This window comes from Sciurus carolinensis, chromosome 8 (assembly GCF_902686445.1).
Source record: "Sciurus carolinensis chromosome 8, mSciCar1.2, whole genome shotgun sequence".
Lineage (NCBI taxonomy): Eukaryota > Metazoa > Chordata > Mammalia > Rodentia > Sciuridae > Sciurus > Sciurus carolinensis.
In genome coordinates this window covers 105465954-105538042 of record NC_062220.1, presented here as the reverse complement: position 1 = coordinate 105538042, position 72089 = coordinate 105465954, and the positions used below count along the sequence as shown (strand labels likewise).

The following is a 72089-nucleotide window of genomic DNA, read 5'->3' as shown; positions in this document are numbered from 1 at the left end:
CATTGATGTGGCTGCCTCACTGTAGTATGTTGATTTTAAGTCCTTTGTGTATAAACCGAAGAGTGGGATAACTGGGTCAAATGATGGTTCCATTCCAAGTTTTCTGAAGAATCTCCATACTGCTTTCCAAAGTGGTTTTACTAATCTGTAGTCCCACCAACAATGTATGAGTGTGCCTTTTTCCCCATATCCTAGTCAACACTTGTTATTGCTTTGTATTCCTGATAATTGCCATTCTGACTGGAGTGAGATGAAATCTTAGAGCAGTTTTGATTTGCATTTCTCTGATTAAAAAAGATGATGAACATTTTTTCATATGTTTGTTGGTAGATTGTTTTTCTGTTTCGAAGTGTCTGTTCATCCTTAGCCCATTTATTGATTGGGTTATTTGTTTTCTTGGTGTTATGTTTTTTGAGTTCTGTATATATCTTGGAGATTAGTGCTGTATCTGAGGTGCTTGTGTTAAAGATTTTTTCCCATTCTGTAGGCTCTCTCTTCAAATTATTGATTGTTTCTTTTGCCGAGAAGAAGTTTTTGTTTGAATTCATCCCATTTATTGATTCTCAATTCTACTTTTTCGCTTTAGGAGTCTTGTTAAGGAAGTCAGGTCCTAAGCCCTCATGATAAAGATTTGGGCCTACTTTTTATTTTCTATTAGGCGCAGGGTCTCTGTTCTACTGCCTAAGTCTTTGATCCACTTTGAGTTGATTTTTGTGCAGGGTGAGAGGTTTAATTTCATTTTGTTACATATGGATTTCTAGTTTTCCCAGCACAATTTGTTGAATAGGCTACCTTTTCTCCAATGTATGTTTTTGGCACCTTTGTGTTGTATGAGATAACTGTATTCATGTGGGTTTGTCTCTGTGTCTTCTATTTTGTACCTTTGGTCTACCTATCTATTTTGGTGCCAATATCATGCCATTTTTGTTACTGTTGCTCTGTAATGTAATTTAGGGTCTGGTATTGTAATGCCTCATGTTTCACTCATCTTGCTAAGGATTGCTTTGGCTATTCTGGGTCTCTTATTTTTCCAAATGAATTTCATGATTGCCTTTTCTATTTCTGTAAAGAATGTCATTGGGATTTTCATAGGAATTGCATTAAATTTGTATAACACTTTTGGTAGTATGGCCATTTTGACAATATGAATTCTGCCTATTCAAGAGCATGGGAGATTTTTCCACCTTTTAAGGTCTTCTTTAATTTCTTTCTTTAGTGTTCAGTCATTTTCATTGTAGAGATCTTTCACCTCTTTGGTTAGATTGATTCCCAAGTACTTTGTTTTTGTTGAGGCTATGGTGAATGAGGTAGTTTTCCTAATTTCTCTTGCAGTGGATTCATTGCTTTGTATAGAAATGCATTTGATTTATGGGTATTGATTTTATATCCTGCTATTTTGCTGAATTCATTTATGAGTTCTATAAGTTTTCTGGTGGAATTTTTAAGATCTTCTAAATATAGAATCGTGTTGTGGGCAAATAGTGATAGTTTGAGTTCTTCTTTTCCTATTTGTATCCCTTTAATTTCTTTCATCTGTGTGCTTGCTCTGGCTAGGGTTTCAAGGACAATGTTGAATAGAAGTGGTGAAAGAGGGCATCCCTGGTCTTGTTTCAATTTTCAATGAGAATGCTTTCAGTTTTTCTCCATTTAGAATGATGTTGGCTATGGGCTTAGCATAGACAGCTTTTACAATGTTGAGGTATGGTCCTAGTATCCCTAGTTTTTCCAGCGTTTTGAACATGAAGAAGTGCTGTATTTTGTCAGATGCTTTCTCTGCATCTGTTGAGATAATCATATGATTCTTGTCTTTAAGACTATTGATGTGATGTATTACCTTTATTGATTTCTGGATGATGAACCAACCTTGCATTCCAGGGACGAACCCCACTTAATCGTGGTGCACTATCTTTTTGATATTTCTGTATGTGATTTACCAGAATTTTATTGAGAATTTTTGCATATATGTTCATGAGGGATATTGGTCTGAAGTTTTCTTTCCATTATGTATCTTTGTCTGGGTTTGGTATAAGGGTGATACTAGCCTCATAGAATGGGTTTGGAAGGGTTCCCTCCTTTTCTATTTCATGGAATAATTTGAGGAGTACTGGTGTTAATTCTTCTTTGAATGTGTGGGTTAAATTGTGGGTCCAGAATGATATCGCTAATAAGTGGATGATGACACATAATGGGGGGTGGGAGGGGTTAGTGTTAGGGTTAGAGTTAGGGTTAGGGAGGGGGGCAAGAATGGAGGAAGGAAGGACTGTATAGAGGGAAAAGAGGGGTGGGAGGGGTGGGGGGAGGGAAAAAATAACAGAATGAATCAAACAACATTACCCTATGTAAATTTATGATTACACAAATGGTATGCCTTTACGCCATGTACAAACAGAGAAACAACATGTATCCCATTTGTTTACAATAAAAAATAAATAAATAAATAAAATAAAATAAAAATAAAAGTTACTCAAATATTTGTAAAAAAAAAAAAAAAAAATTGTGGGTCCATTCCAAGTTTTTTGAGGAATTGTCATACTACTTTCCACAGTGGCTGCACCAATTTGTATATACCCAGTTCCTTAGCCCATTTACTTATTGGGTTATTATCGCGTTCCCTGCCCGCAGAGAAACACGACACCTGGTTGAAGTTTCAATGCTTTATTGCGCGCTGTCCTTCTGCTTCTATTGTTTCTTTTTCTTATCCTCTTTTTTCTCCCCCAGCAGGGAAGTTACAGACCTTATATAGGTAAAACCACCAATCAAAGGAGAGCACACGAGGGAAAAGCGTGGACAGATACAGAGAGCCAAGCAGGGCATACCGAGATCATGCGTTGTGCATGAGACCAGAGAACCAGTCATAAAGACTTCCTTAAAATGATGTCAGATGTTTGTGCAAAAGTTAACTGCTCTGGCTCACTGCCAGGCGCCATCTTAGCCACACCTAGGGCCAGGGGTCCCGGGTACCCCGACAGGTTATTTGTATTTTTGGTGTAAAGTTTTTAAGTTCTTTACAAATTTTGGACATTAGTGCTCTATCTGAAATGTGTATGGAAAAGATTTTCTCCCCCTCTGTAGGCTCTCTCTTCACATTATTGTTTACTTTGCTGAGAAAAAACTTTTTAGTTTGAAATCATCCCATGTATTGATTCTTGCTTTTATTTCTTGTGCTCTGGAAGTCTTGTTAAGGAAGTCAGGTCCTAGGCCAACATGATGAAAATTCAGGCTTACTTTTTCTTCTATTTAGAGAAGGGTCTCAGGTCTAATTCATAGATCCTTGATTCATTTTGAGTTGAATTTTGTACAGGGTGAGAGATAGGGGTTTAATTTCATTTTACTGCATATGGATTTCTGGTTTTGTCAGCACCATATGTTGAAGAGGTTATCTTTTGTCCATTGTATGTTTTTGGCACCTTTGTCTAGAGTGAGATAACTGTACTTATGTGGGTTTGTCTCTGTGGCTTCTATTCTGTACCATTGGTCTACCTGTCTATTTTAGTGCCAATACCACGCTGTTTTTGTTACTATTGCTCTATAGTAGAGTTTAAGGTCTGGTATTGTGATACCTCCTGCATCACTCTTCCTGCCCAGGATTGCTTCGGCTATTCTGGGTCTTTTGTTCTTCCAGATGAATTTCATGATTGCTTTCTCTATTTCTATGAGGAATGTCGTTGGGATTTTAATTGGAATTGTGTTAAATCTGTTTAGCACCTTTGGAAGTATGGCCATTTTGAAAATATGAATTCTGCCTATCCAAGAACATGGGAGATATCTCCATCTTCTAATGTTTTCTTTAATTTCTTTCTTTAGTGTTCTGCAGTTTTCATTGTAGAGGTCTTTCACCTCTTTTGTTAGATTGATTCCCAAGGATTTTTTTTTTTTGAGGCCATTGTGAATGGAGTAGTTTTCCTCACTTCTCTCTCAGAGGATTCATCACTTATGAATAGAAATGCATTAAATTTATGAGTGTTGATTTTATATCCTGCTACTTTGCTGAATTCATTTATTAGTTCTAAAAGTTTTCTGGTGGAGTTTTTTGGAGCCTCTAAATATAGAATCATATCATCAGCAAATAGTGATAACTTGAGTTCTCCTTTTCCTATTCGTAATCTCTTTAATTTAGTTGGTCTGTCTGATTACTCTGGCTAGGATTTCAAGGACAATGTCAAATAGAAGTGAAAGAGGGCATCCCTGTCTTGTTCCAGTTTTTAGAGGGAATGCTTTCAGTTTTTCTCCATTAAGAATGATGTTGACTGTGGGCTTAGCGTAGATAGTCTTAACAATGTTGAGGTACATTCCTACAATTCCTATTTTTTCTAGTGTTTTAATAATGAAGGGATGCTGTATTTTATCAAACGCTTTCTCAGTATCTATTGAAATAATCATATGATTCTTAACTGTAAGTCTATTGATGTGATGAATTACATTTATTGATTTCTGAATGTTGAACCAACCTTGCATTACAGGGATGAACCTTTCTTGATTGTGGTGCACTATTTTCTTGATATGCTTTTGTATGTGATTTGCCAGAATTTGTTAAGGATTTTTGTGTCTCTGTTCATAACAGATATTGGTCTAAAGTTTCTTTCATTGATGAGTCTTTGTCTGATTTTGGTATCAGGGTGATACTAGCTTCATAAAATGAGTTTGGAAGGATTCCATCCTTTTCTATTTCATGGAATAGAAGGAGTATTGAGGAGTGTTGGTATAAATTCTACTTTGAAGATCTTGTAGAACCCAGCTGAGAATCCATCTGGTCCTGAGGTTTTCTTGTTTGGTAGGTTTTTGATGTCTTCTTCTATTTCATTGCTTGAAATTGATGTTTAGATTCATTTTGGGAGGATCATGTCTCTCTAAGATTTTGTCAATGTCTTCAAGATTTTCTATTTTGTTGGACTATAGGTTTTCAATATAGCTTCTAATTATGTTATGTATTTCAATGGTGTCTGTCATGATATTTCCTTTTTTATCATGGATTTTAATAATTTGAGTTTTCCCTGTCTTTCTCTTTGTTAGCATGGCTAAAGTTTTATCGATTTTATCTATTTTTTCAAAGAACCAACTTTTTGTTTTGTCAATTTTTTGAATTGTTTCTTTTGTTTCAATTTCATTGATTTCAGCTCTGAATTTTAATTATTTCCTATCTTATGCTGCATTTGGTATTGATTTGTTCTACTTTTTCTAGGACTTTGAAATGTAATGTTAGGTCATTTATTTATTGACTTTTTATTCTTTTATGAGCTCAACAATGGAACATTAGCTGTGCCTTCACAGTGTCCCAGAGGTTGTGATACATTATATTGGTGTTCTCATTTACCTCTAAGTATTTTTTTATTTCCTTCTTGATTTCTTCTTTTATCTAGTCATCATTCAATAGCATGCTTTTAGTCTCCAGGTGCTGGAATAGCTTCTGCTATTTATTTTATCATTGATAGTTTCTTTCCATAATGATGTGATAGAATGCAGGGTAGGATTTCTATTTTTTTGCATTTGCTAAGTGTTGCTCTGTGACATGACATATGGTTTATTTTAGAGAAGGATCCATGTGATGCTGAGAAGAAAATGTATTTGCTTGATGATGGATGAAATACTCTGTGTATGTCTTTTAAGTCTAAACCATTGATTGTATCATTTAATTCTATACTTTCTTTGTTTAGTTCTTGTTTGGAGACCTATCCAGTGGTGAGAGAGGTGTGTTAAAGTCACCTAGTATTATTGTGTTATGGTCTATTTGACTCTTGAAATTCAGAAGGGTTTATTTGATGTACATAGATGTTCCATTGTTTGGGGCATATATACTTACAATTGTTATGTCTTTTTGGTGTGTGATTTCCGTAAGCAGTATGAAATGTCCTTTAGCCCTTCTAACTTTGGTTGAAAGTCCACTTTGTCTGATATAAGGATGGAAACCCTCCTTGTTTATGCAGTTCATGTGAGTGATATGTTTTTTCCACACCTTTCACCTTCAGTCTGTGGATGTCTTTTCCTAGGATGTGAGTCTCTTGAAGACAGCATATTGTTGGGTCTTCCTTTTTAATCCAATCTGCCAGTCTATGTCTTTTGATTGATGAATTTAGGCCACTAACATTTAGGGTTATTATTGAGATATGATTTGTGTTCCCAGTCATTTTAGGTGTTTTTTTGTTTTTAGTTTAACTTAGTTTCTCCTTTGATTGAACTTTCCTTTAGTGTAGTTCCTCCCTTTGCTGGTTTTCATTTTTTTTTTTTTCCTCCTCATGGAATATTTTGCTGAGAATGTTCTGTAGTGCAGGCTTTCTAATTGTTAATTCTTTTAATTTTTGTTTATCATAGGGGGTTTTTATTTCATCTTCAAATCTGAAGCCTAGTTTTCCTGGATATAAAATGCTTGGTTGGCATCCATTTTCTTTCAGAGCTCAATATATGTTATTCCAGGGCCTCCTAGCATTGAGGGTGTAGGTTGAGAAATCAGCTAAGATCTAAACTGTTTTCCCCCTATATATAATTTGTTTTTTCTTTTCTCTTGCAGCCTTTATAATTCTATCCTTATTCTTTATGTTAGTCATTCTCATTATAATGTGCCTTGGTGCAGGCCTGCTGTAATTTTGTACATTTTGGGTCCTGAAAGCCTCTACTTGATTTTCCATTTCATTCTTAAAATTTGGGAAGTTTTTTGATATTATGTCATTGAAAAGTTTGTACAATCCTTTGGTTTGTATCTCTATGCCTTCGCCCATTCCAATAAATCTTAAATTTGGACTTTTCATGGAGTCCCACATTTCTTGGAAGTTCTGTTTATGGTTTCTTACCATATTCTCTGTGTGGTCAACTTTATTTCCAAGAGTATATATTTTGTCTTCAATGTCTAAGGTTCTGTCTTCCAAGTGGTCTAGTCTGTTGGTGATACTTTCCATTGAATTTTTAATTTGGCTTATTATTTCCTTCATTTCCAGGATTTTTGCTTGATTCCTTTTTATAATCTGTCTCTTTATTGAAGTGATCCTTTGCTTCCTTTATTTTCTCTCCAATACCATTCTTTATTTCAAAGATAAAGCTATTTTCTAAACTCCATCTCTGACATATCTTCTACTGTGTTGTCTATGGATTCTATTGTTGGAACATCTTGGTTTGTTTGAGGCACTTTGTTCCCTTGTTTTTTCATGTTGTTTGTGGGTCTTTTCATCTGTACTGAGGCAGTACAGATTCTACCCTGTAGTCTCTTAGTGTCCCTAAAGGTTTCCAGTACCTTACCTTTACGGGGAAGATGAATATTAACAGTACCCAATGCAAATGATTTAAACCAATGACTCCTATTAACGTATTTACAGTTTTGTCACAATAGAAATGAAGTGTCCAATTATTATCTACAATATAAACAGTAAGTTTTCTAAAAGGGTTTACTATTTCAAATGATGGACAAGGAGGGAACAGTAGTAGTGTAAGATGTGATGTTTATGAGGGCAAGGGGGAGAAGAAAGAGGTAAAAATTTATAGTAAGAGTGAGGGAAGAATTAATAGAGGATGGCTGTTAGTATGAGAGAAGTGAGAAAGAGAATCTAGGGATACAGGTAGGTGAGAGAAAAAATATATACAGATTTTTTTAGAAAAGTAAAAATATAGGGATACACAACAAAACTGTCCTATACTATTCAGAGATCCATTCCTCAATAAAAATATTTAGATTCAAAGAAGGTAGAGGTGTGAGATAGAGGACAGAAAAAAAAAAATAAAGAAAAAGAAAGAAGGAAAATCTCAATGGAAAGTTGAATGATTGCTTCCATTGGCTTTCAAAAATGTTCCCAGCTTCCCTTCTCCATTGATAGGCAGGGTTGTCTGAAGTTTGATCTTAGCTCCAGTCCAGTGCGTGCTGGACTGGTTGGGTGGGTGGGTGAGCCAATAGCAAGATGCCCTCACGCTCTCTTATAGTCTTCCCACCTGTTGTAGCTGACCCCTTCCATCCCTGCATACCTCAGGTGCAACTAAACCTGCAGGTACCCCAAAGTATTTCCAGGCCCTGGCCTGAGTCCCCAGACTCAGGTGGCCATGCCCAAAGATGGCAGCAGCTGCACAGCAAACCTGTAGGCCCTGGCTGTTGTCCCAAAATGGTGACAGCCGCATATAACCAAACCTGCGAGTACTGTGACATTGGATTTCCAGGCAACAGCGGGCAGCAGGCAATCTGTAGGCTACTGGTGAATGATTGGCAGGTGGACCTCGGGCAGTGGGCAATAGGTAGGTGAAAGTCAGGCGATGGGCAGGTAGGAGGCAGGCAAACGGGCAAATGGCGGATGATAGGTGGCAGTCAGTGAGCGATCTGCACTCAAAAAGTAGGTGATAGGTTGGCAGACAGTGGGTAATCGGGTGATCGCTGTGGACGAATGGGGTAGACAGCAGGGGATTGATGAGCAGCAAAGACTGCCTCACAGAGAAACAGATTTTCCTCTGCTTGAATCCTGAGTTACAGAGCTACAAGGAACACAGCCTCCCTCTAGTCAGCCATCTTCTCTATTTAACTTTTACTTCTCTGTCTTATTACATTAATTAGGATTTCCCATATGATATTTAAAAGGAATGGTAAAATGGGACATTCTTAAGGTATTCTTGATCTTAGCAGGAGATTTTCTAGTTTCACACCATTAAGTATCATGTTACCTTTGGGTTTTTTGTAGATGTTCTTAAAAAAAAAAAATAACTGGTCTAAACCCAAAGCTGGGGATATTGCTAGAAGGTCTGAAGCTTTTCCTTAGTTACTTCATACTAAAGAACATGCAAGCCCACCAGAGTCCCAAGGAAGCCAGTATGCTGAGAGTGGGCCAGTTTTGCCACAGGTCTCTGTAGGAAAAAGTTGCCCTGAGAATGTAGGGGTGGTCATTTGACCCAGAGATATCCTCTGTGACCCCCAGAGCCTATTTGTCTATGTAAAGAGTGTAGTGGAGTTATATCATGGTTCATCTTATTTAAAATATTATTTGAGATAGTCTTTAAAAAAACAAGGTTATATTGTGCTTATGCTTTTACTAACATCCAAATAACTAACTGTTCATTAGGGGTGGCAGAGAAAGGAGAGAGGGAGGGAGGGTGGGAGACTGTATACTGTACCCCAGAAGCTGCTGTGGTTTGTTTTTTTTTTTTTTTTTCCTAGTACTGGGGATTAAACCCAGTGATACTCTACCACTGAACTATTTCCCAAGTCCTTTTTACTTTTTATCTTGAGACTGGATCTTACTAATTTGCTTGGGGTCTTGCTAAACTGCTGAAACTGGCCTCTAATTTGCATTCCTCCTGCCTCAGCCCCCTGGGATTACAGTCTTAATTTTTTCATGGATAAAATAGGCCACTAGAGGGTGCAGTGATTATAAATTGATTTTTAAATATTGACTAAAAGTTCTAAAACAATCAAAAAAATTAGTCTATAATTTTCTTTTCTTGTATGTCTCCATCTAGTTTTGGAGTTAGGCTGCCTGAATAAGTTAGGAATTATTCCCTCTGTTTCCATATTCTGGCAGCAGCTCTAGAGAATTGGTATTTCTTCCTTAAATGTTGGGCAGAATTCATTGGTGAAACCACCTGGGCCCTCTGCTCCTCTTTAATGTGTGATTCAGACCATTTTTGAAGATGCCTCATAGAACCAAAGTAAACCCAGTGTAGGGGAGCAGAGTACTTATTCTCTTCTATCATCACATCTTTAGTTCCTGGCAATGATTTTTGTTCTTTCATTTTTACATAGGGATGGTTGTTGGTTTTGCTCTGCGTTCTCCTTCTTAAAGCTGTTCTGTCATCTTTCCCTTTTCCTCTAATCTTTTTGCTCTGCCTCCAGGCCCATTTCATCTTTGTGGGATGAGAAGAATAAGGCTCAGGGAAGTCAAGATCCTGATCTAGCTCTTTGAAGTAAGAGCACGTGAGGCTGTGGTGAGCTAAGATGGCCAGATGCCTGCCACACAGAGGTCAGAACACATGAAGGGCGTTTGCATGGGTGGGTGTGTGTACACCATGCACATGTGTACTGTGTAAAAGTCAGGTTACTTTAAAAATCTCTTTATTGGTTTCAGATGACAACTGTATGTAGTATGATCTTGAAATATTTTTGTTTTAGAACTCATTTACTTCAGAACGACCAGATGGAATTGCAAATTTTCTGTTTTCATAATATGTTTGCTACATTTTATCAACCAGATAGTTAATTACAGGACTCATTTTTTTTTTTCAATAACAGACCCTGGCTATTCTAGGTAAGGCCAAGATTTGATCAATAGTTCTTTCTCCAAATTTTGCCCTCTTTTTTCATTAACCACAGTTTCTGTTACTATAAGCTAAAAAAAAAAAAGAGAGAGAAGAACTAAAGAGTTCTATACTACTGGTATCTGTTTCTCATGGTTTTTCTCATTAAGGTGGGAATGTGTAGGAAAAAAGTAGGAATTAGGTAAAGAAAGAGGAGACGGGGAGAAAAAAAGGGGAAAAACTTACTATAATGGTATATTGTTTTTATTCAATACATACAAGCTATTCACATTCTTACATATTGCATATATTCTCCCATATTACCATAAGTTTGATCAAATAATATAGACAAAAGTGCTCAATTATGTGTCTCAGTTAATGAATTAATTTAAAACAAATTTTAGCAGAGCAAATGCATGATAAGTCGATTCTGGGAAAAGATACCTCATTGGCTTCTAAAAACTTTCCTGTCAAAACTTAGTTAATGATTTAAATGTCAAAAATATAAAACTACCTGGATGCTATATGAACAACAAAGTTTATAAAATGACAGTCTGATTTTTAAAAAGTTTTTGTTATACCTACTAAATTACATATTAAAATTAAATATATTTTTTATGTAGATGATACATAAGTGTTTAACATTCTGAACTTCAGTTTATTTTTAAAGTATTAGGGGTCCTAACAAAAATTTAAAACTAGCAAATGTTACAATGTTTTATATGAAGTGCTTAAAATATCAAGGTATAATAAAATCTTTCTAAAATCTAAATGATGTCACTATATTCTGGAATTTTGTTTTGTAACAGGAAGATTATTTCTATAAAGAACAAGCAATGAAAAATGCTTGAAGCTTATTCTGTTGATCTTTTAGTTAAATGTCTAATAGAAATTGCACCCCACCATGGGGCACACAGGAGGTGATGTCAGTGGATAGCAGGGAGGAAGTGATTAGTCCCAAGACACTGGGATGTCACCAGGTCAGCAAGGGAAAAGGTAATGAGGCCAAGGTTGTGTTTAACACCCCAGAGAAAGGCAAGAAACAAAAGTCAACACTTCCACCATCTATGCCTCAGCAATGCCAAATATGCTGCAAGATGAATTGTTCTGTAAAAATCTATATTAATAAAATACAAACAGGAGACTTATAAATATAGCCCTGATTTGTATTATAGTTAGCTACGAAAAATGTCATCCTAAAAATTATACCCAGGTTTATTTGAGCTCTGCTGGTGTCGACATTGGTGGAGGTACTTCTGGGCCTGCAACACAAAGTAAATACATGAGTAGACAAAGGCAGCATTTTAAATACATTTTTAAAAGTCACATATTAATTTAAAATAAAAGAGAGTCCATATTTCTGCACCTGTTCATGGGGACTGAACCCAAAGTTTACACAAAAATTAGCATTCAGTCCTACTTCCTAGGACATGGAAAACATGGGACAACAAATTTGGCACTGGGAGAAAAGGAGATAGTGCCCCACTAGAAACATGTACAATCTGAGTTATGCTTGTCCCTGTGAAAGGTTCTGGTACAAACATGCTGAACAGAACTGAGCAGCGTGAGCACAGCCTCAGGGAGGCGACTCCACCTAAGTAATGTGCCTCTTCCTCAACTGGAAAGTGAACTCTGTGCAGCCTCTGTCTCTCTCTTCCAAGTCTCATGTCCCTTCACTCATGTGGGAGCATGCCGAAGTATAAAGCCAAATCCATGACCTCAAGGCCACCTTTCTGGCACAACACAGCATTTAGGATAGCTGCAAAGGTACAGTGGTGAAGTAACAACAATCATCTTGTGTTTCCTGGAAGGAAGGAAACATTAATAAGAAGCCTGGACTAGATTTATTTCCAGAAAGTTATGGCAACAGCTCAAAGTGGAGAGTTAACTAGCCAGAAGGAAAAGGCACCATCTGGTTTGGCTACTGGTGTTCACAAAGTTTAAATCCCAGTGGACAGAGGTGAAATAGGAAAGAGAAGAGGCCAGGAAGTGGCAGAGACAAAAAGGCAAAGACAGAGAAGATGTGGCTCCATCAGCCCCAGCACCAGGGGGAGCTAGGGAGCCAGGTTTTTGTGGTGCAGTCCTCCTTGCTCACAGCCACCAGGCACTTATCCCACATTATGGGCACTTTGCCATTTATTGTGAATTTCATTAATTTTGGATGGTTGAATGTCTCTCTGGAACCAAACAGGTCATGTTGCTAATGGTAGCCCATGGGTTACTTAATAACTGCAATTATGTCTTTCCTGACAGAAAGTTGATAAACGTATACCAATGTTTAGTGGTAACCCCTTGACTCTATATTTTGTTAGTGATGAAGAAAATTCTCTCTACTTGAAATAATGCACCTTAACATATTCCATGTAAGTGAACCCCTACACCCATTGCATGTGCATTTTTAAATTGCGGGGGGTGGGGGGGGGGCTAAAAAAGAACAATCTAAGCCCAAAGTTACAGATGGAAGGAATAATGATAAGACAGGAATAAATGAAATAGATACTTTAAAAACAATAGAAAAGATCAATAAAGCTGAGAGTTAATTTTCTGAAAGCAAATTGACAAACATTTAACCAGACCAAGAAAAAAACAGAAGATTCAAATGAAAACAGAAATGAAAGAGAAACTAGGTGCAGTGGTGCAGGCAGGAGGATTTTGCAAGGTCAAAGCCAGCCTCAGCAACTTAGTGAGGCTCTAAGCAACTTAGCAAGACCCGATCTTAAAATCAAAAAAATTTTTAAAAGGGCTGGGTATGTAGCTCAGTGGTTAAGTGCCTCTGGTTTCAATCCCTGGTACCAAAAGAAGAAAGAAAGGAAAGAAATAAAAGAGAGAGAGAGAGAGAAAGGAAAGAAGGAAGAAAGGAAGGAAGGAAGGAAGGAAGGGAGGGAGGGAGGGAGGGAGGGAGGGAGGAAGGGAAGGAAAGAGGAGACATTACATTAATACCACAGAAATACAAAGGATAATATGAGACTACTTATGAACAATTATCGACCAACAAATTGGTCAACCCAGAAGAGATGGGTAAATTTCTACAAACATACAACCCATCAGGATTGAATCATGAAGAAATAGGAAACCTGAACAGACCAAAAATAGTAAGGAGACTGAATCCTTTTTATCTGTTATAAAAAGTTTCCATCACAGAAAAGTCCAGGACCTGATGACTTTACTGCTGAATTCTATGGAATATTCATTGGAAAACAAATTCCAATCCTTTTCAAACTCCTAGGAAAAACTGACAGGGAGAAAACCCTTTCAAAACATGTTATGAAATCAACACTACCCTAATACTAAAGCCAGACAAGAACACTGCAAGGAAATTACAGGTCAATATCGCTGATGAACATAGATAAAAAAAAAAAAAAAAATTCCTCATCAAACTACTGGCAAACTAAAATCAGCAACACATTAAAGAGACCTACACCATTATCAAACAGCATTTATCCCTGGGATACAAGAATGATTCAAAACCCACAAATCAACGAATGTGGTTTACCACACTGATATAATGAAGGATGAAAACTGTACAATCTCAGCATACTACAGTGATATATCCACATCAAGAGTAGCACAATTCACATTAGCTAAATTTTGGAATCAATCCAGATGTCAGTCAATAGATGAATGGATTAAGAATTGTTTTATACATTTATGTATATATTATACATATATACATACACACATACACCAATGAAATGGCTTTAGTATGGCACTTGCTGGTAAATGGATGGAAATGAAGAATATAATGCAGGAAAATTAGCCAAGTTCAGAAACTCAAAGGTCAAATGTTTTCTTTCATATGTGGAAGCTAGAATAAATTAAAGGAAAGGGGGCATGAAGGATATGATAGCAAAGAACTAATCGAATACAAATTAATAGAAAGGAAGTCTAGTAGAGTAGAGGAAGGAAGAGTAGAGAAGGAAGAGAGAAAGGGAGGGAAAAAAGGGGATCATGAACTGAAATAGATTTTCATGCATGTATACGTTTGTAGGGATGAATCCAAGTATTATGTATAACTATTATACTCATAATGATAATAATAAGAAGAAGAAGAAGAGGAGGAGGAGGAGGAAGAGGAAGAAGAAAAAATAAAAACTATATGATCTCCTCAACAGACATAGAAAATGCATTTGATAAAATTCAACATCATGATCTGATAAAAACTCTCAACAGATTAGTCTGGACTATAGGACTATACCTCTACATAAATAAAGATCATATATGACAAATTCACAAACTAATATCACACTAAATGGTAGAAAGCTGGAAATTTTTCCTCTAAGATCAGGAATGAGACAAGGACACCCAATCTCATTACTTCTATTCAGTATAGTACTAGACATCCTAGCTAAAGCAATTAGGTAAGAAAAATAAAGTTAAAACCACAATGAAATGTCAGCCCATATCTGTCGGAATGTTTTTTTTTTTTTTTTAAGATGAATATTGGCAGGATGTAGAGAAAAGGAAATCTCTGTATGCTGTTGATGGGAATGTAAATTAGTACATTCATTACAGAAAACAGTATAGAGGTTCCCCAGGAAACCAAAAATAGATCTACCACATGATATAGCTAGCCCACTACTGTTTATGTATCCAAAGGAGCTAAAATCTGTATCAAAGACATGTCTACACTCCCATTTTCAGTGCAACATTGTTCACAGTAACCAAGATATGGAATCAACCTAAGTGTCATCAACTGATGAACAGATAAAGAAAAAATTGGTACCCATACACAACTAAGTACTATTCAGTCATAGAGATAATTCTGTTAGCTGTGACAACATGGATGTACCCAGGACACTATGCTAAGTGAAATAAGCCAGGCACAGAGATATCTTTCTTACATGTAGAATCTAAACAGTTAAACTTGTACAAGCAGAAGTAGAAAGATGGCTACCACAGGTTGGAACTGAGGGGTTGAAAGTATTTGACAGAGATGAGAGAGATGTTGACCAAAGTGCAACAAGTTTTAGTTAAATAAATTCTAGACATCCACTACACAGCAGGGTGACTAGTTAATGATAACAGATTTCATATTTCAAAAGCATATATGGCACAGGTTTTTGGAGTGAGAACACATGCAGTTTGGGTCAGAGGCTGCAGTCTTAGATTTAAGGACTCTGTCCATTGATTCTTTTGTGTAAGACTCTGTATTCAGTGCAGATCCATTTCTCTATAAATACTCACTTGGAGGAGAAGACTCTGTAATAAAGAATAAGAACATTTGCTTTTCAATTTAATGGAAAAGTCCAAGTATTAAAGTAATTCATAATTATCTGAAGAATTAGTAAAGACCATATAGTTCTAAGTTATTCACAGCTGAAGAAATGTTGATAATGGAGCAATTTCAAATTTTCAAGTTTGAATTTGACATTCTTTTTGAGGAATGAAGCAGCCTCAAAGAGAATTGGCTGCTTATGTCAAAGACCAGCATTGTAGGACCAGAACTATTTGGATCCAGGAGACTAAAACTGATAACATTTTGTATATTAAGTGTTTGTTATCCCTGATGGACTATCAAAATTTCTAATGAAAAAAAAAGTGAAGCTCCAGAAGTCATGACTTTTGCTTACATGTTAGCTTTGCTTGTATATTGCTGTTATGTTTTTCTGTAACCTTAATACTTCTGTGTTTTTTAACATAATTTCTCAATTACTTATTTTCCATTACAAGATGCAAAGTGAGATAAGAAAGTCACCTGCTGCCACCTCAATTAATGAAAATCTGTGGGACATACCAGTTGGTGGGTGCACCTCATCTTGAGCTTTCTCAGAGCCTTCAGGAGCCTCTGGGTCCTGGGGCATCTCTGTATCCTGGGGCCTCTCAGGGTCCTGGGTGGACTGAGATGACACTGAGGCCCTGGGTGTCTTTGGCGTCTTCTTGTCGGAATCAGCTCGCTGCTGCTGTAACCACTCATCTTTATATCCATTGCTAATAAGTTTGGAAAAGTTTGTTGGGGAACTGTTTTTTTGACCAGGCCTCAAAAAGAAAAATGAACGTTAAACTTAAGTACAAAGGTTAATGAAAAAATCAGAAGCAATATTGAGGGAACACACTGATAATAAGTCAGATGTCTTACTAACTCTCGAAGCACAAGGGAGCTCTTGAGTATTCTGTCTTCCTGTCCCTCTCTCTCTCTTTTCTGACTATCTTTATCTCTCTGGATCTCCGTCTCCCTCTGTCTGTCTCTCATCTCCTTCTCTATGTTTAAGCATAAAAATGATATTTTAAAAGCATCCCTTGTACATGGGTGAGAGTATGTTTATTTCAGTTTCCAAAACCTTCTTGCTGTTAACCAATTGTAAGTTAGTAATCATCCTAATATTTGACAGAGAAATCTTCAATACCACTACTGTCTATTAGTAGTAATGGATTACTCAGAACTACCACATCTTTAAATAATGATTACATTCTTAATTAGTTCTCTCTTGTCCTTATTAAAGATTATCTGCCATGGTTCTGACACAGCTTTGTCTCCTGTCGTTTACCAGTGTTCACTTGAATTTCACCACCTGCTGCAGCTTCATGGATCAGAGCAGGTGACGCGGTGGAGGCAGCGTGAGTGTTCAAGTCAAGCAGGTGCGTTACTTGTTCCCTATGAACTGCAAATCTCTTACTTGTAAATCACTTCATCGGCAAGAGTATCATTCCTAACGGTTCTCTTCCCTCTCCGTCCCTTCTCATATACAAGTATATATGCCTTCTTCCCTCTGCCTCCCTCCCAGTCTTAGTTGGGTACTCTCATGGCATTTGTTACAGTGTAATTAATATAACTGGTTTTCTCCCATTGGATGAGAAGCTATTTGAAGAATTAGTCAGGCAATTAATGACATCTACTCTAGCTCTCTACCAGAATTCTGGGAAAGGAAGGAGACAAAGAAACCTCAGGGTTTCCCTACCCAGCTGGAAATGTACCTTCCAGCTGAACGCAGAGCCAGACGCTCACAGGCACAGACCTCTGGGTTGAGGTCATAGTGACAGAAAACATCAAGAGAAATGTATTAGCATATATGGATGGTGGCCCAAAATACAAACTTGCACTCAAACAATGCAGAAGGGAAGACATGTGCTTAAAGGTGCAAAATTAATGTCAGGAAGAAAGGAAAGCACAGCTGTGGGGAGCAGGCTGGGCTGCAGGAAGTTGTCTGGATGCTGTCATTGTCATGCTTGTCACTTGGAGGGAAGTGGGAAGAGCAACTCCAAATCTCATTTACAGATCAGTCTGCATAGTTTGAGCACTTACATGGGAGGGAAAGACAGTCTGCTTCCAGCAGTGTCTTTAGGACCAAGCGGGGTCCCCACTTTGCTTGGATATTTTGAGTTAATGGCTGGCAGCCTCACCTGTGTGCAGAAACAGAAATCTCTGAGTCAAGAGATGAAAATTCACCAAGAGTAGCAAACATACAAACTGTATAAGACTAGACTTTCAATGTGGTAACTGTTTTATAGATTTAGTCACAATGAAATACAACCCAACAATAATCCCATTCAGCAAAATGGCTTTGTAAAAGGGACAATAAGCATTTCGAAAGGAGTTGCAGTCCAGTAAAGATGCCATCTACTCAAGAGTGAAACAATGAAAAACTTATTAGGAAATGCTAAAGGCCCTATGAGAGGTCTTATCCCAATGGGACTTTCTGAGGAAATTGGAATATATGTTCCCACAAAAGCCTGCATGCCAAGGTTCACAGAGGTTTTAGTAATAATCACTAAGAACTACAAGTGACCTGAATGACCACTGACAGGTGAATGGACAAATTGTATCACGTGGTACAACTGTCCCATAATGAAACACCTTTCCATAATACAGAGGAACTGAGCTCAGACACTCCTAAGAATGTGACCGCATCACCAATCCATGAGGCCATGTGGCAGGTGGCACAGCCAGGTGTCAAGGACTACATACACTATAAAAACGGATCATTGCCTGCCAGGGCTAAGAGTCATAAAGGGTTGATGAAAAAAGGATTGAGAAACTTGGGTGGTGACAGAACTGCTCTGTAGCTCAATGGCTGTGGTGGTTACACAATGCATACATTAGTCAAAACTCATCCAACAGTATTGTACAAAAGGGGACCTGTATGTCAATTGTATCTCACTTTCAAAAACAGAAATAAGTGATAGGGGAAACAGAAAAAAAAAAAAAAAAAAAAAAAGCAAGCAAACAAAACCCATAGAAATGTCACCAGCATTTACAAGAAGAAAAGATGCTAACAAGATCCCTCTAATCACCCAGTAAGTGAGCAAGACCCCATGAGTTCTGGCTAACAACTAGTGGCATATTTGCCCTAAATACTGTCAAGCATCTGCCACATGCTGAGGGAGGGGTTGGAACATGGCTGTGGGAAATGCTGTGGTCCTCTATTCTTTCCTAGGATGCAGATGGCAGGCCTCAGAGTGGCAAGAGGAAATTCCAGTACAACCTGCTAGCTCAGTGTTGTGATACTTCTCACATTAAAATTCTCACTCTATCTTTGCCAAAAAGTTTTGCAAGATACAAGGAGAAAATCAAAGAACTCCCCCGCTTCAGCCTAATAAATACTCCTGTGTAAGCTTTGTCCCAAGTGATGATGATATTATCTTGCTGAGGCAATCTGGGCCCTTCTCTGATGTGACTCATCCCTGAGTTACCCAATACCACGTACCTTCAACTGCTACCTATTCAGCGTCAGTATCTTGAACTCTTGGACATCTTAACTACTTAACATGGTAGGCAAGGGAAGACAGGCTGGCTTCAGGCGTTTGTGCAGCCCTCAGCACAATTTTTTAAAGTGGCTAATAGAAAACCCCGTTTAATTTGTCAGTGATGCAGCATTTACTGTTTTATTTAAAATTTTTCTAGCTATGTACTCTAACCATGGTTAACATCCATGCATTCTACTTATTGCTCAAGGTTTCTCAATGTAATTGGTCACTTACGTACCACTGAGAAACAAACCAGATCCTTAAGATTTCATTCCACTCTCATCCTCATGTAAATGGCCCAAAGCCAGAATTCACAGTGGGACATTGGGAATGGCTTAAAGAATAAACAAGTGGCCCACTGCAGCGAACTGATGCTGTACTTAGTACTCAGCCACAGAAGTCCCCCAATAAACTGAGGGTCCTCTTTACACCAGATACTGAGAAGTCAGGCCTGGGAATAAGTAGGGTGTGCCTAAGACACACCCAGTTTCCCCAGTTCTCAAATAACAATGGTGTTTGCGCTTGTTCTCAGCAAACACCACTGCTATATTTAATACAAATGCCTCATCATTTTATTCATAAATCCTGATGTCACAAGCACCAAGATTAATTTCAGACCTCAGTGCTAGCAGCAATATCAAGCCCTCAATGGGGCTGGGGGCCTTATTGTGGTGCCTGGAGACTCTAGGGGCACCCAAGAGGAGGCCAGAGGGCTAGAAGGGCTTCTATCAAGAGATCAGAACCACCCATCTACCAACTGAGTCTCTCTGATATGTGAATGCTAACACATAATTGGGGGGTGTGGTGGATAGAAGTTCACTGGAGTAAACAAAGGGGAATGAGGGGAAGGGAGAGGTAGAGAAGGGAACAGGAAGACAGTAGAATGAATAGGACATAACTTTCCGTGTTCATATATGAATACATGACCAGTGAAACTCTATATCATGTACAACCACAAAAAATGGGATCCTAATAAGTATACTTCATGTATGCATAATATATCAAAATACATTCTACTGATCATATAGATCTAAGAAGAACAAATGAAAAAATAATAAGCATTGAATATAGAATATTAGGAAACAAATCTCCAAAATTACTCTTTCATAAGAACACTTGCAAAAACCTGCCTTGGAAATCGAATCTCATGTGCCACTTTATAAAATCTGCATGTTCAAAAAAAATGCAAATTGCCTAAGAAGTCTGCAGTTCAGAGACCAGTCTCTTTTTTGTAATCTAATATATTTCTGGGAGTTTATACAGAAAAAAAAATTCCTTTTCTCTTTATTACCAGTAAGGAAATTCCAGGGAAAATTCAGCTTAAAGACTTAAAAATAAAATGGAAGCAAGATAATAAACAAGTATAAGATTTCCTTCCTACATGTACCAGATCAGTAGTGCTATGCCAGATTTCCCTACATATGTATTAACTGATTAAAAAACACTTAGTAAAAAATAGCCTTACCTATAAGATCAGTATTTACAAAGAGAAAATGACAACAGTGTCACGGCTGCTTGTCTTGTGGTACACTGAAACTTAAAATTCTGAGCGCAAGGCCAATATTATGGGTGTCTTAAGACACACCAGCAGGAGCTAACAAGTTCATTCCTTAATTACTCAGGGAGACACAGAAGCAAAGTGATGCAGATGCCACCTATTTATGAGGTCACCTTTTTTTTCTCCTTTTCAAGTTCCTCAGCCTCTCTTTGCCAAACTGTTTTCATGTCAAAGTCGAAGGGCCCTCTTTTGGATTCATAGCTGCTGTTGGCCTGACCAGGGTTGAATTCTTCATATACCATGTAGTCTGGCATGGAGACGACAGGGACTCTGCAGGAACAGAAAAGACAATTAGGGCCTGCTGCCTTGCACCATTTCCCTCTCTCCCTCTTCTGTCCCCAACCCCTTTCCCTCTCTTTATATAAGTATCATTCATCTTCCTCAAAGACACAGGTGACCTCCCCCTACTTTGCTCCTGCTGAATAAACCCACCCACCCTTCTCCAGGACAGTCTCCCAGCATCAGGAGGTCGACTCAGAAGTTACAGAGTCTCATGTGACTAAAAAAGGGCATATTAAAATATGAATTTATAAAACAGATAACTTATAAACTTGTAATATTCTTTTAGAATAGCATCTACTACTTTGTCCCTTTCAAAGAGCTAAACAATCTAAACATTTACCATTTAACATTATAATTTAAGATAATAATTTTTTTGTTAAGTCATTTTTAATGTATATATTTAAATATCTAACTGATCTGCCCACACTGACAGCATTCATGGAAGGGACACCTCAAAAGTTCCATGCACCTCCTTCAAGAGTGCTCTCTTTTATTGTGCCTCACTCATTTTTCTTACTGCACTGAGTACAGATTATTCCTCTGTGTGTGTGTGTGTGTGTGTGTGTGTGTGTGTGTGTGTGTGTGTTTGTGAAGGGATCAAACCCAGGACGTGGCATAAATTTTGTATGTTAGTTTTCCTATCCAAAACCAAAACCAAAACCAAAAAATAGGAAAAGACAGACTCCTGAAGATAAAAACCACACTGTGACCATGAGCAGAACCCTCAGTCAGATGACACTGGATAACAGCTTGCAAGGACACCTATGGTGGTCTTATCTTCCAAGCAAAAAAAAAAATAGGGATTCAAAATGATTTTTCATGTTTCCTCTACATTCAGGAGAGGTGGTTTGGAGGGTCGAGTTTGCATGCCCACAAACAGGAATTCTTAGACATTTCAAACATTGTGGGGGATGATGGCTCCCTACAATTCTATAATCATAGAAACTTAGGCTTACCTACATTTCTAGCTGTATCTAGTGTCTTTCACCTGTATAAGAATGCTTTGAGACAGGATGCTGTTTCTGTAGTCAACAGACATGGGCATATCCCATGGGACACAGAATCTGAAGCTGTTTACCAATAAGTAGCCAAAGACCCACACCTCAAGGGGACACAAGGTGCTACATGTTTCCCCAACTCTGCTTTTCTTACAACTCTGCTACATCCCCCAAAGAGCTGGCTATTGCAAAATAAAACTGGACTATTTTGTTTTCAATATTAAAAATGTGGGTATTTCAAGATACTCACTCATGCTGGTGGGTCGTGGGTGGCTTGCTGTGGTGGATATACCAGTCAGGTAGGGCATAGGCCACTGGGGAGCCTTTCCTGGTGCCAGGAGCAAAATGCTTCAGCAGATCTCAAAAAGAATGAGACACAGTTGTGTGTGGGCCTGTTGCCCACATAGCAGAAGGCACTACTAGTAGGAAGCTTAACAAGAGGAGCTGTTCCATCCCCATGGGGTTGCCTCAGGGTTGGGGGCTACCAGAGCATTTCTGGCCATCACCTGTCTCTGCACAGGCTGACAGATGAAGGTCCAGAGGGTCCAGTTTGGGATTCAGACAGGAATGTCCCATGTGAACTCTTCACCCCATCTCTCTTTTCCTCAAGGATCTGAAAGATCTCCTGGTCCTGAGCTGGCATCTATGCATGCCAATATCATCACTCCACTCCTTAGGGCTCCAGAAGCTGTGTTTGCTGCTCCCTCACCTCAGCTACTCTCAGGCCATTCTCCAAGCCTGGAACAATCTAAGCCTAGATGGCCTCTTTCACCATTGTCAGGCTGTCCTTCACTCCTCCCTCCATCCAACACAACTATTTCCAGAAGAACTCATCCTCTTCAGGTTTCCAGATGGGTAGTCACTGGGGAATTTATCTGTGGCTTTCTAGTCAATCTGAGAGGCAAAAAGCACAAGATTCCTTCTCAGAGACTCAGGTTGGTTCCTGACTCACCTACTTGCTTTCTAGCTTCTATCCCTCCCCTCTGCTGCTGTGAAAAGCATCTGGTGAGAAGAACTGGTTTTGCTAGATAATACCAACAGCAAAATGATGATGATAATACCTGCGGCAGCAGAGAAAACTTACTGATTTATTAATCTCAGTAAGAGACTTTTAATTTTCCACTTTTTACTTTAAAAATTTTTATTGTTAAATATTTCAGACTTGCAGAAAAGTTGCAATAATACAGATTCCCCTATGCCCTTCACCTTCATCACATTTGCTGTATCATTTTGTTTCTATATTTTAAAATCATCATCATTATTATCATCATCATGGGGCACAGTGGTGCATGTCTGTAATCTCAGCAACTCAGAAGACCTGAGGCAGAAGAATCACAAGTTCAAGGACAATCTTAGCCATTTAACAAAACCTTCAGCAAATTCAGTGAGACTCTGTCTCAAAATAAAATATAAAAAATACTTGGATGTAGCTCAGTGGTAAAGGACCCTTGGGTTTAACCCCCACTACCAAAAATATATGCTATCATTGTGATTACTGTTTTCAGAATTATTGGGCAATCTGTTGCAGATAGCATTCCCCTTTATCCTCTGTTTTGGTGTATGCTTCAATAAGACAGTCCTTACATAATCACAGCATGAAGACCAAACTCAGGAAATTGGTATTTGTTATAATTGGATTTTAAATGTTCTCCCAAAACTCATGTATTAAAGGCTTGGCCTCCAACTAATGGTGCTATTGGGAAGCAGTGAAAATTTCAGGAGGTGGGGCCTAGTTGGATGAAGCAGATCATTCGTGGTAAGTTTGTGAAGATAATATTGGGAACCCAGCCCCTTCTTCTCTCTCTCTGCTTCATGGTCACCATGAAATGAGCAACTTCCTCTACCACGTGCTTCCATCATGATGTGCCACCTGCCTCACCGCAGGCCCCAAAACAACTGGGCCAAGTGACTATGGATGGAAACTTCTGAAACTATGAGCCAAAATCAACCTTTCCTCCTCTCCAGTGTTTATCTCAGGGGTTTTGTCAGAGTGATGCAAAGCTGATTGAGGCAGTATTGATGCAATACTTTTATCTAATGTACAGAACTCATTCCAATTTTGCCAGTTATCCCACTAGTGTTCTTTTAATCAACGGCAGGGGAAGGTAGATCTAAGAAAACAGTGTCTAGGGCCTCTTCCACCTACTTCGTGCCAGTCAGGTAAATGGTTTGGTCTGGACTTTTTAATGTTAAAGCACAGATATGGCCTTCTTGTTTCTCATTCCCCCTATGACATTCTCTGTAGGGATGATAGCAGCCAAAGGGGAAAAAAGAAAAGTTTAGTATTTGTCAATGTCACTGATCCCAAAGGTGAGCTATGAGACATTTTGGAGGCCGTCCTTTAGCCGTCTGATCAGTGATTTCTACTGAACTCAGTATGTCTCAGTTTTTCAAATAGTCCAGTCATACTTTCTCAATTAAATCTTATATAAAAATTGATTTTCATCAACATTACCATTGAAACATGTTGGTTGTCTTCATTATTTATATTTATAATAAGGATAGGAGCAATGATGATAAGCAAGAAAAAACAAAAACTTTCCACATATTAGCCAGGAATTGGTTGCATCAGCAAGGGACATTAAAGAGCAAAGACAGATCTCTTGAAGTGTGCAACTTCCTGAGATTCTCTGCAGTAACAAAATAAAAAGCGGGGGTGGAAATAATGATTCCAAAGGTATCACTCAGAAGATATATCCTACATAGCCAACTCTGTGAATCCAAAGTCTTTTCAGTCTAACATTGTAAAAACTAGTTACCCCTGAAGATTATACACATCTTCAATCTACTCAGTGAACCTAAACTTCCAAAGTCCTCGGGCAAAACATAGAGATTTTATAGTAATATTTTGATATGGATGAAATTAGAACAATACTACCATCTCTGGCCGCAAAGCCACTGAGTTTGCAGAGGGCTTACCAGGTCTGCCACCTTGTTTTGCAAGCTTCACATATTCTGAGTCTGTTTCTTTTATCCAGTACCTCCTGGCTCCAAGTGTGTTCCCATTGTATGCTTCTCCCAGATTACTCAGTCCCGGGATCTGGGACGCTGGTGGGACATCCACAGCCTTCTCAGAGCGCTTTGTGGGCAGGTGGTAATACCAATCTAGACAGGAGGGAAGCAGAGCTGCACTGTTAAGTGTGGGTTGCAAGAGGACACTGGCATCAGGGAAGGGCTCTAGTCCCCTGGGAGATTGTGCAGACCGTGCAGTCAGGGCAGCACGCATGACACAGCAGAGCACATGAGCAAGGGAGGAAGAGCCCTCTCTGAACACCTGGGACCAGGAGTCCCCAGAGGCCACAAGAATGCCAAACACCAGCCAGGTGCAGTAATCCCAGAGACTCAGGAGGCTGAGGCAAGAGGATTGCAAGTTTGAGGTCAGTCTGGGCCTGCCTGTCTCAAAACAGAAGATAAAAAGATCTGTGGATATAGGTTAGTTGTAGAGCACCCCTGGGTTCAATCCCCAGAACTGGGGAAAAAAAAAAAAAAAAAAACCTCCTACCCAGCCCTGCCAGTCCTGTTTTTCTGCTGTGGTTTAGCCCTCCTCCCAAAGAGCGCCAAATCTCTTCCACTGGTGTGCTTGCTAGAGAGGTATCTAAGACCCTGTTTGTCTGTCTCTAGCTCTCACTTCCATAAAATTAAGACTTAACTATATTTCTGGTTATGCTGGAAATATGAAATGCTGAAAAATTCCAAATCACATAAAACATGACACTATGGAATGTGTGGCAAGATGTTGACCAAGATTTGATAAACTTAGTATGTTAAAATATTGAAATATAAATTCAGGCACAGGAACAATAGTCTGAACATGTTTGCCAGTTTTATAAGAGCAGGAAGAGGCAGGCAAGGAGGTTGAAGAAGCCTCATGAACCGAACAGCTATGTTGGAAGCTCCTGCCTGGCTCCCTCCCACCACCCTGGCAGCAGATTGCAAACTCTTATTTTGGAGTCAGCAACCCCTCAGACCCTCAGCTGGCTTCACTGTGCTGGAGGCCACAGTGGGTAGCAAAAAGACACCAGAGGTCTGGATAGTTACTGAAGAGGGAGAAGAGGCAATGGGGGAATCATTTCACCAGAGCAAACACATGTTCTAGGAAACCTTCTTAGGCCTGAGATTCCTAAGGACTTTCCTTTGGGAAAGACTAAGTTGGATAAGTGTAGATCATGCGGCTCTTCTTGTGAAGAGGGAACTACACACAACAGTGTAGGGAGAACAGGAAAATGAGACAGCTTGTCCTCTGTTCTTCCTCTGCACTGTGACATGAGTCCAATGCAGAAAGGGAGGGAACTGTGCATAGCGTGGAGAAGTAAGGAGGCTGCCTAGGCCTTGAACTGATGGCATCCAGAGCAGACCTTCTAGGCTTGCCTACAAGGCTCCCTGGAGAATAGATAGGGGAACTTCTATAAATAGCTAGAGGGGTTGGCAAAATCTCAGAGACCTGAAGTTATTAGTGCTTGTTTATGATCTTAGAGAGAGAAGAGCTGTGGGGACTCAAGACTGTAAGTGATTTTAGGTACTTCTTTGCATCCAAAATTGATTATTCAGAAGTCCAAATGTAAGAAAAGAAATCTTAAAAAGTTTATCAACAAAATCCAGGAAAAAATATGATATGCAAAAGATACAATTCTTTATGGCACAGTGACTGAGTATATTTAATAGCAGTTATCAGATTGTGCTGTGACAAACTCATGGCATTCAGAGACAATACCCAGTTCATGACAGATACGATGGAAAACTTTTTGTGTCGTTTGGCTGAAACACAGTACCCAGATACTGGTATGGCATTATTCTCATTGTTTCAATGGAGGTATTTTTTTTTTTTAGATAAAAATAACATTTAAATCAGTGGACTAGGTAGGTGTGGTGGTGTACTCCTGTAATCCCAGCAACCTGGGAAGCTGAGGTAGGAGGATTGCAAATTCAAAGCCAGCCTCAGCAATTTAGTGAGGCCCTAAGTAACTTAGTGAGACCTTGTCTCAAAATAAAAAGGTAAAAAGGGCTGGGGATTTGGCTCAATGGTAAAGTGCCACGGGGTTTAATTCCCAGTATCAAAAAAAAAAAAAAAAAAAAAAAAAAAACTAAACTAAACTAAATCAGTGGTCTTTGAGTAAAGCAGATAATTCTCCATAATATGGGTGAGCCTCATTCAATCAGGTGAAAGAATGAGATTCCCTGAGGAAGAAGAACTTTTGCCTCAGATGGACTCTAAACCTGAACTTCAACCTCAGCTTCTCACTGGTCCCAGCCTGCCCTGCAGATTTCAATTTATTGCTGCACAATTATTTGAGCCAGTTCCTTAAAATAACTCTCCCTTTTTCCTTAAAGAGGTAGATAGATATCCTATTGATTATTCCACTGGAATGAACCTTAACACAGTCATACATAGCAAAACAGTACTGAATAAATCAGTTCACTAAGGACCTGGAAACAAGAAGTCACCATCCTTTAAATTTGATAACTTAAACATCCAATTTCTACTGAAACTGTAGCTGGGTTCACTGCATAAAAATGAATGACATTTTAACATGAAAAATCTTTTAAGTATCAAAGGACATTAATTAGCTAAATCAACATTATAAAGTTTTGAAAATTAAAGAAACATTGGGCAAGGCTTACAGAATTACACAAAAGATCACAGAGAATCAATCTAATAATTAAGAATAAAAATTTAGCAGCTGCGTACTCTGATCATGTTCAGCTCAAAGATTTCCTCTTTTGAAGACAGGGCATTCAATTCTTGCTTTATTTTTTCTCTCTCTGTTTTGATTACTAATTAATCCACAGAGAACAGTGTATCTTCTATCTTCTCATTACTGGAAGCTTGGACAAGCACTGAACTCTAATCCATTTATAAATGAGTGCCAAGGAGGAGCTCAGAGAGCAAGGACTCAAATCAGTAAAAACCAAGAGTCACCACCTATCCCACATATGCAGAGGGAAAAGGGGACAAAGAGCTCCAGGAAAAGGCTGCCTGAGAATCCATGCCCCTCCCCACCCCCACACAGCTTGGCCAGGAGTTGCCAATAGTGGTCACAGAGTCCTGGGCTAGAAGTGCATTTAGAATATGTGAAGGGCCACACTTTGTTTCCTTTATGAGTATGCAGGAACTGCTCCAACTTGTCCCTTCCAGCTGAGCACCTGGACTCTATTCTCTTTCTTCAGCCCTTCTCAACATGAAGTGGAGTAAAAAGAAAGCAAAAACAAAAGACAAGACAGCATCTCAAAACTTCTTCCTTCCCTTCTCAACTTCAATCCTTGGTACATAAGCCATGAACCTCCACTGAATACTAGTTTTCTGCATTCAGCCACTTAAAGCAGGAAATAGTTAATTTGTTTAGGGTCTAGGAAGTCAATGAAATACCTGGGAGATGCAACTGGAAAAAAAAAGTTCTTTAGTCAACATTCAAGAAAACAACGGGAGAGTTATACAGGGTTAAACTATTACAAATAAATTTCCAAGTATTATCTCTGGCTCCCCGGACTCCTACCATCGGAACAACCCACTCACCGCAGGGAGCGTAGCGGTGCGAGACACCCTGCACTTCCTTGCTGGTGTTCCTCATGGCCAGGTGCCGACAGCAGCGCTGCGAGAAGAGACAAAGCACTTGTAAGGCATCTGCAGGCATATGAGGTGTAGGAGGGCAGAACTTGCTACACTGGGGGACAATTCCACAGATGCAGCTCCCAGGGTGCGCTACTGGTCTGAATCCTTGGGAGTTGCATCTGCAGAGTTGCCCCACCATCTAGTAAGTTCTGCCCACCTCCATCTCATATGCCTGAAGATGCCTCACAACTCATGAGTGCTTGCACATCCTTGCAGTACACAGTAGGTACACACACACGCCAAACACACAGCAGGGACATGTCCACTCTGGATACACAGCACAGCAGGGGTACCTCATGCAGGGTATACGTTCGGGGCACAAGCTGCCAGGCACGTTAACAGGGTCATATGCATGCATGCCAGGTGTGCAGAAGGCGGCAGGTCGCGTGTCCAGTAAACAGCAAGATCAAGTCCATGCCAGGGGCAGATCACAGCAAGGGGGTACTTGCACGTGCATATTGGGCCTATCACAGATAATGAAAGGCTGCTTTGGGGCGGCACCAAGGTCCCGCCGTGGGATCGGCTAGGTACTCACCCGGTCGCAGTGACAGGGTGGTCCCCTCTGCCCGCCCTGCTCACCGTTCGCCCCGGGTCTAGTTAGCTGATGCGGACTGCACCCGGGACTAAAGTTTGTACACGGCAGGCGGGTGGGCGGGGGCCAACCCGAAACTCCCCGAGCGGCGCGAAACCACAACAGCCCTCGTCGCCAGGGCAACGGCCGGCAGCCAACCCACGGGCGCGGGGAGAGTGCCACCAGCCAATAGGGAAAACCTGCGGTGTGCAGTAGGCCAATCAGAACCTGAACAGAGCGCAGGCGCCACCTGTCAACCGTCCGGAGCTTGGGGCGGGGTCTCATTGCTGCTAGGGCGTGGTGTGACGCAGCGTCGTGGGGAGGGGCGGGGCTAGGCCTAGGTCCTCCTCGTGTCGGCCCCACCCCCGGCCCACCCACTGGGACCCCAGTAACTGCACAGTGGTCCAAAAAAACTAGGAAGTTCCACCACACTTTCCAAGCAAGGATAACGGACTCACCTTAAGGAAAAAGCGCCAGTAGATAAACCTTTACCAGGCAAATGCAGGAGTTGTTTCACCTGACAAGAATTTAGAAGGACTTTGCTTACTGTCTCTTGTTTATTTATTGCATTAAAAAAAAAAAAAAAGAGTAATACATATTGGCAAAACACAGCAAATAGACGTCTGCCAGTTGTGTATCAGTAGTAAAGTTATCATGTAAATGTTCTTCCTGGTATCTTCCTTTTGGGGACTATTTCTGTTTTGTAAGCCCAGGGGCCTTTTTAAAAAAATTCTTAACTGTATTTCTACCGTATAGTGTTTATAGTTCCAAACTTAATAGTGAACTTTTGGCTTTACTGGATTCGAGGTTCACAAAAACACAATGATTTACATTAGGAATCGTGCTTCACAAGAACGGAGATGATCTGGCATGTGCTTGATGAAGCCAGTAGGCAACAACAGCTTTTGCAAAGTTAGGTAAGAGACACTTAGAAAGCTTCATGCCAACCTGGGCCAGACAATGGAGTAATTTCTTAGTGTTAACCCTTTGTAAGAGTTAGGAATAAACTATTAAAACCTTCAAAGGAAGTTTACCACAGTTGAGGCAACTGTAAGTAACCTTGATTTTCTCTTGAATTTTTTTTAATCAAAACATTTTATAGGGGTTGGGGAGATAGCTCAGTCGGTAGAGTGCTTTCCTTGCAAGCACAAGGCCCTGGGTTCGATCCCCAGCACCCCCCCCCAAAAAAAAAACCATTTTATAATGGTGAATATTGGACCACTTGAGCTAAACAAAGGGCTGCTTTAATTACTCAAGAGTAGCCTTTATAAATCTGGTAGAAGGCAGGTCATAGAGGAACTGGGTAAACAGAAGATTTTTTTTGTGGCAGGAATTAACCTTACTTCTGTCTTAATATAAAATATACTAATTACATATATAATAATATAATGATATAATATAGTAATGAGTAATATATATTATAATATTGGTAGAATATTGTAATGATTGATATTGTAATGAATGTACAATATTAATCTGATACAATATTGTGATATAATATTGTAATGAATTCTAGGGATCTTTAACTGGCCCCCTCATGTAGGTAATCAAGACTTCATATTCATTGGATTAGACATAGGGGAATGAAGGGAAGGGAGAAGGAGGGGAAGAGGAAAGACAGTACAATGAACCAGACATAACTTTCCTATGTTCATTTATGAATACACCACCAGTGTAACTCCACATCATGTTTAGCCACAAGAGTGGGATCCTAATTAGAATAAGTTATATTCATCTTTGTATAATATGTCAAATACATTCTACTGTCATGTACACCTGAAAAGAACAAATAAAAAAAAGAAAAATGAAATCAGTAATCCAAGGTTAAAAAAAAAAAAAAAAACAGACTTCATACTACAATGACAAGTTTGTTCTACTGTATAGAGAAGGACTCGGTTTATCAAGCATAACAAGTGCTTCCATTTGTGTAAATCAAACATCATCTGGATAGGGGTTATACAGACAAGAGAGCTTATTTTTTTTAAATAGTTGAATATAGTAACTCGAACTGTCATGACTCTAGAGTATCTGTTTCTCACTTGGGTTAAGAGGAGAGTGCAGAAATTATCCAAGCTGACACACTTCCATTCTAGCTGAAATCATAGACGGAAGAAGAAAGTTTTGACTTTGGGAGTGTTATTGAAACTATAGGCATTTACAGATGCCAGGCAAAGAAGAATCTAGGTAATGATGCCATGTAGATGAAAATATGACACAAGGATGATCTGCTTACAATAATAAAATCTCAGTGTCTTTATTTCCTAAACTTTTTCATATGTCTTTCTATCACATATCACATAATATCCCTCTGGATTTAGAAGGCTCTAACATTCCCTCACATATAAACTCACTTCATACCCAATTTTATTCAAATTTACTAACAGATAATACGTAGATATCTCCTGATAATGAGATATCCTAGTATATGTAATATTTCCTGATAATGAGCATTTTAAGAAAAACAAGAAATGTATTTAAGTACAAATTCTAATTTTACAAAGTCCTCTGGTCATTTCTTTCTACCTGGTGTCAATTGATTTTCCTCTGTTGTTGACTTGTCTTATTTAAATATGTCTTAATTTTGTATTTTTCCATCTCCACTTTTGCCTGCCCATTTTACTGTTTATTCCAGTCCCTAATGTCTAAAAGGTCCTGGTACAATCCCTACCCTGACTCTCAACTCAGTGGTTCATTCATTCCCTCTAGATTATGCAGCAATACCACGTTTTCACAAACCATTGGAAATTTTGATATTTTAAATTTTCTTTGATATTATAAGTGATGTAATTCAAAGACACACTCTTCCTTTTTGACATGCATTTATTTCAATATTATACAGCAGTTTGAATTGTCAACCTACTCAATGAAAAAGGATTTCATACGCATAAAGGGAGACTGGATTGCTTTAAGTTCCTGTCAGCACTTTCTATAGAGACCTGAATTACGTTTAAAACTCCAAAGTCCTTTTTCTTTAGTCAAAAATTTTAAGAAGAAAAAATGGTACATTCTAATTTTTCCAATTTTATTGAAGTATAATCAACATTAAAATTCTATATATTCAAGTTGTACGATGTGATAATTTAATATATGTATACAATTTGAAATGATTACCACAATCAAGCTAATTAACATATTATCTCACATAGTTTTCTTTTTAGTGTGTGATGAGAACACTTAAGATCTATTAGAGGGTTGGGGATATAGCTCAGTTGGTAGAGTGCTTGCATCACAAGCAAAAGGCCCTGAGTTCAAATCCACAGTACTGCCAAAAAAAAAAAAAAAGAAACTCTTAGATTTCAAGTATACAGTAAAATAGAGTGAACTTTAGTCACCTTGCTGTACACTAGATCCCAAAAGCTTATTAATCCTGTAACTGAAACTTTGTACCATTTCACAAACATCTCCCCGTTCCCACTTTCCCACACTGCTCCATCACTGGAAACTTACATTCCATTCTGATTCTATAAATTCAAACTTTTTAGATTCCACATATAAGTGAGATCATACGATATTACAGGTAAGTACAGCCTTATTTCACATAGAAAACTGTCCACAGTTCATTCATCTTGTCGTTTTTAACATGATTACCTACTCTTTTTTTTGACAAATATGTGTGTGTGTGTGTGTGTGTTGTCTGTGTGTGTAATCTCATTCTTTTTATCCATTTGATATGGTTTGGATATGAGATATCACTCCAAAAGCTTCTGTGTAAATGTGGGAATATTCAGAGGTGAAATGATTGTATTATGAGAGCTGTAACCTAATCAGCCCATATGTATATATGCATATGTGCATAAAAATGAAATTCCCCGTGATATGTTTATATATGCATATGATGTGATTTCATTAAATTCATTCTATATTTCTTCCCCTTTCCTATCCCTTCTCTCTTACTCTTAATCTTTTCCTACTGCACTGATCTTTCCTATTTCTTTATGATATTTGATCTCCCCTACCATTGTCATTGCTGGTGGGATTGCAAATTAGTACAAGCAACCTGGAAAGCATTCTAGAGATTCCTCGAAAAACTAGTAATGGAACCACCATATGATCCAGTTATTCCACTCCTTGGTATTTATCCAGAAGAACTCAAATCAGCATACTATAGTGATACAGAGATAGAGCCAGTTGCTCCTCTGACAGGGGATTAATATCTGGAATATATAAAGAACTCAAAAACTTAACACCCAAATAACAAATTACCCAATAAATAAGTTGGCAAAAGAACTAAACAAACATTTCTCAAAAGAAGATAAAAATGGCTGACAAATACATGAAAAAATGTTCACCATATCTAGCAATCAGAGAAGTGCAAATCAAAACTACACTACAATTTTATCTTACTCTGATCCGAATGGCAGTTATCAAGGACACAAATAATAATAAATGTTGGCAAGGATGTGGTGGAAGGTACACTATATTTTGTTACAATAATGGGAAGTTGAATAACACATAAATATTTTAAGTTATTTGATGCTGCTGAAAATGGAATTTTCCTAATGTCTTTATCAAATAGTTCCTTGTTAATATATAGAATGCTACTTATTTTTGTGTGTTGACTTTGTATCCTAAAACTTTACTAAATTATTTTATCATTTTTAACACTTCTTAGGTGGAGTCTGCTGGGTTTTCTATATATAAAATCATGTCATCACCAGAGACAGTATAACTACTTTCTTTTCAATTTAAATGACTTCATTTTCTTTATATTGCCTACTTGGTCTGTCTAAGAGTTCCAATATTATATCCAATAGAAGTGGCAAGATTGGACACCCTTGTTTTCTGCTTGATCTTAAAAGAAAAAGTTATAGCTTTTCACTATTAGGTATGAAGTTAGCTGTGGGCTTGTCAGATATGGCCTTTATTGTATTGAGAGTTTTTATCATGAGTGAATGAATTTTCTCAAATGCTTTTTCAGCATCTATTGAGATGATCAAAGTATTTTTGTCTTTCATTCAGTTAATGTGTTACATTTACTGATTTGTATATATTGAACCATTTGCACATCCCAGGGACAAATCCCACTTAATCATGGTGTATGATTCTTTTAATGTGCTGGTGAATTTAATTTGCTAGTAGTTTGAGAACTTTTTCATCTGTGTTTATTATTATTTTGGCCTGTAATTTTATTCGTATCTGTATTTATATAAGAGTAATGTTGAGCCTCAGAAAATGAATCTAAAAGTGTTCTGATCGCTTCATTTTCTTTGGAAGAATTTGAGAAATATTGGTATTAATTCTCGAAATATTTGATAGAATTTAGCAGAAAAGACTTGAGGTCCTGGGCTTTTTTTGATGAGAGTTTTATTAGTGATTCAATCTCCTCACTCATTGATCTGTTCAGTTTCTATTTCTTAGTGATTCAGTCTTGGTAGATTATATAATTATAGGAACTTATCCATTTTTCCTAGGTCATTCAATTTGTTGGCATTTAACTATTCATAGTGGTCTATTAAAATGTTTATATTTCTGTAATACCTGTCATAATATCTTCTTTTTCATTTCTGATTTTATTTATTTGAGTCTTCTATTTTTATCTTATTTTTGCTAAAGATTTGAAATTTTTGTTTGTCTTTCAGAAACCCAACTCTTAGTTTTGCTGATCTTTTCTATTATTCTCTGTTTCATTTATTCCTGTGTGATGTTTGTTATTTCCTTTCTTCTATTAACTTTGGACTGAGTTTATGCTCATTTTTCTAGTTACTATGATATAAAGTTAGGAGGAAATTAGTCTAAAGCTATTTATTTGAAGTCTTTATTTTTTCTTAGGGTAGGCATTCTCTACTATAAACTTCCCTCTTAGAACTGCTTTTGCTGTATCCCATAGGTTTGAATATTTCCATTTTTGTACATGTGTGTCAATAAATATTTTTTAAAATTTCTTCTTTGGTCTATTGGTTGTTAAGAAGTGTATTTTTAAATTTTCACATATGTATGAGTTTTTCAACTTTACTCTTCTTATTAATTTTTAGTTCATACCATTGTGTTCAGAAAAGTCTTAATTTGTTACAATTCGTTTTGTGATCTGACATATCATTTGTCCTGAAGACTACTCAGGAATTTTCTTACAGACTTGAGAGGACTTCTCAAGAGTATGTATTCTGCTACTATCGGATGGAGTATTTATGTCTGTATAAGTCTGTTTGATCCATAGTGTTATTCAAGTCCACTGTTTCCTTATTGATATTTTCTCTGAATAATCTATCTGTTGCTGAAAGTGGAATATTGAAATTTCCTACTATTATTGTAATTGTTATTTGTCTTTTCAAGTCTATTAATATTTGCTTTATATATTTAGGTTTTTCTGACCTTAGATGCATATATATTTACAATTGTTACCACCTATTGAAAAATTAATTCCTTTATTATATTGTGACTTTATTTTTCAGTAGTGGCTGATCTTTGAAAGTCTATTTTTTCTAATAGATGCAATTATCCCTGCTCTCTTGTGTTACCATTTCCATAAAGTATCTTTTTCTATTCTTTTACTTTCAGTCTATAATAGCTAAACTGAGTTTCTTATAGACAGTATTAGTATTACACCTTATATCTTTTAATATTGTGTATTCATTAAGAAGTTATTGGACTGGGGATATATAGTTCAGTTGGTAGAGTGCTTGCCTTGCAAACACAAGGCCCTGGGTTCAATTCCCAGCACCACCAAAAAAAAAAAAAAAAAAAAAAAAAAAAAAAAAAAAAAAAGTTATTGTAGCTATAATTGTTTTTTTTTTATTTTTTTTATTGTAAACAAATGGGATACATGTTGATTCTCTGTTTGTACATGGCGTAAAGGCATACCATTTGTGTAATCATAAATTTACATAGGGTAATGTTGTTTGATTCATTCTGTTATTTTTTCCCTTCCCCCCACTTCTCCCACCCCTCTTTTCCCTCTATACAGTCCTTCCTTCCTCCATTCTTGCCCCCCTCCCTAACCCTAACTCTAACCTTAACACTAACCCTCCCACCCCCCATTATGTGTCATCGTCCACTTATTAGTGATATCATTCGTCCTTTGGTTTTTTGAGATTGGCTTATCTCACTTAGCATGATATTCTCCAGTTTCATCCATTTGCCTGCAAATGCCATAATTTTATCATTCTTTATGACTGAGTAATATTCCATTGTATATATATACCACAGTTTCTTTATCCATTCATCAATTGAAGGACATCTAGGTTGGTTCCACAAGCTGGCTATTGTGAACTGAGCAGCTATGAACATTGATGTGGCTGTATCTCTGTAATATGCTGATTTTAAGTCCTTTGGGTATAGGCCAAGGAGTGGGATAGCTGGGTCAGATGGTGGTGCTATAGTTGTTTTTAAATCTATCTTTTAACTGTTATACTAGTTAATAGTGATTTACCCACCATCTTTACAGTGGAATTTTATTCTGAGTTTGACTATGCATTTACCTTTATTAGTCAGTTTTATATTTTGTTACTTAGCTACCTTTTATCTTAGCTCAATCATTCCCTTTTGCATTTCTTGCAAGACAAGTCTTGCAAGGCATCACAAGCACTGATGACATCCTCAGCTTCTATTTGTCTGAAACATCTTCATCTCATTTATTTCTGAATGACAGTTTTGCCAAATAAAGGTTCTTGGGTGACAGTTTTCTTTCTCCTTTAGGTCACCACTAATAGTTTTATGATGACCATTGTGCGTGACAAGTCACTTTTCTCTTGGTGCTTCAAAATTCTTTCTTCGTTTCCTTTTGACAGCTCAATTATAATGTGTCTCTAGGTAATCTTCTTTGGGTTTATCTTATTTAGCAACTTTTAAGCATCTTGAATCTAGCTGGTCATATCATTGCCAAAATTTGGGGAATTTTCCACTATTATTTCTTTAAATAATCCTTCTATATTTTTATCACTCTCTTCTACTTTGGAATTCTCATAATGCATATGTTCATTCCTTTTGTGACAGGTCCTATATGCTTTCTTCATTCTTCTTCATTCCTTTCCCCCTTCTAACTAACATCAAATGACCTGTTTTTGAGTTTACGGACTCTTTTTCCACATTATCGAGTCTGTTGTTGCAGTTCTCTGTGGAATTATCCAAGTATGTCATGGTATTCTTTTGCTCAAGGGTTTCTGATTGGTTATTTTTTATTGTATCTATTACTTTATTAAAATTCTTATTTTGCTCATGCATTATTTTCTTAATTTTGTTTAGTGTTCTATCTATGTTATTTTGCATCTCACTGAGCTTCTTTAAAATGATTATTTTGAATTTTCCATCTGGCAATTTGTAGATCTCTCTTTCTTTGGGGTCAGTTGTTGGAGATTATTAGTTTCCTCTGATGATGTCACGATTGCCTGATTCTTTATCATCCTTGCAGTCTTGCATAGTTCTCTGCATCTTTGAAATAGCAAGCAACCTTTCCAGTTTTTACAGATTGGTTTCAGCAGGTGAAGACTTTATTCTATCAGACCCTCCGGCTGATGGGAATGCATCCAGTATTGTGGTTAAGCAGGTTGCAATTAAATAACATGCCTACTGCTGAGTCTTCAGTTGTCATATCTGTTACCAGGGGTGTGAGTGAGTACCTGGTTCCTGGGTGAATAGAAGTGCCTTTGATCAATAAGGTTTTTACTGGGACCAGGGTCCACAACAAAGACCACAATTGTATCTGCAGATTCAGGTCTATTACCAGGTGCATGGCAGATGCAACTTCTCCTGGGTACCTGGGAGGAATTATGCTTGGTCATGGAACAGTTCCCTGAACAAGCATAACTGTCCCAGGGTCATGCCTTACTGGGCTGGAATCAAGTCACAGGACTACTTCAGAGATCATAGTTGGAACCAATGTCAGCAGCTCAGCCTCTGGATGTACAGATGAGTTCATCTCCCACTGAGTCACTGGGTGGGCATAACTACTCTCAAAACTCAGTTGAGATGAACTGGAGCAGAGTTGCATGCTTGTGTCTATATGTTCTATGGGAATAAACGCAGTGACCTGCCTCTAGAGACATGAATGAGCATGTCTCTTTCTGGTTGTCTGGGTGACCTGAATGACTTCCAGACCATGGCTAAGGGGGTCTAGAGCTAGGTTCCATAGATACTCCTGCTGGGTGCCTGGTTTCAGCAGATGAAGACCTTATTCTGTCAGATCCATAGACTGATGGCCTGAGGGTGGGTGTGTCTCCTGCATTGTCCTTGTGTGGGCAGACCTATGGGAGGTGCTGTAAGTGGATCATAAGCTACTTTAATGTCCACATGTGGGACTGATTCAGCAGGTCTATGATTCTAGGCATGGGTGGGTGTGATTCCTCCAAGGTAGTAGGACAAAGAGGCTATATCCAAACCAAGGGAGGAAGGATCATTTCTAGGTTTTTAACTGGGGCCATATGTTCCATGATCTTGTCACCTTGGTATGGGCCTACCTTCTCAGAATGACCCTCCTCAGTCTAAGACTCCTTTGGAGTTTCACAGCTTCCCATTTGGATCCCAGAGCTCCCACATAAGCATTTTTTTCCCCACAATGACTACCCAATTATTGTTGCTGTGGAGGGGATATAAGCAGGGGCCCACTTTTAAAAGATTAAGAAATATGCCATTAACTGTTGAGAGTAAAATAGCTATCACTCTAGAATTATATGCCCCAAATAACTAACTAATCCTTCCAAGTAGCAGCTCCATTCCTAAGTATATATAAAACGATGCACTGAGCATTATAACCTAGGTATACATTTGTAGAAAATGTGTAAATGAATTATGAATTGCATGTGATAAAACACTAAGAGCAGGTAAAAGGAATGACCTGGGCTAATATATTTTAAGATAGATAATGTTGAAAAAAAAAAAAACAGAGTAGCATATCATATATTTTACGTTTACAACATGAAAAAATTATATTATTTGTATACATATTTATGTTGTACAATATTACAAAACATGTGAGAATGGTGTATATCAGTTTTCAGGTTGTAGTTATCTGTGGGGAAAAAAAGGAAAGGAGTGAAACTGGGGAATATTTAGGGGGTCTTCCATTTTATTTCTTCTATATTTTTAAATATTGAAGCAAACACAATAAAGCATCCAGATTTGCTATAGCAAAATAGTAGATACGTGGGGGACCTTTATGTTACTCAGTGGATTTTAAATATGGTACAATAAAGATTGAGAAGCAGATAGGTGCCTTGGACGGGTGTGGTGGCCTGTCTATCTTTATGAGGTGTCACAGAGAGTGATGCAATAGAAGAGTCACAGGCTTTTCAAAATTTGCTCACTCACAGTTTCCCCCTTGAAGGAGGAACACCTGTGAAGTAAGAAGACCTAAAACAAATCAAAAACTATTATGTGTAGCTTCACATTTTCCATAAAATAGGAAGGAGAAAACGAATGATATCCTTCATTCCATGAGCTCTATGCTCCTTGGTGGGGGAAGATGAGTGGTAGGACTAAACTGAGAAGGGGTGCACGGTTTTTTCGAGGTCGTTCTGAAGAACCTGGCAGCAGTGCAAGTATTAGTGCTTTGCTAGCAGAGCACGAAAACCCTGATGGAAATGGGTAGGTAACAACACAGAATGGTTTCTGTAAGGTCTGACATTATACATGTCATGTGTGTAGTTTGTGCCCTGTTTACCAAGAAAATAACTGAATTTACCTCCTTTTAGAGAAAATCATTTACAGTTTCCTCAGAAGGTTTCTATCGGTCACCATATTTCCTGTGGCATGCTTCCTTCTTTTTCTGCCAGTGGTATTTAGTTTGATTACAGCAGTCTGGGGATAAGGACTATGAAAGAGAAGCCATACTTGGAAAAAAAAAAAAAAAATGAACCCGTAACTTAAACTTTACAGATGACTCACTTTTTCACTGAAGGCCTAACTTGTCCAGTCTCAGTGCTATGCAGAGCTCAATGCTGGACTGATAATGCTAGATATAGACATTTATTACACCCTTAGATGAGAATGAGTAAACAGCTTGATAGTGGATACACACTTTGAGCTAATAACACATTTAACACATTCCTCTAGTAGATATTCTATAGTGCCTGAAAGGAGTCAGAAGGGAAGCCCTATACACTTGGGCCAAATATGCTGCCTGATGGGAAAAGAAAACTGAAAATAGTGAAATTACCATCCCAATAGTACCAATGAAGAAGCACTTGCACAGAAACAAAACTGTGTATAAAAATGTAAGAATTGCTACAGAGTTATTAGTACAAGAAAAAAAGCATTTTATAATCGGTCAATAATAAAGCATGCTCTGCTTAAATTTCAGAATCCAACAGTCGAGGTGAAGGCATAGGAGTTTTACAAAGAGAGCCTGGCAACCAGGCTTGGGGGGTGGGGGGAAAGCTGAATTAATCTTTGGTAAATAATATAATTTAATTTCATTAAATCAGTCCACCAGCAGAACTCTCTATCACTTCTTCTATGACCAGTAATGATTAAAGGAGGGAATGATTTCAAGAACATACTTCCTGGAAGTAAGAGAGTGAGGAAAATTCTCTTCTTAGTTAGTTTTAGCTAAGCAACCCTCGTTGGGGGAAGTGAGTCTCTTAGAACTTCTGTTAGGGATTTGGGTCTCTCATTCTAAGCCTCCCTGTGGTTCTGGAGCTATAGGTTTACCAGGCCCAATTGACATTACAATTCAAGAGCAGATCAGTGAAGAGTACATTTGTGCATCATTTTGTCAACTAACAAAAATATTAAGCAATCTGTTTACTGATGGTTGAGCATAATTAAGTAAAATTTAAGGAAATACTCATATCTAAAGATAAATCACATCATGTCCAGACCTAAGATCAACTTCTTAGACATTCCTCATAGACCTGTGCAGGGAATTGTGCTTTTCAGTTGATGGAGACTACCTCAGAGTCCATAGGTGAACCAAAGTGCCGAGTGACTTGATGTGCTGGGACCACAGTCACCAGTCTTTCCTAAATTGTGACACAGATCTTCCCTTGTGCATCCAGCTTATAGCCTTCTGTCTTAGCTCAAACTATTTAAGCAACCCTCTTTTCCTTTGGAATTTTTTTAAAAGGTTGAGAATGGGGGTTGGAGGTGTCACTAAGTGGTAGAGCATTTGTCTAGCATGCACGAGGCCCTGGGTTCTATCCTTACATTCACACACACACACAAAAAAAGTTGAGCGTGAAAAGGTTATAACTACAATCACTTTGTAAAACTTTTTGGCAGAATCCTACTGCAGCTAAATATGCACATATCCTATGATACAGCAATTCCTCTCTTGGTAATACACCTAAATGATACACACACAGGTGTTCATCAACAAATAATGTATGAGGGTGTCCACAGCAGCATTGCTTAAGAATATTTGTGACAGAATTGTCCTAGTCCCAAATGCCCATCAATACTAGGATAGATATCAGGAGTATATTCACATGGTGGGATACTATAAAGTCATGAGAATGAATGAACAACAACAACACAGCAGCATGATGACTTACAAGCATAATGCTGAGAAAAGGCAGACAGAGCACATGCACATGGAGTTCCAACTATGTACATCACAAAACTGGGCAGACCTAGTTGGTTGGGGTAGAGCTCAGGAGAGCTGTTACCTTCAGAGATAGAAGGTGTAGTTATGTGAGGGCTTCTGACTGACTGGGTGTATTCATCTGCTTGAGCTCTTATTTTAAAAACCAGAGACTGGAAGAGTTAAACAGAAGAAACTTATTAGAGTTCTGGAGGCTGGGGTCAAGGTTCCAGTTGATTCAGTCCCTGGTGAGGATTCTTCCTGACTTGCAGACAGCTGCCTTCTCACTGTGTCCTCTTATGGCCCTTCTTTTGTGTGCACATGCGCAAAGTGCTCTGGTCTCTTCTTCTAAGGAGACCAGCCTATCCATTTAGGGCCCATTCAGGTGAATTCATTTAACCTTAGTTAGCTCCTAAGGATCCTGCCTTCAAATACAGTCACATGATAGTGGTGGGTGGTTGCTTCAGCATCTGAATGGGGGAGGCATGCAATTTACAGTCCCCAGCACTGAGGATACTCTTATTTCTAGTTCTGGGTGAGACTCATGGATATATTCATTCTGGGAAAGTTCACTGTGCTATACAATTTTGATGTGTGTACTTCTGTGTGCATGTGATCTATATCTTAATACAAAGTGGGAAGAGGCTTATGATGACTTAAAATTTATCAAATAATATTTATTCCATTGTACTTTAGTTTAACACCTAATTTCTGCTAAATCAAAGCCTTACTTTTCTTTTCTTTAGATCATTCTACATTTGAGACCTCCAGGATACCTGTCTTCATTTTTTTTCCTTGTCAGTCTTTCAAGACTATATAGATAGGCATATATATATATAGATGTGAATATATATATGTGAATATATATAGTTATATATATGTGAATAAGGAACATGAAAGTCTGTGTGTATATCTTAAGAAAATTATTTTCTCTCAATTTCAAAGATAATGGGTTAGGGATTAAGTGGACCCACAGAATCCATCTAGAATAAGCAAGAATGAGAATAAGCAAGCATGTTCACTTGGGAATAGTGGCTAAAGTCCAAGTTAAAGGTTAATGGTAATGGATCACATTGTAAAATTCTTCTTTTTTTAATTTTTATTTTTTTGTAGGCTAACTCGATCATGGAAGATTATCCTAAGTATAACGTTTGTAGTTACTTTTCTTCTTGTGGGTAAGTCTTACCACTAATGATCCAGAACACAGTTTCACAGGATATGTCTGTACAGTAAGCAGATGGCTCATATTGGTAATTAAATGCCACAGAAAACACTAGAAGTGAACTGCACATTCTGGAATCATTTTTTTTCTTTTATCTCTTATTGTAAAAGTAATAGTTTTCTTAATAGAAAATTTAAAAAGTTTTTTCTCTTAGAATTGTAGTTTAAGCTGGGCATGGTGGTACACGCCTATAATCCCAGTGGCTTGGGAGGTTGAGGCAGGAAGATTGCGAATTCAAAACCAGCCTCAGCAAAAGTGAGGCCCTAATCAACTCAGTGAGACCCTGTCTCTAAATAAAATACAAAAGAGGTTTGGGGATGTGGCTCAGTGATTGAGTGCCCCTGAGTTCAATCCTCAGTACACCACCCCCCAAAAAAGAATTGTAGTTTAAAATAGCAGAAGTTGCTTTAAAATTTAAAGTCTTTAATATATTTATTACAAATATTACATTTTCCAAATTTTGGTGGCTCAGTTTGGGACTGAGTCAAGGACTTAGTCATCACATGGTTCAAAATATTTTACTGCTTAACATGCAGTTTGTGGTTTTTGACAAAACAATATTACAAATCACAACCCCTGGCGTTAGAAAGTTTCTCTTGAATGTGTTGACAACTTCAGGTATGGAATTCCTATTGAAACCAGGGTTTCGATTTGGTTATTGCCACAAAATGGTATTTTATAATACACCAGTATTCAGGGTGCTGTTATTATTATTATTATTGCTGGACTGCTGCCTTAGCCCAACCTGATATCAGCTCAAGGTCAGGATGGCTGCATCCTCTATCCACAGCTTTAGTGAATGAAGCACACTTCCCAGCTCTGGGGATCTCCATTAGGCCCTGAATGTTCTCGTTTCTGATGAGAACTGCACACCTCTTGTCTTGCTTTGTTTCCTGGCTGTCTTTTCTTCACCTCAGTTGACCTTGAAATTGTTACCTTCACCTGCTCTTCCCCACCCTGCTGCTGCTACCCCTGTCTTGTCATGCCTATGGATGAAATATCCCCATGGCACTAGCCCAGGCCTATATGCAGTGAGGCAAACCTGCTTTTTCCAGGCTCCACTTCAGTGCCTGAGTTAGGGGCACACAGTGTGGGCAGTAGAGCGATTTGTGTTCATAATGTTTCTCACTTTAGAAATTAGACTTCATATTCCTTTGGCATCTGTGTTAGTTTTACGTTGCTATGACAATATACCTGAGATAACTTAAAAAGAAGCATCATTTATTTTAAGCTTAGAATTTCAAAAGTTTCAGGCAATGACCAGTTGGTCCATTGTTTCTGGGCTGATGGCATCATCGTGGTGGGAGCCTATGATAGAAGAAGCTTCTTGTCTCATGGTGTCCAGGAAGTGAGAGAGAGAGAGAGAGATGGGGTAGGCTGTGGTCCCAGCATCCTCTTGAGCCTTTGGGGAACATTATTCCAACTGCAGCAACATCTTTTAAGATACACATTTATATCTTGGAAACAAACTGCTTATTTATATTTTTAAAATTTCAAGCTGACTAATTGACCAACAAATGTGCTAGATCCACTTTAGATACTACTAATGCATTTAATGATTTCGGTAGAATTAAACTGGATTCTGATACTCGGTCTGTACTGAGATGAAATTACTTAATATGAAATCAACTATTTTTGGATGAATATTTCAGAGGTATTTAGTGCACTCACGATGTTGTGCAATCTCTTCCTCTGTGTCTTTACTAAACAGCTTCATCCCTCCCAAAGGAAACACCCTGTACCCAACAAGCAGTTGCTCCCCATTTCCCCTCTACTCAGGCCCTGGCAGCCACTAATCTGTATCCTGTCTCTATGTACTTACCTCTTTTGGAACATGCAACATGTGACCTTTCCTGTCTGGTTTCTTTGGCTTGGCATAATATTTTAAAGGGTCATGCATATTGTAGGGTGTATCAGTCAGCCCTTCATTCATTCTCATAACTAAATAATATTTCATTATATTATGTACTGCATTTTATTTATCTTTCTATCCATTGATGGACTATTTCTACCTTTTGGCTATTGTGGATAGTGGTGCTAGGAACACATATACAAGTGTTTGTTTGAATACCTGCTGTTTTCGAGTGCATACCTAGCAGTGGAGTTTTCCACAATGGCTTGCACCACTATAAATTTCCACCAGCAGTGTATGAGAAGCCTGATTGTTCCACACCTCACCAACTCGTGTTATTTTCTTTTTTTTTTTTTAATTATATCCCTTCTGGTAGATATAAAAAGGTATCTCATGGTAGTTATGATTTGCATTCCCCTAATGACTAATGTTAAGCATCTTTTTTTCTTTTTTACTTGTTCTTGTTAGATATACATGACAGTAGAGTTTATTTTGACATGTTATACATACATGGAGTATGACTTACTCTAAATAGGCTCCCATTCTTATGGTTGTACATGATGTAGAGTTGCACTGGTCATGTATTCATATATGAACATAGGAAAGGTATGTCCAGTTCATTCTACTGTCTTTCCTATTCCCATCCTCCTTCCCTTCCTTCATTCCCCTTTGTCTAATTCACTGAACTTTTATTCTTCCCTCCCCATTCCTTGTTGTGTCTTAGCATCCACATATCAGAGAGAACATCCGGCTTTGGTTTTTGGGGTTTAGCTTATTTCACTTAGCTTGATATTCTCCAGATCCATTCATTTACTGGCAAATGCCATAATTTCATTCTTCTTTATGACTGAGTAATATTCCATTGTGTATGTATATCACATTTTCTTATCCATTAATTTGTTGAAGGGCACCTAGTTTGGTTCCATAACTTAGCTATTGTGAATTGAGCTGCTATAAACATTGATGTGGCTGTGTCACTATAGTATGCTGATTTTAAGTTCTTCGGGTATAAACCTAGGAATGGGATAACTGGGTCAAATGGTGGTTCCATTCCAAGTTTTTTGAGGAATCTCCATACTGCTTTCCAGAGTTGTTGCATCAATTTGCAGTCTAACCAGCAAAGTATGAGAATACATTTTTTCTCCAACATTTATTGTTATTTGTTATTATTGATGATTGCCATTCTGACTGGAGTGAGATGGAATCTCAGTGTAGTTTCGATTTGCCTTTCTCTTATTGCTAGAAATGTTGAACATTTTTCATATATTTGTTGACCATATTTCTTCTTCTGTGACGTGTGTTCAGGTCCTTAGCCTATTTATTGATTGGGTTGTTTTTCATTTGTTTGTTTTGGTGGTAAATTTTTTAGTTCTTTGTATATCCTGGAGACTGGTACTCTATCTGAGGTGCAGGTGGCCATGATTTTCTCCCATTCTGTAGGCTTTCTCTTCACATTATTGATTGTTTCCTTTACTGTGAAGAAGCTTTTTAGTTTGATACGATCCCATTTATTGATTCTTGATTTTACTTCTTGCATTTTAGGAGTCTTCTTGAGGAAGTCGTTTCCTAAGCCGACGTGGAGAACTGGGCCTAGTCGTGCAGGGTCTCTGGTCTAATGCCTAGGTCCTTGATCCACTTTGAGTTGAGTTTGAGCAGGGTGAGATATAGGGGTCTAACTTTACTTTGTTACATATGAATTTCTCATTTTTCCCAGCACCATTTGTTGCTATCTTTTCTCCAATGGGTGTATATGGCACCTTTTCTGGTATGAGATAACTATATGTGGGTTTGTCTCTGTGTCTTCTACTCTGTACCATTGATCTTCATGTCTGTTTTGGTGCCAATACCATGGCATTTTTGTTGCTATGGCTCTTTAATATAATTTAAGTTCTAGTACTGTGATGCCTCCTGCTTCACTTTTCTCGCTAAGGATTGCTTTGGCTATTCTGGACCTCATATTTTTCCAAATGAATTTCATGACTGCTTTTTCTATTTCTGTGAAGAATGTCATTGGGGTTTTAATAGGAATTGCAGTAAATCTATATGGTCATTTTGACTATTAGTTCTGCCTACCCAAGAACATGGGCAATCTTTCCATCTGCTAAGGTCTTCTTTGATTTCTTTTTTTAGAGTTCTATAGTTTTTGTTGTAGAGGTCTTTCACCTCTTTTGTTAGATTGATTCCCAAATATTTTATTTTTTAGGCTATTAAGAATGGGATAGTTTTCCTAATTTCTCTTTCAACTGATTCATCACTGATATATAGGAATGCAATTGATTTATGGGTGTTAATTTTACATCCTGCTACTTTGCCAAATTGATTTATGAGTTCTAGAAGTTTCCTAGTGGAGTTTTTTGGGTCTTCTAAACATAGAATCATGTCATTGGCAAATAGGGATAGTTTGAGCTCTTATTTTCCTATTTATATCCCTTAAAATTCTTTCACCTGTCTAATTGCTCTGACTGGAGTTTCAATAACTGTGTTGAACAGAACTGGTGAAGGAGAGCATCCCAGTCTTGTTCCAGGTTTTAGAGGGAATACTTTCAATTTTTCTCTACTTAGAATGACGTTTGCCTTGGGTTTAGCATATACAGTTTTTACAATGTTGAGGTATGTTTCTGCTATCCCTAATTTTTTGAACATTGATTTGATACTGTATTTTGTCAAATGCTTTTCTGTACCTGTTGAGATAATTGTGTGATTCTTGTCTTTAAAGCTATTGATATGGTGAATTAACATTTATTGATTTCCATATGTTGAAACAACCTTGTATCCTTGGGATGAACCCCATTTGATCATGTTGCAGTATCTTTTTAATTTTTTTTTTTTCTTTTGCGGTGCTGGGGATTGAACCCAGGGCCTTATGCTTGCGAGGCAGGCACTCTACCAACTGAGCCATATCCCCAGCCCTTTAATATGTTTTTATATGCTATTTGTTAGTATTTTATTAAGAATTTTTGCATCAGCAATATTGGTCCGCAATTTTCTGTCTTTTATGTGTCTTTGGTTTTGGAATCAAGGTGATACTAGCTTCATAGAATGAGTTTGGAAGGGTTCCCTCCTGTTCTATTTCACAAAATAATTTGAGGAGAATTGGCATTAGTTACTCTTTGATGGTCTGGTAGAACGTGGCTGAGAATCTATCTGGTCCTGGGCTTTTCTTTGTTGGTAGGTTTTTGATGATATCTTCAATTTCATTGGTTAAGCATTTTTATGAACTTATTGGCCGTTTTTATGTGTTCCTTGAAGGACTGTCTAATAGTCTTTTGCTCATTTTTAATTTTTTTGTCCTTTTGTTGTTGAGTTGTAAGTGTTCTTTATATTCTTTGGATACTAAAACCCTTCTCAGACATATAATTTGAAAACATTTTCTTTCATTCTGTAAGTTGTCTTTTTACTTTTTTTATAATGTCTTCCATACACAGAAGTTTATAACTGCTGGTGTCATATCAAAGAATTGCCTAACCCCAAATCTGAAGATTTATCTTGTTTTAGTAGTCTTGTGGTTCTTGTTCTGATATTTAGGCAATTTATTCCTTTTAAGTTTGTTTTTGTATATGGTGCAAGGAAACAGCCCAATTTCATTATTTTGCATGTGAATATCCAGTCATCCCAGCACTATTTATTAAAACAGATAATTCTTTCCCCATAGAAATCTTTGAATGGTATTGGCACCCTTGCCAAAAATTCACTTGGCTATAGATGTGTAGGTTTATTTGGGGATTCATAATTCTATCCAATTTCTCTGTGTATTTTTTATTATACCAGTATTACATTGGTGGGATTTTGATTAGGATTGCTTTGAATCCATAGATAGCGTTGGATAGTATTGCCATCTTAACCATAGTATATCTTCCAACTCATGAACATGGATTGATGGATTCCCTTTCTATTTATGTAGTTCTTTGATTTCTTTCAACAAATAGTTTTCAGATTGGGTTCTAAAATGAGGTTCACATGAGCAGTAGAATCATGTTCTTAAGTCCATTTTGCTAGTCTCTACTTTTTACTTGAAGAATTTAGTTAATTTACATTTAAATTACTGACAAAGGTTTTTTCTGCCTTTCTAAAATTTTTATTTTTAACTTTACTTTTTATTTTTGCAGTAATAAAGATTAAACCCGAGACACTCTACCACTGAGTCATATCTTTGGCCCTTTTTAGACAGGGTCTCACTAAGTTGCCAAGACTGACCTCCAGTTTGTCATCCTCCTGCCTCAGTCCCCAAAGTCCCTGGGATTACAGACATGTGCTACTGAGCTTCTCTTTTTATTTTTTCTCTATGCCATATATTATTTTTTGTTCCTCATTTCATCTATTATTGCCTTTTTATATGTTTAATTGATTTGTTGTAATATACTGTTTTATCTTCCATTACATATGTACATAATTTTTCAGTGGTTACCATGGAATTACAATGAACAGCTTCAGTTTTTAACAATTTAGTTTGAGTTGATACCAAACAAGTTTTAACAGCATTCAAATGTTCTGTTCCTCTATAACTCTGCCCCTCTTCATATTATTGTCAAAAATTGCTGCTTTACATACTATGTACCCATTAACATAGATTTATAATTATGGTTTGTACATTTGTCTTAAAATCATATAGGAAATTTTAAAAGAAGTTACCAACCAAAAATACAATAATACTGTTCTTCCTGTGCTGTTACCTTTACTGAAAATCTTGATTTCTTCATATGGCATGGAGTTACTCTTTTGAACATCTTTTCACTTCTGCCTGAAGAACTTCGCTTAGCATTTTTTAAGAGCGCAGATCTAGTGGTATCAATGCTCTCAGATTTTATTTTTCTGGGAATGTCTTTAATTTTTATTTTCATTTAGAAGGACAGTTTTGCTGGAAAGATAATTTTTATTGTTGTTTTATTGTTGTGTTGGCACCTACGTCAATATTTTTTCCTTTCAGCATTTTAAATATATTATCCACTGCTTTCTGTCCTCTATGACTTCTAGAGAGAATTCAGGTGGTAATCCCACTGAGATATCCCTTCTATATGAGAAGGTATTTCTTTCTGGCTGTTTTCAGGTTTCTTTCTGTGTCTTTGTCTTTTAACAATTTGATTATAAAGTGTTGGAGTGTGGATAACTTTGGAGTTTATCTACTTTGCGTTCATTGAGCTTCTTGAATGTACGGATCATGTCTTTCATAAAATTTGGAAAGTTTTCAGCCATTATTCCTTCAAATCTTCTTTCTGTCCTTTTCACATTCCTCATTCTGGGTCTGTCACAGTGCCTGTGTTGATCTACTTGATGATGTCCCATTTCCCTCCTAGACTCTGTTCACTTTTCTTTTTGTTTTCTTTTTGTTCCTTGGGCTACAAAATTTCAATAGTCCTATCTTCAAGTTCACTGGTTCTTTCTTCTGCCATCTCAAATCTGTTGTAGAGCAAAATTCCAGAGTTAACCCTCTTAGTTTTTTTTTTTCTATTCTGATTGTTACTATAGAGGACTGACTCTTTGAGTGCCCTGTTCTACTGTCTTCTATGTTGTTATCCAAGGACCTCATAGAATATCTATCTGCCTTATATATCTGTGTCCTCCGTGCTTAGAGAAATTACTGTTAAGGCATGTAAAATATTTCAGAAATATTTACAGATAAGCTCTTTAATCAGAGTTTTCCTTTTTTCTCTAACAGGACTTCTAAACAACCAGTGGCTTAAAGAAACAGAGTTTCATCAGAAATCCAGACACTTATATGCCATAATTGCAGAATATGGTTCAAGACTTTATAATTACCAGGTGATGCCCTATTAAGTTGTCGTATGTCACTCATTTAAAACTTAATATGCTGTAGGACGGGTCCAGCTTGCAGTATGTGATTTTGTTTTGTGTGAGACTGTCTTATAGAAATAATGTATGAAAAGTTCTTTTAAGTGATTTCATGGCTAAGAAGCCCCAAAAATTCTCCACAGCTTCTGATCCCTGCAAGTACCCCACTAGAAGCTCTAGTACAAAGAAAATGGCAGATCAATTTTTACTGGTAAACTTTCTGATACTCTGATCAGTATAACATATTCTTTCACTCCCAACCTTGTTAGATATCAGTGGGTTTAGATGGAGGTCAGTCATTGACTGTTCCCTTCTGGTCCACCCCAGGTCATGTATACCTCCCTAGCACTTCGCACTGTGCTTTATCCATTCTGTACTTAGACCTCAGAAAATGAGAGGGCGACGTGTGATAGATCTATGACCAGGTCACCACTGCGCCATGGGAAGAAAATACAGATGAATTGACTTGTGTCCACACATATGCTGATCTTTTAACATGCAGGTGACTCCATGCAATCACTAATGCTAGACCTGCCTGCTTAGATATACTTCCTGCCCTTTTCCCTAAGGTAGGTCTTCTGGAATCATCAACTTTCCAGTTCATCCAGAAATGGCTTCATTCCGATGTATTTTGCCCTGTGGAATCCCTAAAGAAAGGCACTTTATAGATCCCAAGCTACATGCAGTAGATGCTATTCCATGGTTTGTTTTGGTCAGCTCAATGACAATAGATTAAATATGCCTCCTGTCTTTAGATACTATTTTATAATATCATTTTATAGCTAATATGCCAGTAAATAACATTTTCAGTTAATATGTATTTCTGAACAATTGAACTGTTTTAATTTTTCAGTATTATAAACATGAACATCTTGTAGCTAAGACACTTCACCCATCCTTGATTGTTTACTTAGGGTACACTCCTGAAAGAAGGATAAACATGGAGTATTTGCAATCAACAGGTGACCTTTTTATGTTGAAACTTAATGCCTTCAAATAACTTTTCAGAAAGCTAGATATACTTCCCACTCTCCCACCATAAAGAACAGGTCATGCATCAGAACCAGTCCTCAGCACATCAAATACATGTTTCACTTTAGTTTCAAAATGATCCTTTAATAAGAGTATTACTAGATCCATGTATATAAATTAGGAAGCTGGATCAGAGCAAGGAAATGCAGCTATATGACGTTGCACAGCCACCAATTCTAAAGCTGAAATCCAGACTCAAGACTTGGCTGAGACTGAACCTGCCATCTGCTCCCTGCTGTACATGAAGGATGAAATTTTATTGTCACACACAGCACAACCTCAGAAACCATAGACTTACTGTCACAATGACGAATTTGAGACCGTGATTTAAAATCATTTGCTCCAGCATTTAATTGGTTTATAGCTAAAGCCCCACATTAGGCAGCAAGCTAATTATTAATTATTCACCCAGGGACACAGCCAGCAATCATTATGTCTTCCAGTATTCACCTGGAAGTTATACGGTTTAAAATTAAACATCTTAATGAATTTTGTAGAGAGAAAAAAAAATTAATAGCCATATGGCCAAATTTCATACACCTCCCTGAATTTGTCCCAGCTAAATTATCAGAGCCATGTTTTAAGGCATAAAATGTTGGGTCACATTCAACATTATATTAATAAAGCAAAACAGAGCTGGGGTTGTAGCTTAGTGGCAGAGTGCTTGCCTAACATTTCCCAATACTGGGGAAGATTAAAAAAAAGGCTAAGCAAATAAAACTGAGGCTCTGCCTGTGGCCTTTTCTTGGCTGCCTCTACTTGCCACCTTCATTCTTAAGGAAGCTATAAATCCTATATCTGTTCAATTGGCTACACAGGCAGACAGATTCTCTCTTAATTTATGATTAGAACTGGCTACAGGAGTTCTGCCAGGAGTCCATCTTTGTTGCAGAAAAACAGGTTGCAGGCTGTCCATCTTGGATGCTGTGGTCGTCCTACATTCTTGGGGCTTTGCCTGCCTGAGGCTTTGTGGTGAGGCTGCCCATCCACAGGAAGGACATGCAGGACAGGTTCTTAGGAAACTGAACATCAGTTTCATTGCCACGAGTGTTGCAGAGGGATTATCAACTGTACACAAAGCAGCCTCTGCAGTATTTTTAAAAAAATTTTTGTGGTGCTAAGGATAGAACCCCGAGCCTTGGGCATGTTAGGCAAGTTCTTTATCACTGAGCTACACCTTCAGTCCCAAATCTGCAATACTTTTGATGTTTCTGTTTTATGTACTATGGATGCTGTGAATTTTGATCATTCCTATTCCCACTCAATTTGGTTGCCATGATGCTCAGAAACAAATTTATGACCCACAGCTAATGATTTCTTAGAATTTAAGAACTGTGTATGCTCAAACCCTACATTTCTAGCATCTTTTTACTTTTCCAACCCTTATTTTATCTTCACTTTTATGTCCTTGTTTATTTTTTGTCCTGCATGTTTTTATGATACACACACACACACACACACACACACACACACACACACATTCCTATAATGGATCAAGCCTGAAAAGCTTTTGGAGATGAAGCAAAATAAGTGTCTTAAAAATGTCAAAAGTTTTACTGTTTAAGGAACTCTCAAATTCATTTATTAGCAAATTAATTAAGGAGTGTTTTCTGTAGTTCTCTTAAGGTCAGAACAGAAGAAAGAAACATTGAAAACACTACCCCTGCTGATAGGAAACTTACTCAAACTGAAACTGAAAAGCTAGAAATGAGAATCTCTACCTAGTGATAATAAGCTCTCAAATTCATGTTCCTGTTGAAAGAAAAATGTTGAGGACAGCCTATAAAAGATTGCATTGTTCAGCAGGGGGATAAAAGCCAGGTAATTCTTTTCTGTGTGCCACACTGCATTCCATCCTGATGCCATTATCACACATTGCACAACAGCATTTGTAAAATGTCCCTCTGTGTTGCACAGAGCAAACTGAGAAAACTGATGGGAATTGAGATACTTTGTAACAAAAAAGCAAATTAATCAGAGGAGAAAGATGGAGCAATAGTTCCCAGCTAACATTTTGTGTTTTTGGGCGAGGCGGGGCTGGGGATTAAACCCAGGGCTTTGTGTATGCTAGGCAAGTGCTTTACACTGACATAAACCCCCAGGCCCAGATAACATTGATATTCTCTGTAGGGAGTTGAAAGGTGACCTCCCTCAAAAGATAAGTCCACATCCTGACCCCCAGAGCCTGTGAATGTGACCTTTATTTGGAAAAAGAGGTCTCTGCAGATGTAATTAACATGAAATCAACCTGGATAACCCAGATGGGTCCTGAATGCAATAAGTGTCCTTATAAGAGACACACAGAGGAGAGATGGAAAAAAGAGGAGGAAGTCAAGGGAGAGCAGAGGTTGAGATTGGAGTGATGCAGCCACAATCAAGAATGACAAGAGCCACCAGCAGCTGGAGGAGACAAGAAACAGAACTGTGAAAGAGTACACTTCTGGTGCTTCAAGCCTCCCATTTGCAACCATTTGTTATAGCAGCCCCAAGGACCTCATGCAGTCACTTTGAGTTTTCTTTGGAACTCCTGAAAGGTGGGCTTTGTTACCAAAAGGAAATGACCAATAAATACATGGATGTCTGTTCCCAAACTGGCAGGAGAAATTTTCACTTAGGACAGAATTCCAGAAAAAGCTGATGGAGTCCTCCAGGATGGAAGTTATAATTCATTCAAGGGAGTTGATTGCTTGAGTCAGTCTTGGTTTTCATTCCTTATCTTTCCTCTACTCTGGTTTGTGCTACTTTCTTGGCACAGAGAGAAATGCATCATACTCCTGAACCAACAATAAGCCATGTTCAGCAAAATATGTCAGGGAAGGTGAGTTCTGGACCAGGAAGAATGTCAGAGGCCATTTGTCTCTGGGTGCTACTGACCATTTATTTGTATTGGGATCCTCTTTTTACATGTCTCCTCTGTCTACTGTCTATTATTGCTGGCTCCCACACAGACCTTCTCACATTCTGTGTTCGAGTAGGTGCTAGGTGTGCACACATGTGTGAGTATATATGTATGATTGTGAGTGTGTGTATGTGTGTAAGAGCACATGTGTGTACATGTAAAGCGTGTGTATGAATGTGCATGAATGTGTTTGAGCATGCCTGAGTATGTAAATGTGTGTGTGCCTGTCCCATGCTGAGTGCGGGTGGACGGGGCTTCAGGATGCTCCCAGGTCAGTAACCTTTCTGTGTCTGAAATGGGAGTACCCAGCCACCATCATGTGTGGGAGAGCCTGGATGAGCAGCAGGATGAGCTCATGGGAACAGAGGCACTGGCTGCCCTGCTGAGGTCCTCTCAGAGGGAGGAAATGGCAGCTGGGCTGCTCCATATCCTGGGCAGAGGAACAGGGTGTGCAGCAGTCCCTTGTGCACTTCAAGAGTGCAGACCCTACATCCTACACCATATCTCCTTTGTCTGTCTCCTTACTGATGCCTCAGAGTGCTCCCCCACCCCATATCAGGTGTGTCCAAACACCAAATTCGTCTTCCCTGCTGGCATCCTGGCTAGGGCACCACCTGCTCAATCATTACCAGATGCCTTGTCAGGATTAGGTAGATGACTGTCGTTCTTCTGATTGTTTTTGCTAACCTAACCCAAAGTTAATCACTTCCCTTTTTTATTTAGAAATGGAGGGCTCCCACTTTGTTTACAGGGATAAGCCTAACCGGCTCAGCATGGTCCTCTGGGCTCTAAATCATCCTGGACTTTTCCCCTTCCTCTCCCTCCTTCCCCATTCTTTCCTGCCTTCCCTTCCCACCCTCAGACCCTTTTTAGCACTTTCAACATTTCAAGAAACAGAAAAGGATGACCCCCATCTTGGAGTTCCTGTTGAATGTCCCTCTTTGTTAAATAGATCTGTGTGTTACCTCATCTCCTAGTACAATAACCATGCACAGCTGAGACTGAGGAGGATGTGGACACTTTGGAGGATGCTTCTGTGTCCCCCATCATCTCATGGTCTGAGCCTCAAGGGTTCAAGTGTGATTTCAAAAGAAGACTAACTCAAATAGTCAGGATTCAGAATTACTTCCTATTTATTTATTTATGTATTTATTTATTTCAGACCAGACTTCGTATGCCTAAAGAGCAACTGGAACTCTTGAAGTGAGTAAGATATCTGTCTGATATTTGTCACTCTCTGGTGTGGTTCCAAATACTGAAATATTTTTGCAAAATGATAAAAAAAAAAAAACTTAAGTTATTTCTCCATACTGTTATGCCTTACTTCTTCATGCCAGTCATGAGCATATGTTCCTGGCCATTTTCTCTTTTCCACCATAAGAAGTCAGATCTGTTTTAAAATGACATATATGCATAGGTGAGGGAGGGCAGTTTTTCTTGGGCTGCTTCCTTCTGATAAATTCAAATAAAACTAAACATACTAATTGAAAAGCAAATATGGTATACAAATCAATTCACTTTTTTAAGTTTTTTTTTTTTGTAGTTGTAGATGGACAGAATGACTTTATTTTATTTTTTTATTTTTATGTGGTGCTAAGATTGAACCCAGTGCCTTGTACATGCTAGGCAAGTGCTCTGCCACTGAGCTACAGCCCCAGCCCAGACTATTCACCTTTAACACTCTGTAGTTTCCTTTTTAATTTCCCTTCTTCTTTCCTTTCCATCTCTATGTATGCACAGAGAAATGCTAGGAATGATGTCATGAAATATGAATGATAATAAATTCCAGGAGTGAAATTTGGGGAAATATTCTTTCTTATATTTCTCTGATCTGTTTTTTCTTTATAGTAAGCATGCTTCTGTAAACCAGAAAAATGACATTTTTATTGCTTTAGGAAATTATTTGGCCTTTTATATGTTTCTGCTTCTATGGATCATTCCTTAAGAAAATACATATTGGATGTGCTTTCAATATTATTTATGATTGTAAAAAATGGAAGACAACCTAGATGAGAAAAATAGGCCATTATTTAAATATATTTGAGTCTACTCAGGTGATGGGGAATTATGAAGCCATTAAAATAATTCTAAAATATATTTCATTAAAGTTGAGAGTGTTTTGGTACACACAATTACAAATATCATCTCTATTTTGTTACTGATGTTTTTGCCTGGAATAAAAACTATTAGAAGCACACCAAAATTTAAAATTTGTTTGCTTCTTTGAAATGTTTGTATTTTCCCAATTTTTAACATGCATTTTACAAGTTGGGAAAAAGTACTAGAGAAGTAGTGCTTGTATTTTTATCTATATCAAGAAACACCTGTTCACTTGACATTTTCTTATTCTCTTTATGAGTAATTTTCAAGCTGTAAAAGTACCAAGAATTCTTGGAAACAACATCTTGTATATTCGGATTATAAAGCCAGCAAAAGCTAGCTGCCCCCTGGCCAGCCCCTGCCTAAAGCACTTCCACAGAACTCGAGGCCACAGTTTAAAAATCATTGCTTTGTACTGCTCTGGAAATGCAAGGGGGTCTCAATTTGAAGAAGCATGACATCTAGGATTTAGGATTCACATGTGTGAGGTCACCTAACTGAGGGACAATCAGAGTTAAGCCTTACCTGCTGCAAGGGGAGCATGGCCAAGTTTCAGGACACCCTCAAAAGGTGTCTCCTGAATGCCTTTGCTTATTTTGTGTAGTGAAATGTAATGCTTTTGACAAATGTGTCTTCCTTGCTCTGCCCTTCCTTTTTTTTTTTTTTTTTTTGGCGGTGCTGGGGATTGAACCCAGGGCCTTGTGCTTGTAAGGCAAGCACTCTACCAACTGAGCTATCTCCCCAGCCCTGCCCTTCCTCATCTAATTTTGCTTCCCATTGCTGGCATGGAAGCCCAGCACCCTCAGATGACAGGGACTTGCACCTCACTTCTTCACCTTTTAATTCTCCATGTACAGGAAGGAAAGCCAGACCTTGGAAAACAATTTTCGTGAAATTCTATTTTTAATTGAACAAATAGATGTTCTGAAAGCATTGCTTAGAGATATGAAAGATGGCACACACAATTACAGCTGGAACGTCCACGGAGATGCTGCCCAGGACCAGGATAGCACAGAGGTGCTCGATGAGGCAAGGCGGGGCAAAGGTGTGGGAGGCTGGGATGTTGTTAAACAGGATTTCCTATTGCTAATCCCACTGCTCCTCTGCCTGTGCCCACTGACTTTTAGCTTGTGTCCTTTTTGACTTTCTCCCCTGTAACTTTCTTTCACTAGAGCTTGCCCTGGGAAACTCACTTTTTATCAGTGCTGTGTCACAGAGAAGATGCTGTATTGCAGTATGACTTACTTTTCACTAAAATAAATCACCGATTCTGTTTCATTTCCAGTAAAAAAACAAAAGCAAAGGGTTATTTAGAATGGCTATACACACACACACACAAAGAATGTCTATGCATAAATACTTAATAGTAAGAAATTTTTTATTCTCCATCCTTATAGCTCATAAATTAGGTCAGATTTTGACAAAAGTCAAAATTTCTTTGCTTTACTTCTGTCACCAACACTACCATCTTTCTCTTCCTCACTGACTGTTTTAAAATGCACTGAGATCTAACATGGACCTTCTGCTGTCTCTGGACCTATTTAATCCTTGTCACTGTGAACAGAGTATTATAGTTGGTCAGTGAGAACTAGAACTGTTACACCTGCTCAGGATTCTTGTTTATTTTAGAAGCAAAACATCCTTCAGAATTCAATATTCATTCAAGTGGATGGAAAATTTCTAATATTAGCAATCATCTATTCTTTGTAAACTGCCCGATTACCAAATAAGTACAGAATATTTAAGTCTTTATTGTTAAGCATTAGGACACCACTGAGCCAAGGGGACACAACAGCTCACATAGTACAACCCTGTCTCACATTCCAGAGGGGGGAGCACTATGGTGCAGTGGTCAGGGATTCAGATGGCGCCCAGGTCCACCTTGCTGTTTGGCCATGGGGAGTCCCCGAACTTATCTTAGCTTTAGTTATTTCATCTGCCTGAGGAGGGCCACTTCCAGAGAACTGTGAAAGTGACATTCCAAATACATATACTATGCCTAGCTCAGAAGCATCTTGAGAGCTGTTTAAACTGTTATTATTTTACAGAATTGGGAACTTAGGCTCAGATCAATAAAATGAATAGTCAAAACTCAAGCAGTTGATATTGTTAAAAGAAAACTTTCTACAATTTTTACAGGAAATGTCAAACTTGGTACATTACGTACTTAAAAAGTTGAGAGGGGACATGGTACAGATGGCTGATTATGCCCTGAAGTCAGCTGGTAAGTACAGAAAATGTGGAAAGCTAATTAAAAAAAAAAAAAAAAAAAAAAAGGAATCCTTTAAGAGGGGTCTTTCTATTCTTTAAATGTCTTTATTAGGAAAACATACTTATCCACGTGTAACTTGTGAGGGGGTAAACCTAATCAATCTAGATAATAAAGAAGAGATTAGAAATGGTTGTCTTTTATGTTTTATGAATGCAAATCTTAGAAAACTGTGCATCTTCATTAGCATGCAACTAAAAGAACCGCAAAGAAAGTTGAGATGCCACAAAGAAATTAGGGAAGGCAGACATATTTAAAGCATAGCAAATAGAACAACATTTTATATTATTATGTACTAAAGGGGCTTATACATAATAATCTAAATGGATTATTAGTGACTAAATACCAGTGTTTAAATGTCATTTACAAAGTACTATTCTTAATATCTTCCAATTAAAATTAATTCTTAAGAGCTAAGGCTGTAAGTCATTAACTTTAATAAGCTCTATGCCCTGCTTGTAACAGGCTATGAGCAGTATGTGTTTGATAAGCAATGGGGAAGGAAAGAGAGGAGAGGAAGAAGGGTACAGAAGACAATTTAGATGAAGTGGACTAATTTCTTGAAATATACAAACTATCAAAGGTCACTCAAGAATAAGTAGATAATGATAATGTACATTTATTAGAGAAATAGTTTAAAACCCCTTCTTAAAAAACAACAACAACTCTAGGACTAGGGAGGTAACACAGTAGTAGAGTGCTTGCGCAGCATATGCAAGGTCATGGGTTGATATCTAACACTGCATTAAAATAAATAAGATGAGAAAGAAAACACTAAGCCTAACAGTTTCACTTGCCCCTTTTATCATCACGTAATATTCTTCAACAAAATATTAGCAAATTGAGTCCAATAATACATTAGAATGATAATACAGCATGACTAAGTAGTGTTTCTCCTAGAATTACAAGTCTAGTTTGTCCTTTGCAAAACTTGCTATACCAACAGATTAAAAAATATGGTCATCAGATCATCAAATTAGATCCATTAAAGTCACTTAACAAAGCTCAATGCATCAACAACTTATCCATTCAACAAACTAAAAAGAAATTTCCCTTAACCTAATAAAGGATACCTGCAAAATTCCTTCAGTTAGTATCACACTTGTTTTTGAAATAGATAAGTGTGAATGTTTTTCCCCTAAGATCAGAAACTAAGATTGTCTACTCTCATCATTCCTAATCAACATTGTAATAGAAGTTTTAACCAATGAGGTAAGTCAGGATGCAAAAAAGACATACAGAGAGGAAGAAATAGGAAAAAAAGAAAAGGCAAATTGGAAAGGAAGTAATAAAAACGCCTCTACTCATAGATAACATGATTGTTTGCCGAGAAAAAAATCACCAAAAAGAAAATATAGAATAAGTAAGGCTTATAGTTTCAAGAGTGTGTGTGTGTGTGTGTGTGTGTGTGTGTAAAATATGAAATATTTAAGTGTATGTCTAACAAAATATGTGAGGGAATCTGTGTACTAAAAACTAAAAACATTTATGAAGCAAATAAAAGAATACCTAAAATAAATGGACAGATATACCATGTTCATGAGTTAGAAGACTCAGTGCAGATAAGATTGAAATACTTCCGAAGTAGTCAATCGATTCAATATAACCCTAAACAAAATTCCAGCAGGATGTTTGTAGAAACTGACAAACTATTTTTAAAATGTATATGCAATGGCAAAGGAATTTTAATATCCAAATCAATTCTGAAAAAACAATGTTGTAACTCACACTACCTGATTTTAAAACTTATAAATTTACAGTAATCAAAAGATCATGGTGCTAATTTTGAAATAAGCCTATAGGACACCTATAGTACAGACAAAATATAAGGCTGACTTCTAGTACTCATACTGACCCCAAATCAATGGAAGGAATAACTGTAAAGTTATAGACATTAAAATTAAAACCTAGTACTCCCACTTTAAGACTGGTAAAACTGGCCTGCTGAATGTTTAAAACCAAAACAAAGTCAAGGAAGTTAAAGGGCTAAGAAAAAAGAATTTAATATGTTGGCTCTTGCCCTCTGAAGTCAGCTAGGATCCAGGGAATATGGGACTTCTCTAAGGGCTAGCCCTACCACTCTGATGAGTCAACTGATCTCTCCCAATCAAGGGAATTCTGCAGACAGGAGGGTCACTGAAGAGGGAAATGTCCCTGATGCTGCCAAGGCAAGCAACATGTGGTCAGTAAGACCCTGACCCAACCTGGAAGGTGGCAATAGAGAAGTTAAGAGGCAAGTTCCTGAGAGTAACCCCCTGAGAAGTCTTAGCTGACTCTTAGTAATACATAGGAAGGAACAAGGTCAATTTTGACCAAAGCAGTCTTACATGGACATTTAAATGAAGACGATGGTTCTCTTAATGTAACTAGAGATGTACATTTGTGTCAGGCCTCCCAAAAGTAAGTAAAACTGTAAAGTAATTTTTTAAAAAGAAAGCTTTTTTATACAGGAGTGCCTGATGCACAAGTTTGTTTTGAGTCAATTTGAGACCAATCTGTGCTTTTTTTTTTTTTCTTTTTTGGTGGTGTGATTATTACAGACTGTAGCTCAGACTCCCCCTCTAGAATTTACAATTCATCACTTCCACCCTGGGACTTGATTTTAATTAAGACCTAGAGAAAAGACAATCTTCAACCAAGCTGGAAAGGACCTTACCAAGTGCTCCTGATCATCAGGATGGCTATCTAAACTGCTAAAAAGAGGAGAACTCATTACCAGGGGCAATTTCCACCTCAAAAAGTTCATATGTCTAGGATGGATAGAAATACCAAAGGGCATAATAAAAATGAAATCAAAAGGTATAAAAAGAAAAAAGGGGGAATTTGTGAGAAATAGAAAGTCTGGTGGTCCATTTTCAGAATGTAGTATTCAGCCTTAATTGGATCCAATTGTAGCCATTCTAATTATAGTCCTTCCCTTTTGCTCACCCCCAGTTTTAAAATTAGCCAATCGTGTAGATTGTATCCTTGAGTCCTCCAGTAAGGGCAAAGGGCAGTGCAGCATTAGGTATATAAACCAGCAGACTGCCTGCCCAGGGTACTTGCTTGCTAGGTTCAGGTAGCACGTCCTTCTGGCAGAAGTAAAGGTTTGCTGCCCACCCACTTTCGAGCACATATTTGATTTCTTGCAAGTCAAATAACATAGGAATAACAAAGAAAGTCCAGAAATAGTCCACATATGTGGTAAATTGATTTTTGACAAAGGAGAGAAGTCAAAGACTTTTTTGTAAAAAAAATAAAATAAAAACAAACTTTGACTTACATTTTATAAAAATGAACCCCAAATGATCACAGGCCTAAATGCACAGTTAAAGCTATGAAACTTATAGGAAAAAAAGAGAATATTCTTAACCTTGTATTAGGGAAAAAAATTCTTAAACATGACATCCAAAACATGATCCATAAAAAGAAAAGAGTGGACGATTAGGGCCTCATCAAAATTAAGTTCTACTCTGCAAAAGACAACTAAGAGAATGAAAAGACAAGTCACTGGCTTGGAGAGAACATTTGCAAGCCACATATTGTACAAAGGATTTGTATCTAGAATTTATAAAAACTGTCAAGCATCAATAATCAGAATACAGATGAGTTAATAAAAAATGGGCAAAAGATTTGTAAGGTACTTCATCTAAAGAAAATATATGAATCTAAGAAACATTAAAAAAAATGCTTGACATTATTATTCATCAGTGAAATGTAAATGAAAATCACAATGATTTACCACCATGCACCCTGAACATGCACAATCTCATCTGATCTCAGAAGCTAAGCAGAGTCAGGCCTGGTTAGTACTTGGATAGGAGACTATGCACCTATTACAAGAACAAACAAACAAGAACTGACCACACCCAGGGCTTCCACAGTGTGAAGCAACTGGAACTCTCATATGCTGCTGGTGGGAATGGTACATGGTACTTTTTGGAAAACAGCTTGCAATTTCTTATGAAGTTAAATATAAAACCTTATGACCCAGTCGTCCCACCTCTAGGTATTTAAGAGAAATTAAATCTTATCTTCACATCAGACCTATTCCTGAATGTCTATGGCAACTGTATTAATCATAATCACCAAAATTGGAAATAACCCAAATGTCTATTAATGGATGACTGAACAGCTAACTATGGTTATCCATAAATTGGAAAACTACTAGGCAGTCAATCACAAAGAATGAACTGCTGATACTCATTACTACAGTCTTCAATCTCAAATGCATTGTGGTAGCTGAAAGTAGCCATATTCGAAAGAGTGCATGTTGTGACTGACCACTAAGGGACAGCAAAAGGAATGTCCCCAGTAGGTAAATTTGCAGAGGAGAACCACAGAACTAAAGCAACCCTTCGGTTCAGTGTTCACAGTGACCAGTTCTTGCCAACACAGGAAGAAGGATTTCAAGTAAGTCACACAGGCAAAAGTTTATTAGAGTGAAATAAGGATGTACAGTATGGGAAACGAGCTGATTGTTCCTGGATAGGACAGTGTTGCTCTTTCAGAGTCTGAGTTTTAAGGGATTTGTGTCCCTTGGTGGTTCTTTCCATTTCTAATGCCCCCTGTTTTAGTTAGCTTTTTCACTGTATGACTAAAGTACCCGACTAGCACAATTGTAAAGGAGGAAAAGTTTATTTGAGGGCTCACATTTTAAGAGGTCTTAGTTCACAGAAGGCTGGCTCCATTCCTTGGGGCTCTAGGTGAGACAAAACATCACTGTGGAAGAGTGTGGCAGAGGGAACCAGCTCACACGATTATCAGAAAGCAGAGAGAGAGTCTCCACTCAGCAGATATAAATACATACTCCAAAGCCACTCCAAAGCCACGCCTCCAATGCCCACACCCTGCCAGCTTTCAGTTACCACTCATTAAATCCCATCAGATGATTAATCCACAGATTGGGTTAAGGCTCTGGTAACCCAATCATTTCTTTTCTGAACCTTCTTGCATTATCTCACACATGAGCTTTGGGGGACACCTCACATCTAAACCATAGCACCCGTAAGTGTTTTATTATCCCTCTATATATCCCTCAGCAAATTTTCTCTGGGAGGGTTATGATGACCTGATCACAAGGGAGGGTGTGACATGGTTTGGTGATGGCCTGGTCACAAATAGAAGGTTGTGAAAACCTGGTCACAGGAGATAAAAGTTTTGAGGCAATAGTTCCTTTAAGGGGTTATAATTAACTATGGCTAGTGAATGTTTGACATACCAGTTCCCATTTTCCCAGATTCTTGTCTGCTTTGATAAGGTTTTCTCTTATTCTCAGTCTTGTGGCTTATGAACTCTCTTTGACATATAAGTCTGATATCCTCCCTGAAAGTTATTTCCCTCTTTTTACTTCCCTCCTACCCAGCTACTCATGGCTAAACTCTCTACCTAGCAGGTAAATTCATGGAGAAAGATAGAATAGTGATTGTGAGGTTTGGGGCAAGAGATTGGGCAGGGGTTGGATGGCTAGTTTGCCATTTTTGCAAGGGTAGGGAGGGGGCCAGAAGGAACTGATTAATTGGAGTAAAATGTTTGATAGCTGCCCACTGTGTGAATATACTAATAAAACATTGAATACTACACTTTAAGTGGACAAATTATATGGTATGTAAATTATATCTCAGTAAAACTGATTAAAGTGAAAACTGAATGAAAAAGTGAATGCGAATTATTTTAAAACCCCACATTCCCCCAATGTAAATTTTTCTTCAAAGGATTATGTGTTGGGGGGGGGACAGTCCTCACATTAGCATGTGAAAGGACATTTCCTGTCCCATCATTCCAGTAGGAATTGATTGAGTAGCAAGGTTTGTGTGAGGTTGCCAGATAAAACAAAGGATGCATAATTAAATTTGAATTTTAGACAAAGCAAATTGTTTTTCAGGTAGCTAGGTCCTAAAGATTGCTGAATCTGGCCCTAGTACTACTATTTCAAATTGTGCCACCTTAGAAAAAGTTGTTAATCAGTTATTTGGTCAGGCAAATGTACTTTTAGTGTTATACTGTGCTACTCAAATGAAATTTAAGGAAATGATTTACATCTTTTTATTTCTTGCATATAAAATGCATTTGCTTCCAAAGTGAAATAATCTGAAGGGATAATATTTGAGTGCATTTTATATTTCTTTGATTTAAAATTAAAGTTCAGTGAATGAATCTTCATGATTGCTGTTATGAGTATAACTTGAAGGACATTAATGACATTGTTGATTTTCTGCTTTGTTTTTTTTTAATGAATAGGGATGATTTTAAAAATTTCATTTATCTCATTATGGAGGGCCATACGTCCTTTTGGATGTTAAACAGAAGCAACTCATTATTTCCAGCTCTTTTTCAATTGCTCCAGAATTCAATTTTTTATCATAATATTAGTTTCAAAACTTACGTGAAACCACATAGAGCCAACATGACTTTCTCAAAAGACTGAATTTCAGTGGTAATAAAAAATCACAGTTTTAGTACCTATTCCTGTTTTATCTCCATCATAATCTACCCCGTAATAGTTTTCCAAGAATATCATTAAAATGATACATTTTGAATTATGTATGTAATTTTTTATTTTAAAAATATTTTATAATTTTAGGAGCCTCCATCATTGAAGCTGGGACTTCGGAAAGTTACAAAAATAATAAAGCAAAACTATACTGGCATGGGATAGGGTTCCTAAATTATGAGATGCCTCCAGATATTATTCTTCAGGTAAAAGTGAAATTAAGAAGAACCAAGTTCTACTTTATTATAATTTATCATGAAAATATTAACATTTAAAATGGAGGCAGTATAAGAGTGTTCAAACTCATTACACACCTGAAATCTTTTTACATTTTAAGTAATTATATTGCATTAATCACTTCTTATTTTATAGTTATTAAATTATCATTGATTAATCATGTGATTTAAAGATAAGTGAACTAGATTATTTGGTTTCCAAATAGAAAATATACATTCCATATCTTTTTAAAGTTGATTTTGTGACATCTTTTCCATTGAAAATTTCAGTTGTTTAGTAAACATTTATCAAAGGTGCTTGTGTTCTTAATTCTAGTGTTTTGATAAATGCTATTCACGTCACATGTTCTTAAGTCCATTTACAACCAAAGTAATAACCAAATAAGATTTCCCCTGAAACCTTCAGATCAATTCCAAAGGCAGTAGATGCCAACAGACAGTAGGGCATGTCTTAACTACAGTCCACCTATCTGAAGTTGGTTTCAAATTTAGAAGTACCTTCAGGGACAACTCAGAATTTTATGCCAAGCCTTAACTTTAGATCTGGACAATGATACACTTCATTTTCCTTTACCACCATTATCCCCTCAACCACCACAATCATTACTACTACTGCCATCCTTAGCACCACCGTCTCCATCACTACCATTACCACCATCACTGTCACTTCTACCCCGTCACCATTGCCTCCTCATTCACTATCTTCACTCTGATTTCCACCATATCAGTTCTATTGCTGCTGTTATTAACCACTATCACCATCACCACAATTACCCCCCTTCATTTCCACTATTATCACTGTGTTCACCTCCAACTCCACTTCCACCTTCCTTGTCCCAGCCATCACTACCATTACCATCACCACCTCCACCACAATCCCTTCCACTGCTATCATCATTACCACCATCATCACTCCCACCATCACAACCATCTTTGTTAGCGCCATCAGCACTACCATCATTTACACCCTCCAGTTTCCTTTTAGTATCTCAAGGTCCAACCAGAGCAATCAAAGAAAATCTGCTCATATGATAAAGGGCTCTGATTAATAGAAGACTAAAGCGCTCTGGAAAAACATCAAACTTAGGGGTATCTTGGAAGTTTTTCTGTTTGATATATATCCTGAACAAAGGTTCTGCAGTCAGTAGTGATTAGTTCACCTCATTCCAGGACTAAATTTACATACTCAGAGATTAATTTGATGTTTTCTTTCCAGCCAGATGTCCATCCTGGAAAATGTTGGGCCTTTCCAGGTTCCCAGGGTCATATTCTAATCAAGCTTGCCAGGAAGATCATACCAACCGCTGTTACCATGGAGCACATCTCAGAGAAGGTGTCACCCTCAGGAAACATCTCCAGTGCACCCAAGGAATTTTCTGTCTATGTGAGAAAATATCTAAATCTGTCATACAAAGCTGGATTATCATCTTAATTGTGCAACTAATTAGTGGTATTACTTACTTCCTGGGCCTTGGCTTTATTATCTCAAAGTGACAGAGTTAAACCATGTGATTTCTACTGCTTAATATTATTTTTTTACTTTTATCAGGGTTATCTGTGTGCGAAAAGTTACACATGTCCATAAAGTTCATAATGTATTATCTCGCTTCTCCTTGTTCCCACTTCTCCCACCATCCTGATACTTCTACTTGCAATAGTTTTAGCTGTTTATTTGGGTACTTGCCTTCATGCTGGCTTGTCCATTATTTCTTGATTTTTCAGATTTGGTTGTTATCTGCTGACAGCCTCAGTGGAAAATGAATTATTAATTCTCTTCCATGGTTTCCCCATCATCCTCCCAGTATCTTTTTGTCTTCCTTAAATTCACATAACATTTAATTTATTCATTTGAAGTGCATACTTCAGGAGCTTTTAGTATATTCACAGAGTTGTGTACCTATCATCACAATCAACTTTAGAACATTTTCACTACCCCAAAAAGAAACTCCACACGCCTTAGCTGTCACCACTAATTCCCCCATCACACCCCCAGCCCTGGCAACCACTAATCTACTTTGTCTCCATAAGTTTACCTAGAACATTTTATATAAACAAAATCATATTAAATATGGCCTTTAGTGAATGACTTTTTTCATTTTGCATGTTTTCAAGGCTCATTCAGGTTGTAACATGTCAATATTTGATTTAATTGCTGAATAATATTTCATTGTTTAGATAAACCACATTTTATTCATCAATTGATGGACATTTGAATTATTTCTAGGTTTTTTGGCTATTATGAATGCCACTACTGTCAACATTTGTGTAAGAATTTGTGTGTGTGAATGTTGTTTTTTTGTGTGTGTATCTTTAGAATATATACCTAAGATTGAAATTGCTAGATTTCACATGGTTGATTTATATTTAATGTTTGAGGCACTGCTAGGATGTATATCTTACTTTTTGTTTCAATCAGTATTCAATGTTTTCATGGTAACTGAGGCAGGAGGATCACCAGTTCAAAGCCAGCCTCATCAAAAATGAGGTGCTAAGTAACTTAGTGAGACCCTGTCGCTAAATAAAATATACAATAGGGCTGGGGATGTGGCTCAGTGGTCGAGTGCCCCTGAGTTCAATTTCCAGTACCCACCCCTGCAAAAAAAGAATTTGCTAATAAAAAGCTGGCCGCAAACCCTGTGCTCATGGTGGGGCTTATGGACAGCAAACTCCACAGGTAGGATGTCTGGTTAGCCATTTCCTCTGGAGGAATCGGGCAAGTTGACCCTGAGAGGAATCCTGCAGTCTTGTAATAGGAGGCATGGGTTTGGCTGAGCACATACTGGGAGCTGCTAGGGAGGAAAGGCTGGCACATTATCACCCAGTACATAGGGCAGGATCAACCTCTTATTTTGGTTGTACTGGAGTTGTGGTTGTCAGAGCTGGAGATAGAACAGAGCTCCCTGCAGAGCCAGGCAAGGGCAGGAACCTACCATGGACTAGGAGTCTAACATATTTTTGAAAAGACTACTCCAGGCCTCAGATCTAGGCCTCTGTTTCTCCTGCTCTTCTCTTACTCCATAGCCCCAGACCCTGGACCTTTCTGGGACCAGCAGTATAAGTCTAAGTGCTACAGATTTCATCTCTAGCAAGAGAAGTATATGTGTCCTTCAGTTCCCATTTAGCCATTTCCACACATTTTTGTCTGAGAGTCTATTACCATTTTTTTTCCCCCCTGGAGGGTACATGCTTTATTTCAATCCTGTGATGTTACTCTCTGGAGGTGGGCTCCATGTTAAACGATCTGTGTCCTCTGAATGCATCTAGCTTCTGTGCCTATGAGGCTGCTCAGCAGAGGACCACTGTGTTCTGACACCAGCCTACACCCAGATAGCAGGTTTCAACTAGTTGAGTGAGGGTGAAGTTGAACAGATCCAGCCCTGTCTCAGAAGTGTGCATAGTTGCTCATTATGCTCTGAGTGGATCCTTCAGGCAGGAATTCTTTAGTGTAAAGACTACTTCTTGTTATTTTTATTCTGTATTAAAGAATTTATGAACCAAGTGAAATTTAAAAACAGTTCTTAAAAAGGTGGATATAAAATTAGCACTCCTCTCTTAGGAAGCTAAAGGAACTCTAAAAGGTTTAAACCATATATATGTATATGTATGTACATATGTAACTGAGTAACTTTATGTAATCATGATGTACATAATTATTTTAATAAAATGGTGTTATGGTTTAATATTAATACTTTCATTATAAAATGATTAAGCTAATGATCTCTATTTTGTTGCATTTCCTTAATTTAAGGAGCCTAATAATAATCTTTAGTTTCACAAAATAAATTAATTTGCACCAGTGCATTCTCCTCTTACAGATCTTCAATTTGAGTGGGTGAAAAAGAAGAACAAAAACCACAGGGGAATTGCATACAAAGACCAAAATTTCTTTCAGTTAACAAAAGCTGACTTTAGAGGGAGTTATTTGTATGATCAAAGTCTCACATTGAATTAATTTCATTTTGTGTGAGAAAACATCAGGTCAACATGGACCCTGTTTTCTAAATTTTATTCAAAGTATGTTGAGTTCAAATACTGTCAGTATTGATGCTGGGATTCACTCTACATCTGTCTTTCTGTCTAGCTATCTATCATCCACCTTCTGCCTATCCATCTCCTTATCATCTTTCCTCTATCTCCCTTTCTATCATGCTCCATCATGTATCTCCCTATCTTTTTGTTGTTGTTGTTGTTGTTTTTGCTGTTGTTGTTTAGCACTGGGACTTGAACCTAAGGCTAGGAAGATGCTAGCAAGCATGCTACCATTGAGCCACACCCCAGCCCACCATATCTCCCTATCAGCCATTTAATTATCTTCTGTCCTTCATCTGTCTTCTATCCTCTCTCTCTCTCTCTCATACACACACACACACTCACACACACAAACATTTCTCTATCTATCTATCTATCTATCTATCTATCTATCTATCTATCTAATCTAACCAGCCTTGTGATCAGCTTCTGTCCTCATTAGCCTCAAGGTTAAGGCTCTTTGGGTGTATAAACCAGTCCCAACTCTAGCACAGCACCCTGACCCTCATGGAGAAACACGACATCTAGTAAATTGTTACTATTTGAACAACTGCACCCATTTATTTTAACCAAGCATCCACTCATTATTACTTCTAAATCTGTTGTTTCTTTATAGGGCATCGCAAAAAAATGTGAAGGAGAAGAAGTTTTCCTAGGTCAGTTTACATACAACAAGACAGAAACCACCGTTCAAACATTTGAACTCCAGGTAATGTGTGCTTTGGGAAATAAGGTAGGATTGGCTTCATCACTGGGAGAGTTCTGCTGGAATTGCTGCATGCGAAGTGGTGTGCAAGAATAATTATGACAAAGCACGAGCTAAGCAAGGCTTATCAGAATTTCAGTTCTTTCCTCAGAGTGCTCACATTCATTTCAATGCAAAATATGGGAAATTGCAAAAGCATTTTCTAAGCAAAAGTCTTCCTCATTTGCTGTCTTTCTCAACCCTTTCTCTCTTATTTATTTATTTATTCTTTCATTGTTTGTTTATTTTTGTGGCACTGGGGATCAAACCCAGGGACCCCCACATACTAGACAAACATTCCACCATTGAACTACATTCCCAACCCTCAATCCTTTTAGCTCTGTGTTCCCTTGAAACTTTTAAGTTTGATAATCACAACCTTCTCTTTCTTGGATAAAGGGACTGGGTATGGTGGTGCTAAATGAGGTAAATAAGGGCAAAGAGGAACTCAGAGGAAGAAAGGACATTTAATACAGATTTAATATTTAATATGAATGGGAGAGGGAATGCCAACTACTAACTTTATAACCCCCCTAAAATGCACTAAGGTCATTGAAATCTATTTTCATTATTTCTCATTAGCCACAGGAAGGTAAGTGAAGAGATATAGAAGGCATTTTATAAGATGTAAAAATAAATTTTTATGACACTTTGTGGCAAGAAGAACCTGAGCCAAAACCAACATACAGTCAGCCTGTCATATCCATGGACTCTGTGTCCATGGGTTCAGTCAACTGCAGATCAAAAATATTTGAAAAAATAATTACATCTGAACTGAACCATGTACAAACTTTTTTTCTTATTGCTATACCCTAAACAATACAGTATAACAACTCTTTACATAGTGTTTATATTGAATTAGATGTTATAAATAATCTAGAAGTTTTAAAGTACATGGGAGGATGTGATATGTTACATATAAACCATATATTTTATATAAGGAACTTGAGCCTCTAAAGATTTGGATATCAGAAGAGGATCCTGGAGCCAATCCCCCTCAGATACCAAGGCATGGTTGTAAGCATTAGAAATGAAGGTGTCTGTAGAGTTTCATATTTGATTGCATATTCACATGCATTTGGGTTCATACACTCACTTTTATAGTTGGATTCATAGATCTGTTTTCATACAACCAACACTCTGCATCCCCGGTGATGCCCCAGCACCAAGGAGAGAGCACAGCAATGAGAGACACTTGGCATCAGACCATCATATTATCTTTCTTCCCCTATAGTTGTCTCTTCTTTCCTTCCAGAAACTCTTTCTCTTATCCATTCAACCAGTATTTGAAAATATTTGTGCTAGGGAGGAAAGAAAATTTTAATTTTCCATTATATCAGCATTCATTGAGTTTCAAGGTGAATTTCTTTACAGGGCATTAATTTTTTCTTTTCTTTATTTTCAGCATGAAGTTTCTGAACCGTTATTATGTGTGAATCTTAAAATCCTCAGCAACTGGGGACACCCGAAGTACACTTGTTTGTATCGATTCAGGGTTCATGGTGTCCCCAATGATCACACCTAAAACTGGCACAGAAGGCCATGACCACATGTCCAGAATATTCTAGGATTCTCACTCACTGAGATTAGACTGCATCCCTAGAAATCGAAAATTGGGAGTGGGAAGGAAACCTCAAAGTAGTTCCTACTTGCCAGTGAAAAGTGAATGAATTTTATTAATAAAAATATAAAAAATTCAACATCCACGTAGTATATTTCTGTTTAGGATGTATCATGTTAGAGCACCAAAAGGTGATTTTTGTACTTAGACTAAGACAGTTATATATATATATATATACATATATATATATTTTAAGACAGTTATATATATTTAACAGCCATACTCATAATGGCACCTTCTGTTATTCATTGTCTATACCAGGCATGGATGTCCACTGTTACCACTAATATTAACACTCATCTGAAGGCACTGACTAAGGTAATGAGAGAAAAGACATCATTTTTTTTTTTTTAATTAGTGAGGAGTTCTGGTCATGACTTATTTGCAGATGATGTGCTCAATTCTGTGAAAGGCAATGAAGTCTATTTTTTGTTTTAAAAAAACTATAAACAAGTAAAACCTGCAGTAAGTTGGTGTATACAACA

General features: G+C 37.8%; 2 protein-coding genes and 1 non-coding gene across 5 annotated transcripts; 1 reads left to right on the top strand and 2 right to left on the bottom strand.

Moving 5' to 3' along the window:
- Positions 1-11134: 11134 nt before the first annotated feature.
- Positions 11135-29008, bottom strand: C8H7orf57 (chromosome 8 C7orf57 homolog). Of its 3 annotated transcripts, none has more exons than XM_047559850.1 (9): positions 28854-29008; positions 28223-28298; positions 24631-24816; positions 21962-22070; positions 20545-20701; positions 17432-17529; positions 15926-16167; positions 15376-15390; positions 11135-11453 (listed from the first exon to the last, which is right to left on the bottom strand). In XM_047559850.1, exons 2-9 carry the CDS (start codon positions 28275-28277, stop codon positions 11407-11409), a joined length of 909 nt encoding a protein of 302 aa, XP_047415806.1. In that variant the 5' UTR covers positions 28278-28298; positions 28854-29008; the 3' UTR covers positions 11135-11406. The 3 variants fall into 3 exon arrangements, with proteins under 3 accessions (XP_047415806.1, XP_047415807.1, XP_047415808.1); XM_047559851.1 differs by having other exon boundaries at positions 28898-28966; XM_047559852.1 differs by lacking the exon at positions 15376-15390.
- A 13452-nt stretch (positions 29009-42460) lies between these two features.
- Sun3 (Sad1 and UNC84 domain containing 3) lies at positions 42461-71508 on the top strand. The gene is made up of 9 exons (XM_047562896.1): positions 42461-42515; positions 50068-50171; positions 55295-55335; positions 57090-57261; positions 58372-58456; positions 65064-65179; positions 66426-66593; positions 69855-69947; positions 71389-71508. The coding sequence occupies exons 3-9, from the start codon at positions 55307-55309 to the stop codon at positions 71506-71508; spliced, it is 783 nt and encodes a 260-aa protein (XP_047418852.1). The 5' UTR covers positions 42461-42515; positions 50068-50171; positions 55295-55306.
- Positions 56903-56984, bottom strand: Trnav-uac (transfer RNA valine (anticodon UAC)). Its single transcript has one exon. It is a non-coding gene; the product is annotated as a tRNA-Val (tRNA).
- Positions 71509-72089: the final 581 nt, after the last annotated feature.

Coding starts and splice junctions, on each gene's coding strand:
- Sun3 (XM_047562896.1), top strand. CDS start 55,307: ATGCCTAAAGAGCAACTGGAACTCTTGAA. Junction 65,180..66,425: donor CTCCAGATATTATTCTTCAG/GTAAAAGTGAAA, acceptor TTTTCTTTCCAG/CCAGATGTCCATCCTGGAAA. Junction 66,594..69,854: donor CCAAGGAATTTTCTGTCTAT/GTGAGAAAATAT, acceptor GTTTCTTTATAG/GGCATCGCAAAAAAATGTGA.
- C8H7orf57 (XM_047559850.1), bottom strand. CDS start 28,277: ATGAGGAACACCAGCAAGGAAGTGCAGGGTGTCTCGCACCGCTACGCT. Junction 22,071..24,630: donor AAAACAAGGTGGCAGACCTG/GTAAGCCCTCTG, acceptor ATTCTTTTTGAG/ATCTGCTGAAGCATTTTGCT. Junction 17,530..20,544: donor TTGAAAAGGAGAAAAAAAAG/GTGACCTCATAA, acceptor TTCTGCACACAG/GTGAGGCTGCCAGCCATTAA.